Consider the following 72,089-nt stretch of genomic DNA (forward strand, 5'->3'; position numbering starts at 1 on the left):
TGTCCCCCGCCCCTACAGGCCTGATGCTTACCCCTTTGACAACACCTTTTGGGTGCATGTCGAAGGGAAGGCCTGCAGTGTCTGTCATCCAAACACCGAGGACCTCAAAGCCAGTCCGCCAGCATTGGGACGCTATGAAAGAGTACTATATATGCAGTGGGGGCTAGGACTTCCACAGCCGCCTGGAATCCATCATTGCCTCCAGAGCAGCTACATTTATGATTTATAATTCATATCTATTTATAGTATCAATTTTGTTGAAATTCTATTGTAAATTAATAAATTATTTCTTGTTGAAGTTTAAAATTGAAAGTCTTCATATTTTAATGGAACACTCGGTATATAACTACATATACAGGGTTTGACAATGTCTTACTCATAAAAATAAGATTTATTATATTTAGTTAGAGTCAAATTTAAGAAAAATATTTGGATACCAACTAATAATGCCATTTTTTAATGTTTCTCTTTGGAGGAAAGTTTGGGTGATACACTAAAATTACTATATTAATTTTCTATCATTGAGGTATATATCCTGGTGTAATTTCTATCAGACACGGAGTAGGCTACTAACATAAATATAGTGTAAGATTTATACTACTATCTATTAAACCTTATGAGTGACGAGGAATATGACTATTTGATGTTATATAGTAGTTTTATCAGAAGTAGGCAATTTGATGTTTTTATAATCCAGCTTTCTGTAAAACTATTTAAAAGCCTACTAAACACGTACATATGTCCAGTATGACATGTCCTACATTTTGTTTGATAAGATACCATCCGAGTTTAAAAAAAGTAAGGCGACTTTTCAAATTTTGCAGCACCGGGTATGCTATATTTTTTATTATTATGTTAGTACACTCGCCACGAACATATATTTGCTGTTCCAGCTATATAACATGTTTAGTTTGTTTATGAGAGGAAAAGGTTAGAATTATTTTGCATGTTCAGAGATTTTTTGCTATTGAAAAACATGGATCAAAGAATTTGCATCAAAATGAAATTAAGTGCTCATACGGTGAAACTCTTCTCTGTAAAAAAAAAAAAAAATGTTTAAAAACTCTTCAAAGATTGTTGGGAAGATGCCAATGACAAATGAGGTTTTGATCACTATTTTTTTCTCTCAATTATTGTGGCGTAGTGCATCATGAGTCTCTTTCCCACCTTCTCCTCACGCTCTTACAAAAATGCCATCTCTACTCATGGGTCTAGCTTTCGTCTATGTACCTTATCCTTGAAAAAAACTCTCCTTGATTCAGTTTTTCAAACTACTAGAACCCCAACATCTATCCCCTTAGTTCAAATCCTTTTCAACTCTCAAAGATTTTCGCAGTTCCTTACATTTTGGAATGTCGATCATCTTTATAAGTTTAATAATTCAATTTTGCACTCTCAAAAAGCTTTTTACAATTCTAATTGGACGTGATAGCTTCTTTTTACTCACTTTTCTAGAACCTCATCTTCATCTGACCATCTCTAATCTCGCGATATTTCGGAACTCAAGTAACCTAAAGGAAAAGTTTTTTAACCTTTTTTTTTCATTTTCACCAAAACACTCAGATCCACTCACACAAACGATTGTTACATAACATCTGGACGTACAAAATGGCAGAAACTTTGGGGAGTAACTATCAACAGATGCTACAGAGATGTGACTAGCTTTTATTTACGAGTGCTGTCATCTTGAAGTTGAGTTCCGAAGCTTTTCAGACCCCCCCTCGTATAATAAAAGTTTCTTCTACTCGAATATTATTTAAAAGAAATGTTAGTTGTATTTCACTCATGATCCTTCATTTTGACCCATCAACACCTGATAATTGTCCTTCAATTTTGGTTCAAATTCCCATATTATTCATATGAACAATTACCGCAAAGTTATTTCAGCTCTAGTATCCGGTATTGTTTTTATCCTTTTAATCCTTTTTGACCGTACATTAATTCGAAAAATACAGTTCCATCGTTTTCATTATTTACTAATCAATTTACTTGTAATGTATTTAAAAGATACTCCTTTAGATTTACACATTAGTTTAAAATGACGCATGGTTTTTTTACTTTGCTTGCATTTTCTCACCAATGCAGGACATTTTTCTCCATTTCTATGGCAATCTCTCAATCCAGTTGATTAAACCCGAATAGCTTTGTGAAAGTTTCCTTTGGACTAGCAAAGATTTACCAGTATTAATATCCGTTAGAATTAATAGATACATTAATAACTGTTTAAATACACAAACAGCTGAAAATAAAATACATTCAATTTTTATTTTCCCCTAAAAGTGAGTTGTGGCTATCATGCATAGCTCTAATTCAATACATTAATGTTGATAAGAGTAAGTTAATTAAACAAACAAACATACATTAGAATTTAATTCCATTACTTATGAAGCGGCTCATCATCAAAGATAATTTATAATTATATAATTTATAATTCCAGACTGGTAATGAATACAAACAAAATTATAATTATTATAAAATAGGATTTTTTTTTTGGATAGATTTCCTAATTTTAATTTTTTTTTAATATGTTGATGAAAATAATATTATTTTTATCATATGGTCTTTGTTCGAAAAACGATATTTGAAGCACACTTTTAATTCAGCACGTCTCCTTCAGAGCATCCTTTTCTAATGCTTCGAATCGTAATGTTCATCATGTCGTTTCGATCAAAATAAAACCAAGGACAGAATGATTCATGACAGCTCTCGAGATGCCCCTCCAGACAAAAACTTTTTCCCTTGTAGCCATTCTCAGAAAATATTCTCCATTCCATTGAGCCTCTAACAATGATCGACCTTATAGGGTTTTCAATCAAGGGGTCGTCATGTATTCTCATAAAGGACTTCGTTCCAGCAAAGTTATTGTATGTAAACATTGTCACAAAGGCTCTCTTCTTAGGGGACTCACTTATTAAACGAATAGACTTTACTTTATTATTCAACCGGCCAAAATAGGGAGCACGAGCCTCCTTGCCCCATAGAACATAGTTAGAACCATTGAAATTTTTTTCCGAATAGAATATCCAGAGTCCGGTTCCTTTCGCTGAGGAAATCGTAATTTCATTAATGAATGATTGACTTTCTTTTAGATGAAACGAACAACCTTTAAAGTAAGGTTCATCAAAGACCTCAATGTACTCCTTTTCAAATGAATTATATCTTGGAAGAAGTAGAAGAGACGTCAAGGTATTGAGTATTACAAGTTTAATGTTTTTCATTCTTTGAGCCCTTGTTTTAAAAGAAAAGAGGAAAGAAGGCACTGCCAATAGTGTTGAGAATATTCTTATCATTGATTCATTAAAACATAATTTATTTGTCATTTATCACTTACTAGTTAATTATCTTTGTACATTGTAATAGATAATATTTCACATACTAAAAAAGCAACTATATGCCGCATTTTGAATTTTGAAAACGTTCTCGCGCCCTTGTATATATTTATTAGTGATGTTTCATATCCGGGGATTATGCGCATTTATTAATATTTTTATCCTATTTTGGATTTGCTATAAATGTAATATTCGTTCAAGCATTTATGCGTATACTTAAAAAAAACATTATTATTCGAAATCACATCCACAAATTTCAAATGTTGATATTCACCGTGGCCATTAATTTTTATGTATACATTTTTAACTTTATTCACATTTGCGTATACACATTTTTAGATGTTCAAAACATATCTACACATTATAAATGTACCTAAACTTATTAAAACAATGCTATTGAAGAATGACAGTAAGTGAGTCATAAACAATCTTTACTCAACAATAAATCAAAAGTAATGCAGTCGATTATTTTAATACTTGTCATCAATAATTGAAACTTGTAAACTATGAATTAAAAATGTAACACATTCATAATGAGTATTAATCATTATTCTTATGCAAGGGGTTGGTAACTTGCAGACTCAGAATAGGCAAGTTTTTGATCAATAACCATAATTGATCTTAGACCACAAAATTAATTTGTCTTAATATATGTTAAAAGAACTAAGAGAAAAATATTGAACCCTGACCATAATGGAATCATACAAATAAGTTTACATAAACCAAGTATTTGTGCCATAACCACGTACATAAAGTAAAATAGTTGATGCACATAACCTTAGCAATTTTATATCTCTCATGATATGAGATTTAATAGACCGGACAATATTATAAAGAAGCTCAACTGGAATTTGGGAACATTTAAATAGTTTCAATCCCGTAAACCCCAGTTCATAGATAAACTTTAAAATCTTTGTGTTCTTCCAATCTTAATGTACGGTTATGAGATCTACAATCCTTCCCAGAAGCTACTTTATTAGATTCCTGGAGAATTTAAAAGTCAGGTTTGTGTCGATATTTACTACACTAGGAAATAACGATTATATCTTTACAAAATTGGCCTTATTACTCTAGGTATATCGCACACATGCAATAAAAGATGTTATTACACATCACAGAATGAATAAAAAACTAAAACTGTCTCTCTGACCCTGGAGATCATACAAAGGCCTCGTCTGCATGGGATTGTCCTAGAAGGTCTTGTGGGAGCAGACTGGGTCCTCGAAGAAGACAATTTATATTGTTTCCATACAGTTGAAGGTCGGGGAGATCCTCGTTCACTCTCCAGGAGAAGATAGGAAACCCTCCGTGTTCGTCAACCAACTAAAGTAAGCTTCCAAGAAAAAGCCAAACTCCTCAATTGCTGACATGGCCAGAAAGATGAACAAGTCCCCATTAGCAATATCCAGGACTCTAAAGAAGTTAGGATAGGATGTAAGTATCTGCGGCTTATTCTGCGGCCTCTATTGACAGAACAACAGAGAAAACTATTTTCTGCTGAGAAGAACTTTACTTTTGACCCCACCTTCAACAGCCAAAATGATTATGTAACGACGTTTGGTGATTTAGCAGAGGAGTGCCGATGTCTCCACCACCACCAAACAACCTGTTTCACTGATTGTGTCAGGCATCCAACGGGAAGCCCATGTGATTCCCTTTAGGATACATGCTGAAGGCTGATGAGTGTATCAAAATTATTTACACCAAAGTTTCCATTGTTGGTAATTCTGCATGGGTGTACAAACAAGATGGATTACCCAAACATATCGCAAAGAAAACAAAAGAGTGGCTCCAGCCCGACATGTAGTTCTGGCCAAAGGAGTTCTGGTAGATACCAAACCTCAACTCCCTAGACTATTCTATATATGTAGGTGCCCTCAGAGTCCAAGTCCTGCAGGAGACGCCACAACAGGAACTATGTCCTAAATACCTCCATCAACAAGGATTAGTCCTCCATGACGCCGAGTACATAAAGAGGGTCTGCAGAAACTTCTGCCTCCGGCTGGAGCTCACTATTAATCCAGAGAGCGGATACATTGACTAAAACATGTTCCTTGGGTTTCAATTAATGATTAATAGTTAATAAACTTGTTTAAGAATTGCCCAGGAACCCTGTCATGGACTTCAATACTTTGTGTGTTAAAATAGGGAAAATAGTAATGCTTGACCCGGTATACTACCTATAAAATATAAAATTCAATATGTCACAATTACATACACTAATACACTTTGTATTTTAAAATTTATGAAAGGTACAATGATGAAAAAAGATATTGAAGACAACTTTAACATCAAATAGGTTTAAGGAACTGCTGTAGAGTACATAGACGCCTTTTTGTGGTCGTGTCAATTGTCTTCTCTTTGTATTGTTTTATTAGAGTGCATGTATATTGTATTTGGTAAATAGCAATATATTATTTAACTAAAAAAAAAAGAGACAGTTCATTAGGATTAGACAACATCAATGAAATACTATTCACAAACACAGCAAACGAAGATCAGGCCAGTATCACAGCAAACCAAAAGAAGACTATAAAAGTATTTTAAATCAAATTACTATTCTCAACCCTTAAACATGGGACCACAAATGACCTCAATTTGAAGAGGATAAGGTGAGGACATAAATAAATACATCAATTTGATATTTCAATCATGTTTCAATTTATAACTGAAAATGTGCCATAATGTAGCTTGGAAGGGGAATAACACCTCCCAATCCCATACTTTTTTCCACCTTCCACGAGTTAAATACAATTCTGGCAAGAATTTCAAATCACTGTATAAACTTTGTCATACATAAATAGTAAATTGTGAAAAATAAATCAAATACTTTGGTTAACAACATTTACCTACAATTTGGATGTTTCAATTATAATTAGAGTTATAATTTTCAAGCAATAGCTGTAATTAAAAAAAGAAAAAGAAAATAGACATTGGAAGTTGGACAATTTGAGGAATGTTTGGGAGGAGAGACGCTTAGCTATAAGAGGAAGGAAATTAATATTTAGATATACCACTCTATATCTACATATCAATAATTAATTCTACTCTTAGTCCATCAAGGACGTACAAATATAACTCTCCAACGAATCATCAGTGTCAGTCTCCATTTTTCAGGAGCACACTTGCAACTACTTTATACTTAGATGTTCTCTCCCCAATGTCATTAAAGATTAATTAATAATACACAGATTGTTCAGATTGCCAACTACAAATAATCTCACACACAAGTAAATGCTTAAAACTCTACTTAGACTTAATAGAAATACAAGGTTAGACCATCATGTAATCGCACTTACTACAATTTTCGATCTGAAGTATTTTACCGACTGCTAGACAAGACAGGCAGATTTTGAGAAAACATGCAACCGCTCATAGTCTATGACGTCACTATTGCTTGAATTTTCAATTTAATGTATACCCACCGACTGCTGGGGAGGAAAAAAAAGATGTTGACAAAACACGCAACCACTCATATTCTATGACACCAATATTAAAAGTGTGGTGGAATCAAACATGAGTCGTACACGCGTAATGGTATAACCTTGTATTTCTATTAACCTTAAGTGGGAGAAGTTAACACCATTACAACTTATTTAATAATGAACAAAAAAGAATATAGAGCATTACCATTTTTCCTTTTCTATTTAATAAACCTAGTTTTTTTCATTGTAAAAATGTCATCAGTTAACTGATTATAAGGTAAGATGTGCTTTTCTTTTTGGAAGATTGACAAGAGCAAGCAATCCAATCTAATGCATTGCACGCTATCCAAATATCAAACAAACAGGGGTTCCTTTTCCAATATCTCCTAAACTATAGTAATATCGTGCTTTAAATGCAACTATCCCACAACTAAATTTACATTAGGTTCTTTTAGTGACGTTCTTCTCTAAATATTGTGCTCGAGATTGATGGTCTTTTTCTCGTCTTGATCTCCAAATTTTGAAAGTGTTGGTGTTTCAGTGCCAATACTTCAAGTTTGTTTTAAATGCCAAGAGCTTTAGAAAAAAATAAAATAGTGGCAATCTTGTGGTCTGAATCTGGTCGAAAGGAAAACAAGAATTCTAAAGTTCCAAATTTTTTACAAAAGCAAGTAGAGTACATTTTTTTCTTTAATAAAACTAATGGTTCTGTCTTGGTCTCGGATCAGGTGGTCCTGATCCCTACACTACATCCTAAGATCATAATTCCAAGGGTGTAAGAAAATTTCAACTGGAAGTAGGTTTGAAGCTTACATTTCAAAAAGGAATTTATTGATGTATTTATCTGGGGTAGAACCAATAATAATTTATCTTCCCAATAACAAACAGCTCCTGAAAAAAGATAAATTTTTCTTGGAGTATCTATGTATGTAAGTACTACAAATAATAATCAAAAAATAATTTACATACGATAATAATGTATTTACTTTTTTTTGGATGAATATGTTCTTCCTCTTCACATCTCACTGACTTGTTTGTAATAATGACTGACTATATATATATATAGTACACACATACATATTGGCCTGATTAATAGGTTTTCTCATGTTGTTTATGCATCAATAAGGATGCTTATTGAGGATATATTGTACATATTACATATAAAATAAAAAGGGAGAGGTTTGATACATACACGCAGTAGAGTTGCCTTTTTAAAAAGAAAATATATCTACTACATCAATGAATATTATATGAAGAAAATAATATGTATTATATATATGTTAATGGGTTTAATTTAAAAGATATAAGGTTTTTTCTTTGTTATTATATCAAATGACGTCACATCTTGGGTGGATTTCTAGAAGAATCTCTATTATATAAGGGCCCTTAGAGTCATTATTTATAATTATTTCTAGCCAAAGACGAGTCAACTTTCTTAATTCAAGAGTAAAAAGAAGGATGGTTTGTTCTTCAAAGGGTTATACTCAGTGATGCTATTCGGTAGCAATTTGGGACTATTAAAAACAGAAACATAAAACTCGACATGTTAGCCCTAATAATTTGAAGAATGTTTTGAAGGAGAGTAGCTTAGTTGTCATAACGTTTCATTAGATCAGCTAGGAGTAGCTCTGATAAGAGAGGAGGGGAAAAAATAAACACACAGGCACATTGTCAAGACTTACTTCGATGTCGATCCTCAATTACACTCTGAGTACAACAAGTTCTTACAATTATAACTCCAGAACAAATCTTACAAGTCACTCTCCCTTTGTGTTATGAGCACACACAAACGTTCAATCCAGTTTGGAATGTTTCTATGATAGCTTATATTTTGTGCATTGTGATAACCAATGAGTACTCCTCACGAATTAAATAATAATGACAACTGTAAAGAAAACGAAAATTCCCTCGTTATGTTGCCAACTCTTTAAAAAAGCAAGTAACTAGCATCACTAGTTATACTACAATATAGTTATGTATTTACTTTCTAAATGCACAATCATAAAATGTGATTTCAAGAGAGCCAAACCAATGAAAGGATTTTTTCCTGAATTTTTTTAATGTAGCTTATTAAGACTCCAGAAACGGTTCTTAGTACAAATTTTTGCCTTCCAAGGCCATGGCAGTCTTAAAATAGCATTTTTTTAGTACTTCACCTCTACAACTTGAGGGCCAGGGAGTATTTTGGATATTAGAAGGGTTCTTTGATGCTCAAGGAAGCGGCGGTGGAAGAATTTAAACAGCTTCAGGGACAAACAGCTCTTATACACAACCCGTTGGCTGAGATGCATTCTAGCATATTAGACGGGATTCTTGGTGCCCATAAATGTGGTGGCGATGCAGTTTAAACTATCTCGAGGCCCATTAATTCACCTATACAACCTGAGATTATTTTGGGATATTAGGAAGTTTCATTGATGCTCAGGGAAGCAGCTGTGAGACTGTGAGTTCGGTTTCTGACCCTAAATAAAGCAATTTCTTCCTCATCGCGTAAAAGAATAGTGCCTATATAATGCCTAAGTATGAGTAAAGGTTGTACACTCTTTATTTTTTGTATTATGCAGGAGAGTTCTTTATAATTTTAATTTCTTAATGTCCCAGACAACGCCGGGCAAACCTACTCCAGTATTATATGTTATGTTTATGTTATGTTTAACGATATTATTAGGCTCGGTAAACTCGACTTAAAATTAAATATGTACTTCATTTAATTGAAGTTGACTTCAGTTTAATCCAAGTATGTGCAACCAGAGCTAACTAAGTCAATACCCATAAAAATATTGATGGTCTGTATAATCTTTAAGTTATAAGGACCCCTCATGTAAAAAAAGATTAATTTGACGTTAATATACGTAATTTGAGATTTTTTTGCGCAATTTCTACGTATTTTATGACATTAGCATTATTTTGATAAAATATGCTTTCTTCTCCAGGGTTAAAGGCGTTGTTGTTTTTGTTTTGATTACTATTAGAAAAAAATATATTTTAGGGATTTCTTTTATGACTTCAGTACAGAGTAGTTTTAAGAAGTCACGATCCTGTTTTTAAGTCTATACTCATACGTATTATAAATGTGTATATACTATTAATATATGTGTATACATTTATAAATTAGAAAGCAGAGAAAAGGAAGAGGAAGGGATACACACATTAAAAGTTGATGTCTACATGTGCTGCAATAGTGCCCATATTAAACATACTTACATACATTTGGGAGTTAAATTTCTAAAAGAAGTATCTGAGAGAATCCCCTATTTTACGAAGAAATGAAAGTTTGCTTTTATTCGATCATAAATCATAGAAATGACACGCTTGAGGAATATTTCAGTCATTTCCGGTCATTTACAGAATATTTTTACATACTGTTAATTTGTTTGCCTCTACATATTACGTATGTGGATATGAATATATTATAAAGTTAATCCCATAAGTATTCGTACCCTTTCAATATTTGCCATATCTATATCGGAAATCTTTCAGAATTGTTTATAATTTTCTTTTTACTAATGTTTATGATAGTAAATACTATTTATTACTAAAAATATCAATTTCTTATATATATGATATTTTTTTATGCCTGGAATACAATTTTTACTTGTTATAAAAGTATTCATACACCTCAAAAAAGGTAGAAATAACAAACACACTTTCTAGTTTTTGTAACCATGCTTAAGTTTGGAAAGATTAGGCGACATCAATAAAGTACTCGAGAGAAAAATAATTTCCTATCTGAGGCAATGATTGGATTATCACTAATGAGTGTAAATCTACTCATATTAGATGTTAAAGGTGTTTAAAAATTAGTTTGTTAGACGATTTAATCAAAGGATGGAGTTAATTCTATGTTATAATGTTCAGTTTCTAATTTTGAAGTTCTGTTATTAATTCAACTATATATCAAAGTGTATATTCAATTTCCTTAGTACCTACAAATTTAAATTGGAATTGTAGTTTATACAAGGTGAATACAAGGTACAGAGAAATCAGTACACTCTTCAACAAATAGCAAAATGATTCTCTAATTGACAATCTCAGGAGCACTCAACAACTTAGGCTAGATAGAATATCTTTCTGATTATGGATTCTTCAAGACCAACTTAATAACTAGTTAAAACTCCTTACTGAAGGAAGCATTACATAGTTACTTACATTAAAGTTTTTTAGTCATTTGTCTGTGAAGTAGTTTGGTAGGGGCAAATTTTTCTTCAATAATCACCTTTTATACATTTTTAGAAATGTTTTTTAGAGTAGTGTAGCATAAAATTAGTACATGCTTGCTTTTTACAAGTTGAATTTTATCACCCCATGCTATTATAAAAAGTAATTATAAGACCTATAAATGAGAATTTTATGTTATTATATCTATAAAACATGCCTAATAGACCTGTTCTAATTTTAGCTTCTTTTTTTTTTTCAAACCTTTTAATATTTAACTTTTTTCCCTTTCTCCAAGTTCCATAGAAACTAAATATACCAGTCATTTGGGATTTTGTACAGCAGCTATGCCCGCTGCATGGTCTTGAAAATTTATTGTTGATGGCTCTAAAAAAGGCAAAAAAAAAAACCCTGATTATTTGTACTCTTTTGGCTATAGTTTCACGATGGCTTATCTTATAGCATTGATCTGGGTATCAAATCAAAGCCATTAATATTTGCTTTAATTTGTGTAAATATTAAATATATTAAATAAATATATCTTTATTTGTGCCCATGGGTAAATTTTACACCAGATATTAAAAAATGCTTGTTTTTTTGTGAGAGATGTAGCTTGAGTGATGACTAGAAAAACTGGCTTGCCTTTTCTATTAAACTTCATCTTTTCGGTTTTTAATAGCTTGATTGTCTGCTTTTATTTTAACGGCGTTATCATGCTCTCATGTGAACTGAATGAGGTGAATGGTACTAAATTCCTGAGACATGTACCAACCGTGATTTCTCTTTTTCTTCAGAGCAGAGGTTACGAGTTCATTATCAATATGTTGATAGTGAGTCATGTTCTTAATCAATTGCAAATTGTAGATAGGAGCATCAGCAGCAGATTTTGCTGTTATCCAGTGCTTTTTATAAAATAAAGCCAGGATTAAATTTATTCTCTCTAGTTTGATGATGGTGTCCCTTTCGTATTTTAGTCAGTTTAAAAATATTAACATTTACATAGCATATGTATTCTTGGCAATCCAACGGTCTTGATGAATTGTACCGGTCTTGGTCCAATGAATTCCTCGACTAGGTTTCTTATCAAGAATAATCATGACCAGCTCTGCTCCTTATTTGAAGTCTGCCCTTTGAGATGTCTTCTCTAGAATATTGTTTATGGTATTATTTGATTTTTTCTTTGTGGGAGGGAAATCATTTTCAAAATTGGCAAAAATTCTTTGATTATCCTTATCTTACATGGACCAAACTTCGTTTAATTTATAAAACATTGTATTGCTTGGACCCTGACTCTTGCCAAAAATAGCCTCCCATTCTCTTTCATTATATCACTTCTTATATATGATGTCTGCAAGCGAACTAGAATACTTTTCCCCCAAATTTGTCTTCAATCCGTTTTGTTGCACCGTTGTTAATGCCACTATTGCTAGTTGTTGTGTCAAATCCTAGACTAACAATGTTGTTTTTCAGGTTCCATGTTTCCAATAGGTCCAACGTAGCCTTGCATTTTTGAAGTCCGGTGGAATCTTTTTTTTTTTTTTTTTTTTTTTTTTTTTTTTTTTTACTATTACACGTCTTAAGGGAAGGTAGACGGGAGTTCCGCCTCCCCTGAAGCCACGGAAACCCCAATTAAATGCTGCAACCTGTGTAATATATACCCCCAAGACTGGGATATATTTTCATATACTTAAATCACATCTTTTACAGCAAAAATTTATATAACCAAAACAAGGGCCTAAAAACAGTTTATAAAAAGAACAAAACCGATTTAAAACACATCATTAAAATAGCCAGTCTTCTGAATGGCTTCAATGTAGAGTAAAATTTCTTCTTAATTAGTGTGAGTATTCCATATTTCCCTTCTTATACTCTCCAGGGCATCAGCCTCTACCCATCAATGGAGTCTCAGTTGCATATTAAAACAATATGCAGGATGCATTTTCTATCCTTCCAATGACCTTTAGATGCTTCCTTAAGGGAATGCACCCTGTAATGAAGCCAATTATAATGTTTATACATGCTCACCTGTTTTAAAAAGTTTCCATTCCGAACTAGGCCCCTCCAAAAATAATTTTGCTTGTCGGAACGTTGTGTCTTCTATCCATTGTCATTTCCATGTTTCCCCTATGAACTTATTCATTTCGGACAAAACTGCACTTTTGGGAACTTCCCCTTCCGATTCTTCTTGAATAGTTCCGCCATTCTTGGGAAGCACATCTGCATATTCATTTCCTGTATAATCCATATGACCTTTCATCCAAGTTATTGTCACATTCCTTTTCAAACACTTTATTTCTTCTATCATCCTAACTTTAGTGACCCGTGAAGAAGCTTTCATTTTTAGCTATTGAAGTAATAGCAGCTGAACTGTCCAGGAAAATTTTGAGAGGCATTTGATCGAACTTTTCCATATTATTGAGAGCACGTAATGCCTTTAAAATGCCCTCCAGTTCACCTTGAAAAACAATATTGTACCATTTTATGTTGCTACAGCCTTCCATGACACAAGCATTTTCAGTAGTTATACACCAGGGATATCCAACTTTGTCATCGATTTTTGAGCTATCTGTGAGAGATTTTGAAATAATCGTTCCTCTTTGCTTTTCTTTTTTCTCAGTAACTTCTATTGGTGCTTCAAAGATATTTAAAATTGATTTCAACTCTTTTTACATCAGCCCAGTCCCTCATTTGGTTTTATTTGTAGGGATCCAGGTTACACTAAAGTCTTTTTCTATTCTTCTACGGGTTGCTAGTGCTCGTCGTTTTATGTTTAGATGTAAAAGCTCAACATTGAACAAGATTTCCATAGCTCTAGTTGGTGTAAATCTCATCACACTATAAAACAGTAGGCATGCCAATCTCATTCTTCTTCTCAACCTCTCAATCTTGAACTCCTTTGTTATTATACGTGGTGCCCATATTCCCGCTCTGTAAGTCAAATTTGCTTAGATATAGGCCTTACGTATCCATTTAGCATAAAATGGTTTTAAACCCCACTGCGTCCCAAAATTTTACGGGGAGAGAATACAGCCTTCTTAGCCTTTTTGATAATGTAAACCAAATGCACTTTCCAATTCAATCTTCTATCGATAACTCAACCAAGATACTTGTACTGGCTTACCCATTCTATAGTTGTTCCGTTCATATGCAAATCGGTGTATTCACTTTGTGAGACCAAGTACATAACATTGCTTTTGTTTTATTCTCATTAAACTTAAGACCAATTTCTTCCACAGATCTGCTCATTTAATTCACCCTTTTTTGTATGATAGAACCCATAATTGAGATATCTATTCCAGTCATTATCACCGCTATATCATCTGCAAATTCAATTGTCCATATTGGTCCAGGCTTGGGTAGAATCATATGCTGAATAACACAGTTCCATACAAATGGGGATACAATTCCTCCTTACGGACATACTTTTGTTGGAGTAAATGATACTTTACATCCTTGTTGAGAACATTCAACTCTTCTATTTTTAAAAAGTACTTGTATCATTTTTTTTTGCACAATCATCAATGCCAAACTTAACAAAAACTTTTTCTATAGCTTTAAATGGAAATATAAATTACTCTCTCAATTCCTTTTAATATGGTATTAGTTAGTGTGATTGGCTTTTGAAACACTGTAGTAAATGTTATCAGGCTTTGGTAAAAAAATTACCCGACCATTACTCCAGATTTTTAGTACATATGAGAATCTAATTGATAATTTATACAAAAAAGCAATTCTCTCATAAAACTCATCCGGTGAATTTTGGAAAACTTCAGGAGCAAGTCCATCAGGTCCAGCCTTTTTAAAACTTTTAAACGATTGAAAAAAAATCCCAATGGGAGAAGTACTTATATCATCCGTCCACTTTGCTTTCATTTTTTCAAGCAATACCTTCGGACTTCCTTCCTCAAATGTTTCATCTGACCCATGTACATATAATTGAGTCACCAAAATCCCCTCTCACTTAATCATTTAAGCCATCCATTACCGAAATCCCCCATCTTAATTAATTAACATTCCTATACTCGGTCCATTAGAACTATTTTGTCCCTTTATTGCAGCTGATATTGCTGTGTAAGAATCCAACTCCGTGTATCTCTCCCTCCAATGCCTTCGTCTCTCCAGTTCGATAACCCTCCTATATTCTGTTTTACCTTTATAATAGTCAACTCTATCGTTACTCCGTTGGGATTTTTATACTCTTTGCTCAGCTATCGAGCTATCGATATAAGGTGTAACTAGTTTATATTTTTTTGTACGTTTTGGTGCCAATTCATTTAGAGCTTCGACAAGGGAACTCGTAATTTTGGTACCTAAAAGTTATGTTACCTACATATGTATCTTGTTTTCCAATCCAGTTGTAGCAACCTTTTTCAGTGGGCGCAGCTTCTTATTATACTCTTACCATTTGGTTCACCTTAGATTCCTACATAATATGGGATTTTTTTCAGTTCCAAGTTTAAACATTAAATATTTATAATACGGCATTGATTGTTTTTCGGAATACTCCCATGCTTTTTTGGGAAGCATGTAGTCGTTAACGAAGGTTACATTTATCACTGAGTAACCTCTTCCTCCTACATATATAAACTCTCTCCGTCGTTGAAAATCCAAATGACTGATATATTTAGTTTCTATAGACCTTGGAGACTGGGAAAAAGATAAATATTAAAAGATTGAAAAAAAGTTAAAATTTGAACAGGCCTAATGCCTAATCATTCTTAGTTCTTACCTAATAAAAAATAAGCGATACAATATTAATTGCTAAAAGATATACATAAATGCCTATAAATGTTACACAATTCCTTTAAAAAACAATTGATCGCATTGGTTCTTTCATTTGATTTCTTTATCATGAGTTTTTTAATGTATCTACATTAGGTTGTAACGTCAAAACAAAATTTTGGAATTTAGTAAACGTGGGATATTTTTTATTTTCTATTTTATTCATCTAAACAAGAAAATAACAAAAAACGTCAAAAAAAAATGACGTGTTTTTATTCGAAAATCTATAAAATGTCGAAAAAAAGGAAATTTTGATGTTGTTTCTTTAAAATTATCGATTTGAATAAAGTTATAGGGTTTTGATTTTTTTAAGAACTAAAGATAAAACATTTAGTTTGCCACAATATTTTTATAATTTTTCTCCAGCTTACTTCAAAGCATGCTGCCAATAAATGAATATTTTTTGTATTGGTAAAGGGTAAAACGCGCATTTATTTAGACGTGTCTCTTCATTTTCATAGAAAGTGTCTAATATATTATTACTAAATATACTTTCATTTTCATTTATGCCAAGTAAGACACCCTATTTATCAATTTATAATTTGAACAACAAAAACTGTCAATTAAACTTTAAAAAAAACGACCTTTAATTTATTATTCCTAAATTTCTAAGGGTGATTTTTTTTTTTACAAGCATATTTTTATTTTCATATTCTATAAGTTTGATATTTTACATTAATTATGAATGTAAATTTTAATTTAATAAATATATATATATATATATTTAATTTTCTCTTTTTTTCCCTCGATAAAACTAATCAATTGACTTTGAGGAATGACTACATAGATAAAAGGCTCAGTAGTGTCGATCCAATCCTTGATATTAATAATTGAAGGATCTTCCCGATTGAGGTAAGGTGAATAGTAGGGCCCGTACACTACTGATATATCCCAAATCACTCCATCTTTTATGTCTCTTATTTTTGATATCCTGGAATGTATTTCTTTTTGCTTAGAGGTGGACAGTAATGAAAAAAAAACGACAAATGTAGAGAAAAGTCAAAATAAATCTTCGTTATACGCGGTACCAAAAAAGAACATTTATTTATTTGCAGCATATTTGTAATTAAAATACTCATACCTTAAAGCAAGTTAGAGAAAAATTCTAAGAATATTTTTGCAAACTATGTGTTTTATCCATAATACTTAATAAAATTAAATTATTTAACTGGATTCAAATCGATAATTGTAATGAAAAAATCCCAAAATTTCTATTTTTCCGACATTTTCAAAATCAAAACGAGTCCATGAAGGTATATTTGTTTGTACGTTTGATGGTTATTTTGTTGTTTAGAAGAATAAAATGCAAAATAAAAAATATCCAGCGATATCAAATTCTCAACTTTTGTCGTTTCGGTACAGTCTAGTGTACCTTCGAGCAGTGGTTCTCAAATGGGGGTATAAGTACACCTAGGGGTACTTGGAGGCCCCCAAGGGGGTATTGGAAATTTTGAAATAATATTTTGCATGTGATACATAACTCAGGGTGTCCGCAGGGTGAGGTCTGGAGGGGATGAAACCCCCCAAATTAAAGATTTTTTCCTTTCTACTAAAAACTTAAATATTGAAATTCAATTTTCTGTGAATAGCTATGGATTTTTAAATTTTCCGCCAAAAAATTTTAAAATTGAAATTTTTTCTAAAAAATTTAATATCCTGTGTATAGCAGTGGATTTGGATTTTTTTTCTTCAAAAAACCAATTCCCCTACCAAAATATAATCTTGCAGAAGCCCTAATCACTGACGCTAAAAGTGCTTGTGCTGGTGAAGAAATTACTTGTGTTAAATAAATATTTTAAATGTTGTACATTATTTAAAAAAAGGTTGAGAATCCCTACATTAGAGCAATGAGTTTTTTTTTTTTTTTAATAGATTCCCTATCATCCTAATGAACTATTATAAATTTTTATCTAAAAATGAAACAATCTGCTTTTAAGGTCATTGATATGAATCTATTAGTTTGATATTTTAGTGAGTATTTGTTTTGGACGCTTACAACGAAAATTAGGTTTTTAATAGGTAGTTTCATTAATTAAAAAAATGGCCACTATACTAATATCGGGAAGCCCTAATCTCCGCTTGCCCTGTGCTCCTACACATATATACCGCATTTATCAATTCCTTTATAGATAAAGAATATAATTAATATGCTCAAGAGGGTGATGGATAAATATTTCACAATGTGTAGGTTGTGACACGATAGATTGATGGTGGAAAGCTGATCAAAAATGTAATTATTACAGTTACTATTCCCCATGCGTTAAACATTTTAAGGAGTTAAATTAAAACAAGGTTAGTACGGATAGCTAGTCGCTGAGATTCATTCCCCCGTTGACTGTGTTATAACTAATTCATATCTCTGAAAATTTGAAGAGTTAAGACTTTATTTTGTATCTATGTGATTCTTAATTTTGGATAAAAATTGTCCAAAACTTGTTTCGTACTGATTTGAAAAAAAGTGATAAATATAATTTTTTGGCATTGTAAATAAAAACACTAAATTCCCAATATTTTATTTTGTTTTTAAAAAATGAAAAAAAAAATATAGAGAATAACGTTGTCGAAAAAATAACCCTCGATAATTGGTTCATTTTTATTAATTATTGTAAAAATTATGCATTAAAATGTCCCGAAAAATGAAAATACTATTGTGTACAGTTAAGGTTATAAATTTTTTGTTTAAATTGTATTGTTTTGCAGCATTTATTCTTAAGAATTGAAAATTGACATTTGATGAAAAAAAGAAGAAAAATAAATCAGAAAATGACAGATATAACAATTAAAAATCAATTTGTATTTGTCAAATTTTTGTGTAAATGAATTTCCAGACAAATTTTTATGAACTTTATTATATCTAGGAATCCAATATTCTCTTTGAAACCGATTTATTTTTTTGGATTGTCAAAAATAAAACAATTTCCACCGATTTCTTTTTTTTTTTTTTTTGTCTAAAACTTTTTTTGATTTTAATTAAGTTTAGAGCAAGGCCTTATTCGTGTAGCTGTTTTTTAAAGACGCATTTCAATCTTTGATGTATAACTTAAGCGCCTATATAGTCTCGTTGAGCTGCAAAATTTCAGCCTTGTAGACCCAACAGTGTAGGCACCTATAAAGGACACAACACAAAACTCTTTTATATATATAGTAAAAATGTTTATGGACCTTACTAATAATAAAAAATATATATATTTATTAGAGTCAATGCCTAAATTTCTGAAAGAAAAGAGCAAACTTAAAATAAATGTGCTGCAATACCATCGATGTATATTCACACTTGGGGCTCCAATACACTGATTTTAAAGAAATACGGCTGGAATTCCATCATAAATTCATTCCAACTATAGTCCTGTTCTATTTATTTGGCTCCTTGTAGAACAATTTTTGTAAACATTACGTAATAAAAAGCGTGAAATATCTTTGTTAGTTTTCAGATTGTATATTTAAGATATTCGACATTAAGGAATTATTATTTATAATCAGGGGTCACAAAAACCCCATTCTCCCTTTTGCTTAGAGTTTACAAAAATTTCAAAATTATTTGATGGTCTATCTTTAAAAAACGATCCACAGAGCCTGGTTAATTATAATAAGATATAATTTAAAAATTAATAGAGAGCCCTTGACCATTGTTAGGGACGGTAAAACTGTCAAACACCATTAAAAATGCGTACAATTTCCATATGGTGCCATTGTTTAAATATATATAAATGTTTTAGAGGATTAAAGAAAGAAAGTTATTTTAAATTATTAAGTAAACCCTAAACGGTATGTTGACATGATTTTACCAAAAAAAAAAATCTTCTAATATATTTATTTATGTCATATACATTTACATTAAACAGATCTAATTCTAATATTTTATAGTTTATAATAAATAAATAAAAATTCCAGTTATTAATTTAGAGTTTTTTTTAAAGTACTAATGTACATACATATTTTATACATTTTTATTTAATATAAGTAAAATAAAGAAGACGATAAAACATGAAAGGAGAAACAGGAGGGGGTGGGGGGAGAAGGCGCACAAACATAGGCCTTGATACCAAATATTTCACCTATTCCATCTCTTCCCCTCCCGCAGACTAATCCAGGAGTTTACTAAAGTACTCCCTGGACTTTTTGTCCTCACTTTTCATCTTACAAAACAGAGCACTTACACACATACTGACAGTATTACTGAATAATGTAAAATAAGGAAAAAAGACGAAAAAAAGGAGGAGAAGCGAGGCGGTAGTAAACAAAACTTGAGATAAACTTCTAATTATTAGTTTAAAGGTCCTGGTGAAACCTGGTTTTTCGAGGGGACCCCGAATCCTCCAAGTTTTCTAGCACATCTATCTCTTGGGAAACGAGGCCCTCTAGGCATGATGGAATTCTTCTTTCACTGACCTTCACTGTGTGTGTATAAAATTCCTTGGACTTTTGCAGTTATAAAATCAATTTTACAAGTCTTGTGGTGTTTGGGGTATGTTGCAATAAGCAAGTCAGGGTGGCTCAGGACCACACTATTAGCTCCAAGAATCATACACTTTACCATGCGGATAAGGGGGAGTATTTTTGGGCAGTAAACGACAAGATGGAAAGACTACTCCCGCTCCGATGACCCGAACACCCATGACACCGGCGCTCCTTTTCATTAATTCATTTGTTCGTATATAGAGAGGATGTTGCAATTATTGCAACCATTTTTGATGTGAGTCCGTGAACGGATTCCTCATAATTACTAATGGGTCCAGCTGTGTCAACTTCATATTGAGTCCAACATCAATCTTCTCTCTAAGATTTGTATTCCTGCCCCTTCCTCAAGCCAAAACGGAATAGCTCCAATGGACCCATGGCAATCCGCTCAGAAAAACAACGTCCTTTATTTTTCAAGAATCTGTTTTTAATGTTCATCGCCCAAAAATATTTATTGGGAAATATCCTTTGAATCCAACAAAAAATCAAGGACTTCCACACTGATTTAATGGAAGGGGAACCAAGGCCCCCATCCTGAACTGCAGCTTCTACTTTACTTTGTGAAATATATTGTTTTGAGTTACCCCTACTAGACCATCTCTAATCTTCGTTATCTCTTTGTTTATTTGACTGGAAAAGTGTACATATCTTAATAAATGTAAGATCCTAGGAAGTATATTTATATCCATGCTTTCATCCTTTCGTATCGAGTTTAGGGGATGATATTATAAATCTTCTTTGGAGGATTTAATAAATTGACCTCATTAATTTTCGTAGCTTCAAAAGAATCTGCTGAAATCCCAACGTCAATTAGAACAGCTGATCCAGCAGTGAATTCTAGTTCACAGAAAGAAACTCTCAATTAACGATCACAATGCGAGCTAATTTTTGTCTTTTTAAGATTTATTGAGAGACCCAAGATATCTTTGAAATTATAAATGGTCTCGAATGAGTCATTGATGGACTGGACGATTTCTTCTTCAGATCCTGCCGTAAACAAGGTAAGGTAATCAGCATACAGTACCAACTTTAACAGGCAGGTTTTGATTTGCAGACCTTTGATTTTAATATTTAGCATTATTTTATTTTACAAACTGTTAATGACGATTATGAATAGGGTTGGACATAAAAAAAGTCTCCTTGTCTGGTACCTCTGTGTATTGCAAATTTAAAATTTGCTCCCGGAATATCAACTCTCGGCGATGCTTGTTGTAGAATAGCCGATATTATATCTACGAATTTATCTAGAAATCAATTTATGTACAATTGATGAATTATGTACTTATGAGATACACTGTCGAAAGTTTGTTTTAAGTCTATTAGGAGTGTTGCAATTTTTATTACCTGACGAGCAGTCATCCATTGCATCTTGTATTGACTGCAAAATATCTAGAAAATTTCTGCCCGACATGAAACCTTTCTGATCAGGAGAAATGCGTCAAAATTCCTTCAATCATGAAATTTGTAACAAATCCCTTTTTGAAAATTTCCCTAAATGCCCTCTTCCAATATCCCAGACATTTGCAAATCAAAAATCTTAAAAAACTCAAGAGGAAGTCCAGAAGGCATGTATACTTTTCTTATAATTTTTAATGAAGTTTAGGATCTCACTTTGGTTTATGATTTTACCAATTGGCTTTTTTGTTTTCCCGTCCATATTGATTTGATCTTGACAAATTTCCCATCAATGCTCTTTTTTTATATATTCACAAATTATTGAAAAATCTTATTACGGATATTGGGATCTCTATAGGAAAAAGGTTAAAAATATAGGGTAAACCTAAGAGAGTTGCCACAAAATGTACTCTACTATGTTGTCTCCTGGAGTTTGAAATAATTATGATAACAGCTTTAGAAGAAAAAAAAAATGCACACTTAAAAATGTTTAGAATTTATAGCCCTAGTTATTTGTCTCTCAAAAAAGTTTCTTAGTTTCTAACTCCAACTCATTTCATTTCTAAACTGCTGGAACCTTCTCCAGTGCATTTTATAGATTTTTTTGACTGAAACATAGATAGATTCAAACAATATTACGACTCATGTAAGAATGTTGTGCTGATTTTTGGGGCGTCTAACCAAGTTGCTCTAAATAATTGAACCAAGAAAAAGAGGGTTAAAAAGAGGGCTGTGGACTCGGACTCATCTAAATTTAGTGCGCGTCCTGAGTCCTTCTTTTGTATTGTTAATAAAAAAATATTCCATGATTAATTGATAAAAGTACGATGTATTTATGTTGGAAACATTTATCTTCACGTTAATTAACCGTCTAAGAGTTCTGAAAAAAAAAAAAAAACATACCGGGAGTCAGTCTAGAAGTTCAGATCAGGCTCAGTCTTGAAGTTCAAGTAGGAAACGGGAGTCGGTCTTAAAGTTAAAGTCGGACTCGGAACTCGGGTCTTTGATAAAGTTCAAGTTGAACTTGAGACTCGCCCTGAAATTAAAGCGAGTCCACCGCCTTTATTACAACTGCCTCCGATCTGTACTACATACACTTGTTACATATAATATCGAACAATTAAATATAGATTCACTAGCTATTGACAAATAAAAAGGTAATAAATCATTAGTTATATTCCATTTGAGGAGAGTTGATTTTATTAATACTTCTTACAATCAAATCCTGGTTCCATTGAAAAAGTAAATCTCTTTTCAAAAAATTCAAATCCACCACTTCGGAACAGAAAATTGAGATATTTATAAAACTTTAAGGTTATTTTTATTATAGCCATACTGTGTTTGGTTGTTTCTTGAAGGGGATAACAAAAGAATTTCAAAAAAAGAACAAATCTTGAGCAACAAATTCTCATAAAAATATAAATTGCAATCTTTTTTTTTTCTCCATTGTTTTGTCATAGTCTATTCAAGATAGCAACACACATTTCAATGTACATAGAATTCTTGTCTTAATTTTCAACTATACTTTTTCACATTCTCTCTCTCTTCCTCCAAATATTTTCTTATAATTTGGACATCATGCTATTTTCAACCATTATCTCTTTTTCAGGGTTTCTTTATCTTGGGCTAAAGTTGATTCTCGGAAATTATCGAATTGATAATTTCAAGCAATATGTTTTTATAGTTATAATCTTGCAATACAACTGGATGTGCAGTTATTATTATTTTTATTTATCAATATATGTTTAATCCCAATGTAACTGCATGCTTACTCAAGAAAATAAATAAAATAGCAAAATTCATAGAGGAGATCGCACTTCCTCGTTTGGATGATCGTCTTATTTTGAGATTTATATGGAAGGTGTTACTGGACAATTAAAAAGCTTTTTTAATATTTTTTTGTCCATTAAAAAGCAAATTTATTCGTGAAGTTAGTTAATTGACAACATGTAAAACAAAAAAAACGTCTCTTCAGTATATCCATTTTACAGACTATAATATTTTTTTTATTTTTTATTTTAATGATAGCCGCCCTTCTCCCTACTTGGTTGAGTCCGAAAAGAAAAGTCCACGACTTTTCCAGCCAATTTAAACTCCCTAAAATCTTGGTCCCAAGCTAGCTAAAATATATTGTTTCTACACAGTCCATAAAAATATGTATCTGGGTGTCCAGTTTGCCAAATTTAATGTAGTATAACTTTTCTTCCGGCCATTTTTGCGATAAAATAATTGCAGAATAAAGAATTGGTGTTAATATGAATTTGTAAATTTATAGTCACTCCATCCCAAACACTTTTTAAAGATGTAAAAATATTTAAAATATTTTCTTCTCCCCCCTTCTCTCCCAAGCCGGCACAATTATTTTAAAAATAAGACATTCGTTCAGTTTTCATTGTTTTAAATATATATTAGACCTTCAAACGTACACATTATTAGTTGGAGCGAATTTGAAGTTGAAGAGATCTTCAGGAATCTTGTCATCTTGATGATTCTCATTATCACCAATACTGATTATACGTACAACCTTTTACATAAATGGAAGATCAGGATTTATGGGAATGAATGAAGTTTTCTCTGAAGATTTTACCCTTTTTCCAGAAATTATTTTAATCTTTCTTTCGACTTCAGATAATCATAAATGAGTATTCCTTCTGTTTCAAGATTTGAAATAGTTTCCGATGAAAAGGACAAGTTAGCTTTGATTAAAGACAAATGCTTACTAGGGCTGAATCTTCTAGAACTTGCTAGCAATTTTCAAAAGTGAGGGCATTTTTTCGATTCAATTCACATACAATTTTCTTCAAAATAGATTGTATAGTACATGGGAGCTTTGACCCATGATCTCTATCAGATTCAAGTTTAATTGTACAACATCTATTTAAAGATTAAGGTTATATTAAACAACCAATCAGGATTAGGAAAAATTGGCATAAAAGAACTTCTCCTTTTTTGAAAGATTCAAGGTGATTATAACAATAATTTTGCACCAAATTTCCCCCCTCCTCTCATTAGCTGTTGTCTGAATCTGGATTCCATCATATCCGATCATGTAGTCATAAACCTCATTACATAATATATATAGTTTTCCCTACAAAAAGAAAGAAGGTTTTTTAATTGAGTGGAGTGGATTTTCTCTTGAAAATACCAACAAAGAATCTTCAAAGCTTTTGTTTAATCGAACTAGAACTCAATTATGCTTTATTTATTTTATACCATACTAAAAAAATGAGCAATTTTCACACATTAAAGAACAAAATGGGCAATTTCCTCCAAAAATGTGAAAATGAGCAACTTTGCAAGCAATTAAGCGATGGCTCACAAATCTTAAGTCTAGTTATAAGACTAAAAGTAGTGAGAATGATAATTAATAAAATAATGTTAAAGATATTACAAAGCCTTTTGAGCCACATAAAAAAATTGTGGGTGTTTTTTAGTGTGCTTGTTAAGACTCTTAACGAGAATATGGTAAGCTAAAAAAGTGATACGTTAGACTATACAATACAGGAGAATCGGGTTTTGACTCCAAGAGGAATCAAGGTCCAACAATGATTGGGATTTTAAAAAAAAGCTGTAAAAGTGTATTAAATAGAAAATTGCTCAAAAATTATTGTTAATGAATATTTTATGGGGTACACGATTTTTATGATTCTTATAAGCTTGAAATAGTTATTTTTTTCATAGAAAAACCATTTTTTCGTTAAAGTAAATACATTAATGATAATTGTATTATAAAGCGATATAAAAACGAACAAGGAAATATTTCCTGATGTCAAACAAACTCTTGAATAATACTCCATATATTACCGGGTCTTTCTTTACATTTATCAATTATCATGGAACATATTTAAAAGGAACATCTCTAAATATAATGTAAAAGTTATTACATACAAGCAAAATATAATTATTTACTTATTGTTATTTTGAATAACAAAGATTTACTTGTGAGAAAAATCTTTGATTCATTTGTTTAATATTTTTATCCTTTTTTTGATATTATGTACTTAAACAAAAATTTTTTTTTAAAGGACGCAACTTTTTAAACATAAATTAACGGAACCTCACTACCTTTCTACAATCACGCACTTTATTTTGTAAAATATATATTTCATTCTTTCCAATCAAGAGGTACTTTTTCTTTTTTTATCTTACATAATATATATTTAATTTACGTCTTGGTTGAATGACTCTTGAAATTTTGTTCTTTAACAAATATTGAATAACAGCTCCAGGCCTAATTCCGTAATAATAGGAATAAAATCTTTAATCCCATGAACAATTGATAGGATTAATGTTGCATAATTTGATAGATATATTTTTACTGAAGATTTTATTTATTCATTTTCATTAGATCAATCAAGCAGGTAATTAATTACCCTTATTTATAGGCTTTTAGTAAATGGTGGTATTTCATTTAGTTTTGCAAATAAACATTTGTTACCTTATTTAAAGAAATTGACAATGATTATCCATTTAATGAGTCGTCATCCAATATATTTATAACTATTTTGGTTAACAAAGAAAAACACAAAGATTTTTTGGCTCTAATCTAGCTTCAAAGTTCAACACTATTAATTAATTATGACAATATTGCCAGATGTATCTTCTAAAAATAGTGATAATTAATAATGAACCGTTTGGTATGATACTGGTGCGTGTGGTAGGAAGATCAGAGCAACAAACTTAGGGAATTTGTATTGCGAATATGGTGTTTATTGCAGGGAGAGGGGAGGAGGAGGGATAACATTAATTTTATTATTTATGTTGTGCCTATCTTAATTAAATAACAGCTCTTTGTAACTTTTCTTAGTAAAAAATAAATATTGTTATCAGGCTCGTTACTGTCTTTCATCATTTTGGTGAGGTAGCCCCTAAAAATTATTTATTCTGTAATATATATATATAAATAAATACCGAACTCGTACATTGAAATCTTAACTCTTAATAATGTATTCATTAACCAAGGTTGAGGGTTTGAAATTAATTCATATTTTGATATATTAAAGCATAACCAATTAGTGACAAAACAAACCTAAGCTCTTTATCTTAGGTACCAATCGAGAAAATGACAATTGAACGTGATTGACGAATTTCCATTCGCACACTTCAAGCAGTTGGGCGTCTCCAGGACCACCGTCTACGCCTTCGTCAAGTCTGAAACGTTAGAAATGAAGAAGAGCTTCGTCAAAGAGGCCCAACTGGACCGGAGGAGTTAAGGAAAACAACCCAGGCTAATTCCCTCAAGTTCATGAGGCCCCATACAGGAGATATGGGGCTGTTATACCAGAGTTTTCACAAGAGCTATCAAAAAAGTGGACAGAAAGAGCCTTGTGATTTGTAGAAGTTTAATTTTCATAGGTTTTCAGATTTTAATGGAGCCCTGGATATTATGAAAAAATTTATGGGGCATTAAATACGATATTGTGAAATGCAAATACCGAGAAAAGAGAGATACCTGAAAAAAATCAATGTATATTTATTTTAATACCACTTCTGCTAAATATATTTCTAACTATAGCAACTATTTACTCTAGTCCTTGAATCTATTTTCCACTAACTAAATTATGTGCCAAGAAATGATTTTTTCGTCTTCTTTCGCTATATCTGTTTACATTGTACATAAGTGTATAATCTACTTTATTATTAGATCTACAAACTATCAAAGGAGGATATTTTTAGCTATGAATGGCTTCTATTTGTGGTTCCACATTTTGTTAGGAGATTCTACATTTCATAAGGTCTTTTTTAAAATAAAGAATAAAGCCGAAAAGCTCAAAGGTGTTACCATCAAAAAGGGAAAGGGGATCTTAGTATTCCACTCACTTTTTCTTTATTGTTCGCTCTTTTAATCTAAAGATTTATGACGTGATCCTCATCTTTTGATCCTTGTCGCTATAATATATTTATGTGGATATGCCTATTTAAGCGTAGATATTTATTATTTCAACATGCAATAGAAGTATTATCTTATGCATGAAAACGTGGAGCTAATACATGCAAATATTTTAACATTGAATTATTTTCCTCTCCTTACTGATCTTATGGCAAAAGATATGTTTCCCCATATCTATTAAAAAACTTCATACTACAACTTTTTTTCTTCCTATGGCTTCTTGAAATTCTGAAAATACTGAGCCAAAACGAACAAGTCTTATCAATATATCTTATTGGAACGCAATTGTAACATATATTTCAAATTTAAAAAAACAGTGTTCCTGCCAAAAAAAACACCTTGTAAATGTCTTAATATAGAATAAAACCCTTCTAGGCAAAATTGAGTGTTCTTTCTCAAAAATAAGAAAACCATTCATTTTATAATATCTAAAGAAATTTCCACAATTTCTTTTTATATTATTTGATAGCTGCAGTATTAGTTGAAGAATTATGGATGCAAGGACATAATCGTTGTAATTGATGCATTTACATTTTTCAAGCTCCTTTTCTTAAATTTTCAAACAAATATTTATGCATAATATAATTGAAGCATTCCTCCTAGTACAGACAAAAATAGATCACATTGACGAAACAGCCAAAGAATACGTATGCATTTTTGAATATTCGTCTGAGACTACTTACATATTGATTGTCCCAGCTGAAGAATAGATTAGCTCATCAGCTGTAAGGGGTGGAACTCTCTCATAAGACTACGAATACCTGAAGGAAAGTCGCTGTTGAAGCATTCATTAAAAAAAATGTATACCTAACGGTAGACATTTGTACATCCTAACAAATAAATATATGTATATTTCGTGTACAAGTTACAATTTGGTCAAGTTGTAACTTGTATAAGAAAATTTGACAAATTACAACTTTTTCGTCTTAAAAGGTATTCTTTAATTACAATATTGTTCATTCTAGTTACCAAATATACAATGATACTATCATTTGATTTTGATCTATTAAAATTGTATGGGTATCTTGTATGTATAAGTAATATAATCTTGGACATTTGAACTTTATAACGTGTCCCGGAGTACTTATATTTTATTGATTCTTATTAAAATAGTCAAAAATAACATCACTTATATGTCAATCACCCATGGAAGGTTCAATTATTGAATTATCCATATTCCAAGTACTGTCAATCTTTTATTCAAAATTATGCATATCATTTTTTGATTGCTACTTCTACAATTTTACCCATACAAGTTACAACTTGTACAAAATATATATATATAAAACTATTCCTCTTAGGCATGTGATCAAATTTTAATATGTACAACTTTTCTACATAGTAGGACTGTTGTAAATCCTTTTTGCCCTATAAATTTCCATTGCCTCATTACTCAATTAACCTTACCTATCAAAAACTATCATAATACCGTGTACCAAAAATAAATACTTCTAGAATATTCCTATATATTTGCCTTCATAATAAAAATCCTTGATCTTTACTAAATACTTGAGCGTATTTTACTACCAAATAACATAATTTTTTTTATCCATGGATATAAAGTAGTCTATTTTTAGTAGGCGTTACTATGATAGTTTGTAATAGGTAATAGATTATTTACCGTACAACCATAAAAATGAAAAAAAAAACACAATTATTTTTATGTGGAAGAATATTCTAATCTATCAAATGACGAAATACGTATATATGGGTATAATTCATATAGACTGTAGACAAAGCCACACTCCAATAGCCATGTTCTAGGTCGTAAAATCAAATTTAGTGATGAGTTATTATTTGTATCTTGAAAAGGAATGCGATATATCAGAAAAAGGGAGATGACGTAATAAACACGTGGATATAATACCACAAATCAAAAGGGAAGTTAGAAAGTCATTAAAAATGTTTTAATCCGATATATATTGACGAACATATTGTATACAAAAATATGTATAACTACAATACATCCTAGTACCGGTAATTTCCGCATACCGTTTATATTATGTGTAATAATACGGGCATGCATGTGTATGTGAGAGCCATCTGGCGTAGGATCGTACTGCATGGTTTTTTCCAGTTTTGGATCTTGAAATTATATATATATATATAGGTACTAAGTGTATACATATGTACGTATCGCTACAACTACGTAGTAAAAATAAGAATAAGAAGAATAAGTAAGAGAAAAATATTTTTTTTTTTCGCCTAGGAAGAGTAAGAAGGGAAAAGACATTGCAGGAGCTGCTTTCTCTTCAACGAAAATGCAAGGGAAAAAGAAAACCGGTTATATCCCCTTACATTTTGACGATCATTTTTCAATGTTCCCTTTTAACCTGTTTTAATTATACATACAAAGATATATATATATATATTGGTTAAAAAGTCGGTAGGTGAGCAGTACTGAAGATTCTCAAACTCTAAAAAACAAAAAACTTTCATTTCAATAACTAGTATGTTCCAAGAAGATATACTTTACTAAAAGCACGTATATATATTTCTTTTCCATTGAAAAAAACGTGTTCCTCTTTGGAATGGTTTATTTCCATTGCAAAAATTGAGGGGGAAGAAAGGAAGAAAGGAAAGCTGATTGGAAGAGGGAGAGAGAGAGCCTTTAGAGATTCATCCCCACTTTATTAATATAATTTTTTTAGTTGATTCCATACCTTCCTCCAAGTTTCATCATCTGTGTGTATGTACAATCGAAGTGATTAATAGGAAAGGAAAATCACTCAGATAGACGCCACCTTTTCCCCTCTTCTCTCGCCAAAGGCATTCAAACTCATAACTTTAGTAAGTTTATCCTTTTCTTTATTAATATACCTACTTAAAATGATTCTGTCTAATATCGGTTTTTATCATTTTAAAGATACAATTAAGGATTTGTATCTCTCACGTGATGTGCTATTACACGATGAAGCGAGATTTTACGATCAACTATTTCCCCCTTTTCGTTCTCTCTTTCTCCCAATGTTTGACATGTATATTTATAATTAACGTGTACAAACGCGTCGTTTATAAATAAGCCTTTTATATCATACCCATTTATTAGAGTGGGCCTCATAGGAAATTTTCGCGGGTGTGCGAAATTCTACAAACTTTTTGTAGTGGCTCAAGAGCGCTACGTAGAAGAGAAAGATATGAATGAATGGGGACTTTTGATTTATGATTGAGAAAATAATTATTATTCGCATATGTACGTACCCATATTGTATGTATGTGGATGTTATTTTGTAACTACAGATTTGTATCATATTTTTTTCGTCAAAATGAAATAATTATTTAAAGGATACATAAAAAGCCGAGAATAGAATGGGTTGAGCCCGTCTTAATGTACGAAAAATTAAGAATATTAATGAGCCAAATTTTAAGCAAGGATTTGTTTGTACTTTTCAGAGTTTACATGAGATAGGATTCAGAGAATGAGACGAAACTCGGTCTCGAGAAAGTCCAGAAACTCTTCTGGGAACTCTTTAAAGAGTGGTGGAGTTCACGAATCCCTCCGACACGAAGAAGATCTCGAACATGTACCCATCGAAGTAAGTTCAATTGACAATTCTTTTCCAAATACACATCATCAGGTTTAATTTTTTTTTAATTATTATTTTAAATGATGACAATAAAAATCACTCAACCTATGGGTTTTTTCCTCCCGTTCTATTATTTCTTCCCTTTTTCTTCGTTTTGGCATTTGCAATCAATGCATCAAAAATTGTGGTTAAATATTCTGATTGATATTTTACGAGACATTCAATGTATGTACATATATATAGCCTCTGCCCTCTATGTATAATTAGTATATAATATCTAACTTTTTTTTTAATAAGTGCCAATTTTACGTATATAAATGTTATACAAGAGGCCCTATTTTGGTACGAGAAGAAAAAAAATCGATATGATCATTCAAGTTGTTCTTTTTCTCTATTAAATAATTTGCAAAGAGTTACCCTATATTGACCATGGTGAAAGCAATTTTGTAAATGTTTAGACCCTTAGAGCGTTTGGGTATTCTATAATGCCTTTTAATATATTGGCTGTACATTTTATGAAATGTATTATTATTAATTTGAAGAAAGAGGTTGTGTTATAAATTCAAATAGGAAATGCATGAAAAATATTGTCTGGATGACCTTTTTGCTTTTTCATTAAAATCCCAAATCAAAATTCGTGAAGAAAATTTTAAAAATATTGCACTAATGTTGCAAAAAAAAAAGTAATAGAAAACATTTATTGGCATTGTAAAGAGAAATACATACCTACTAATATTTTTCCGTATTTGCAAAACAAAAAAAAATAGGGGAATAATGTCGTCGAAAAAATAACCCTCGATAACTGGCTTATTTTTGCAAATATGACGAAAATTATGTGACTGAATATTCCGGAAATTGAAAATAATATAAAGGGCCACAATTTCTTATGCCCAAAATGTATTGTTTTGTGGCGTTTCTTCTTAAAAATTGAAAATTGACATTTGATGAAAAAATTGAAAAATTATTTGGAGGATGAATAATCAAAATAAAAAGTCCTTATTCCTGGGCCCAACGGTGTGGGAACTAATAAAAGACACACACATTTAAATTCTATTAATATATATACCAATAACAGTAATGATTATGGTAATCCTTACTGTCTTTACACGAGAAACATCAAAGTATCCTCAATTGAATAAAATAACACTTCTCCATAAAATTTATTTTATTTCCAGAAGTAAAGTTTTGTAATTTATTTTACTAAGAACTAAAAAGTCAAAATCCCTTCAATGATTCCTAATGATTTTAGGACCAACGACGGCTAAAGAAAATTTACAATGAAGCATACAAGGTCATAAATAAGGCTTAAATTGTATGCCTAAAAATCAAGAGCACAATAAAAAGCTTTTTTCTTAAGAATGATCCCAGAAGGATTTCCAAAAGATTACAGGGGAGTTAAGGGTCATGATTCTCATTCATATTTGAATTTGGTTCTTTTTTATATACTCGTATTTATAAATATATGAATAAAGGGAAAAAGTAGTACAAAGGGACTGGAAATAACAATATGGGGACTATAATATTTTATCCATTTACTCAATCATTAATATACATGTTCAAAATAAAGGAATATTCATTTTAATATTACAAAAATACATTACAGGGCACACAGAAAGTTCTGTTACAGGTTTATTAAAGTACTAATGACATAATTTGCATATAATTATAGACATAGGTCAACACCAGTTCCTAAAACATGTGACATAACTTTCATTCGAAATGGTCACCCATGTTGAAATCTTTGGCCATCTTGATGAGGTTCTTCCTAGGATTTCTTGCAATCCTTGGCATGACTGCATTCTCTGGCGTTCTTCTGGGGTTCCTTTTTGACCTTGGTATGCCTGATCTGGGCCTGTCCTTGATATATTGGTCAAAATTGATCCTGCAGGGTTTCCTTGATTATAGCTTCTCTCTTGGCTTTCCTTCTGGTTGACAAAAAAAGTTATTTCATTCAAAACTGTTTGTTTTGATCTAGTTTCGACGCAACTAGAGTTTAAGCATAATATACAACAACCTTACATATAATTATATAATGTAAAGTTAATTTAACAGGACTTTCCGGGGACCCCGATACTTATTTTAATATATTAAGTATACAACTCTCGAGTATGTATAAAATCATCACAAATTTTGAATTAAACGTGATTTTATTCAAACGATTTTTTTTTTCTTTTCTTTTTTATAGAGTGTTCAATTAGCATTACTACTTCATATTTTGTGTTTTATAATAATAATGTAATAAGAATTCAACATTTGTGTTATTTCAGTTTGCTGCCAAATCCCAAATCCTTGTCGACCCTCGAGACATCCAAATAGTAGAAATAGGGCCAAATGGGACTGCTGGTCCAGTCAACATCACAGGAGTGGACGATGGTGTTGCTTTCGATCCTGATGAGGATGAGGATGGAAGGGGAGGCTGGGATAATAAGTGGGACTTCCTTTTTTCCTGTATTTCCGTTTCTGTGGGACTTGGAAATGTTTGGAGATTCCCTTATCTTTGCTATAAGAATGGTGGAGGTACAGCAATGATGATTCAGTTTTACAAATAGCTTTGTTGGTGTTTTTTTTTTCAGGAACATTTTTGTTGATATACTTCATTGCAATGTTTGCGTGTGGAATCCCAATATTTTTTCAAGAAGTTGCCATTGGCCAATACTTAGGATCTGGCGGTTTAACTATGGTTGGCCAGCTGGTTCCAATTCTTCAAGGTAATTCATTATATGACTGGTAATTTAGTGAATAATATATGTTTCTTTCTTTTTATAAAAATCATTCATTCTAATGAAGGAGTGGGCTACGCCACTATGACGATCGTGTTCTTTTTGGACATTTACTATTGCATCATTATAGCTTGGACTTTATTCTATCTCATTCAGACCTTCATAAATTTTCCCAATCTCCCATGGGGAACATGCGACAATTATTGGAATTCGGAATACTGCTTCAACGGGGATCATGAGTCCAATGCTACCATTTTAAAAAAACATTTAGCAAATAATTTGACGAAATCTCCAGTGGAAGAATATTGGGAGTAAGAGCCTGGATCCCTTGTGACCCATATGCATATATACTTGATAATTTCCCTTTCTCTTTCAGTCGTCGTGTTTTGAACATTACAGGTGGTATTGAGGATGTAGGTGGGATACAGTGGGAACTTTTTGGCACTCTTGTATGTGGATGGGTCATTGTTTACTTGATTATATGTAAGGGTCTTCACTCATCTGGAAAGGTACAAGATTCATATATATATATATATGGACATAATCATAATAATTGTAATCACCTATCTTAGGTCATTTGGTTTACAGCTATTTTCCCTTACGTAGTTATGACAGTCCTTCTTATTCGATCTGTGACATTGCCGGGTGCCTCTATTGGCCTCTGGAGATATGTTACTCCTGTTTGGGATAAGCTCTATGATTCCGAAACGTGGATTGATAGCGCAACCCAAATATTTTTTGCTTATAGCATAGGCACAGGAGCCCTACCTGCACTCGGATCATATAATAAATTCTATCATAACTGTATCAAGTAAGTAAAAACATTCATGAGCCCTCTTCCTTATTTGTTTATATCTAGTATTAACTTTATAAGACTTCCTGAGTGCAAAATTAATCCTAACCACATTTTTATTCATAATTGCATGTATGTATCTAGTCAAATATTCTATTAAATGCACCGGACCCTTTTTTCATTGAAATAACTACTTATCCATAAAATGTGTTATTCACAAGTTAATACTTAATCATATCAATCTACATACAAATAATCATGACTTTTTTTTCTAAGATTATCTAAGACTTTCAAAAAGAAGTCAAATAAATTATATAAATAATTTTAATTGTCATAAGATTCACCTTCAATTCGCTTTCAGATTCCATTTTCGTATGTATACATTGATGTTTTCATATGTCCTTTTTCATTCCAGGGATTCAATTATTACCTGCTTTGTGAATACTGGCACATGTTTATTTGCTGGATGTGTCACATTTTCCATTTTGGGACATATGGCCCATAATCAAGTATAACTTATTATTATGGTGTTCTAAATTATTTATTTATTCAAATGTGTTTTGTCTCTTATAGGGCATTTCCATTGAGAAAGTTGTCAATTCCGGCCCGGGCTTAGTTTTTGTAACTTACCCCGAAGTTGTGTTAAAACTTCCTGGTGGATCCTTTTGGGCTGTAATCTTCTTTGTCATGCTTGTGGTAAGAGTCTTATAATCATAATCATGCAGATTCTTCAAGTCCTATTGACTATGAGTTCAATTTCAACATTTTTGTGCCATTTTTTTAAGACCGATTTTATTGAAACTAAGAAAATGTTACAATCCAATAAAGGTAGCATGTTAAAAATATATGTATGAACATATATTAGAGTTTTAAAAAAGTGGGAAACGTAGGACTAAAAGTTAAAAGTATGTTTGTATATATGTAGTTGTGTAAATGGGGAATATTATTCTAAACTTTAGTTATTTAAATTTGGTTTGATTATGGCTCTTTATTTTTTTTTTCCGTACAAATACAAATTTAATTATGATTGTTAATATTTCTACTTGCAATTCAAATCGTTAAATTAATTATTTTCATTAGAAAGGAAGACACCGCTTATTCCTCATCATCTTCTTCCATGGGGCAAATGAGGTCATCAAGGTCCAATTCATGCTTGGACTTTTTACGCCTCGCCAATGGAAATTGATTCTTTTTTGAGTTTTAACTTTGGCTGTAGGAGTAAGGAGTGCATTGTTTGCTTCTTGAGCCTCTCTTTTCTCTATCATTCGATCCCTACCCACTAGATTACGAAAATGTAGAGTCAAGTGTCTTCTTAAAAGACTCTTATTAACAGGTATAGAAAGAAGTGAGGCCATGAGCTCTGCATTAAATTTTGGCTCAAATACTATGAGTGCTCCATGGACACCTGATCCTCTGAGGTTAGAGGCATACTCTGCAAGGTCAATGTGGCGTAACCATTCCATGACTCTATGATTTGACCATAAAGTCACTTCTGTTGGAGATGAGTATCGGTCTTTATCGTCTCCTGGATCAGCACGACGTTTAATACACCCAGGTTCGAATTTTGAGGATCGAAGAACTTGTACTCCTCGACGGAGGCTGAGATGATGGAGCATATTTGTGATTTTTAAGTGGAACAAATCCTCCACTGTTAAGAAGTTGAGAACACGTCCATCAATCCGTGCCTCCAAAAATGTATCCTTGTACTGAGGGAGACCAACATCATCAAGCCATCGGACAACCCAATGATGATCAAGCCTTCCAGCTAAATCATCAACTTCACTCTCAGCCTTTGCATTCAACGCCAAAACAAGCTTTTTCCTATGTAAAACGTGTTTGATCCCTAATTTGATTTCAAGATCGGACCCACAAGAACTTATTGGTGGGATTGGTTCAGATGTTACATTGCTGATGACCATCTTGAGCAAATCATCTCCGGTTTTAACGTGCTTTCTTACTTCAGAGCTGTACATGTAAAGCCCCAAATGATCTAACCAAGATATGATTGTATCCACTTTCCATTGGCGAAACGGTAGATGTGATTCTGGTAGACCAGACATCATCCATCCAGCAAAACGAGATCCTCCACTATTTCTGTATTTAGAGTCTTCCCCACCACTATTTCGGTTTGTGTTATTTGAGTTTGTGGATGAGGAGGAGTTCCGAGATTCATTCCCGCCATTATTGTGAGATGGTGCGTTATTCTCATTCGCAGAATGTTCTTGTTCAATGAGATTTCCACTATTTGAGCGACGCATTTTCCCCCATATTTTCTTCAGTCCTTTTGGCTTTGTTGCTATCGGATTGCTAACCACAGAAGAGACAACTGCCTTCTCCACAGAATTTCGTGAATAATTGCGTTTAAAGGTACTGGTGGCTGTTTTTCTCTCACTCAAAGCCACCAAATTTGGCGCTGAACCTCCATGGCTAGGAGGGCTCCTTCTATGACATGAGGAGGGAGGAGGTGCTCGTCTACTCCTTTCATTTTCCTCATAATCAAAGTGAGTTTCCAAGGGTAGTGATGGAGTTTTATTATTATTTGAAGATCTTGCTCGAGGTCTCCGAGGTGTAGTTCCAAAAAGGGATGGCGCAAAAACATGAGAGGGCTCAGGAGGATATTTTGTCACATATTCTAATTTTGTTCTAAGATCTGTATTTTCCCTTTCAGTGGCTGCTTGTTTGAGCTTTAAATTTGCTATTTCTGATAATAGTTCGAGTTTTTTAGTTTCTAAAGAGGACCTCGACAGCATTTCTCGACTCAAAACATCCTCCGTTTTCCGTAGGACATCCTTTTTATCGTCTAGTACTTTTTCAAGATCATAGATTTTATTAGTTTGGCCATCAATTTGTCTGGATAGAACAGCGACCTTATAAGGAAGATAAAAAGTTCAATAGAGTGGGTATGCAAATATCCAGAGTACTTACTTGCATGTGGAGAGTATCTTTATCTCCTTCTAAGCATCGAAGCCTTTCTTCAACCTCAATGGACAATGATGGACTAGGGTGATGAGATATAATGGGGCAATAGGATTCACAGCACATAGGAGGAGACGAGTCTGAACGGTGATGATCATAGACAACGAGGGCGTTATTATTTCCGCCACTGCTACTTTTGTCATTGCTACAGCAACCAACACAAGGAGATCCTGGCTGGTCGTTTCCTAAGGAATCAGCTCCTGAATCCTCTTCTTCGTCAAGATAGGAACGGATGTGTTTCATGGGAGAGCGGAGATCACGAGATCGAGGGTTGGAAAAGTCCTTAAAATCCCTCCGATTGGGGGATTGAACCCGTCGTCTCAATGATTGTCGATATGGAGGTGGGGGTGCCTGGTTAGATTGTGGTGGCGGGTGCGGTGGCTGTGGTTGATGATGGTGGCGATGTAGATAAAGATGATTGTGATGGTGATGATAGTAGCCACTTCCAGGTGCACAAGGGGACGGAGATTTGTATCTATATAGGATAAAATCTAATTTAATAAAGATCAGACTAGATTCCAAATTTACCTTCCCGACTGTGAGGTATTATTATTATTATTATTCATAGGAGAGTGGAGTCTCGGAGGTAGAGGAGGAGGTTTTGATGATGAGACTCCGGAAGAAGACACACTTGCACCAGGAGATCGAGGTAGACTCCCTTTTCCATCATATCTGTCCATACTTCCATCCCGGCTGCGACAATTCATAGTTCGTGGACTTAACAAAAGCTCCCTGGAGCGTCGATGAATCAATTCTAATTCTTTTTCTCTCTCTGTGATGATACAATCTCCTCCACCTCCAGGGGTTGTGGAAGAGTTCCCAGTAATCATTGATGATTTGTTATCTATTACGTCCGCTCTATCACGAGATCGGCTTTTCCTCCCTCCTCCATGCTGCTGTGCTCTAGGACATGATCTAAATCATTACAAAGATTAAAATAAAAAACATTTCTAAATTATATATGTATATATAACTATATCTACAAGATTTTTTTCCTGGCAATAAACCAAGACATTAAGTGAAAACGAAAGAAACAACAATTCTTACGTATATGATTTTTTTTTTTTTTTTTTTTTTTTTTTTTTGCAATGAGTGAATAATAAATAATAATAATTTACTCAAGATAAATGCAAAAAATTTTTATAATAACGATAAAACAGAACAATAATTGAATGGGGGTTGATTCCTGGTGGTGGTCATGAAAAATAGGAGCTATTGAACGCAAAATCTTTAGAATGAAAAGGTTGAGTGTATTTTAGTCAATGAAATGCAACCTTCAAGTGAATAAACAAAAAAGGAAGGTTTTAAGGGTCAAACCGTGATTTGTCTCGTCGTGAAAGCGAGGACTGACTGTAAGCATTGCTGTCAATGTTATTGCCATTAGAGGAGGAGGAGGAGGCAACTAGTCCGGTGGAGCGTCTAAGTGAGGAGCTTGAATCGTCTAATCCCTCATTTTGTTGCTTGTAGTTGTGAAGGTTGTGATGATGATGATGATGATGATGGTTCAAGAGGTTGACGTAGTTGGCTGAATGAAGATGATGTTTGTTCGCTGCTGAGGAAGAGGGTTGTTTATGAGAAGATTGTGAATGGACATGAGGATGATTAATTGAATGGTTCCCGAGTCTGTTGGCATTAGACACGGCGTTGACATCCATGTCTGAAGAACTATCTATTCGACTGTAGAGGTCACAGCAGTCATCTGCCTCCTCTTCCTCACAGTCGCTTGTTGACATGTTCCCTCAAAAAGAATGATGAGAATCAAATCAACTCAGCTCAAAGAAGAAGACGGGTTCTGGGAAGAGACTGAAAACCCGGATGAAAAACTTATTCTTCTTTTTTTCAAAATATTGTTATTATTATTATTCAATCTTTTCCCCCTCCAAAAGAAAATCTTGGCTTGAATTCAAATAAGGAAAAAGCTGGTAGACAACACACACGCAAAAAAACAGCTTTAACCCATAAAGTCGTCAATTAGAAAGAATTAAGAAAAGGGAGGAAGGAACAAGACTCAAGAAAAGGTGGAGAATGAGGAAGCTAGGCCAAGAGGAGCATCTTACAACTCCAAATAAACATATGCATATTACCCCCCATTTTTTGTTACAAATAGGATTCAATTCCTAAAATTTAATTAAAAAACCCCATTTGACTTTGATAAAAAGACATTTTTTTATTTTTTTTTCTCAAGAACCATGGAGCCTGATTAGGAAGAAGGTGCTCTCTTCAGAGGGTTAGAAAATAAGAAACAGAGAGATATATATTTTTATTTTTAACTCCCCTCTATTTTTTCAACCCTCTTCTTTTTGTTTGTTTCACAATTTTTCTTTTGAAAGATTTTGTGTTTTTTAAAGCCGTATGTATATTTTAAATGGAGCTAAAAGAAAGAGTCACATGTTTCAACTTATTCTACAAGAAATATATATATTTATGAGCATTATTCATTCACTTGACGTCATGAATACTGATAATGTTTTCTATAGTGTTTTTTCATAATAAAAAAAAATGAAATGATCAAAACTTTTGGCCTGAAATTGCCTTTTATAGTAAATTCGATAATTTAAAAAACAAATGAAAATAGAATTTGATAAATATAGGTATGAATATTTATGTACAATTATAGGTAGATATGACTACTACTATTTTAAGGGAATTTTCTTTATTTTCATTCTTGGAATAGACCATTGGGATTGATAGTGAGTTCTGTATTGTGGAGAGTTTAGTTACTGGAATTGTGGACATGTGGCCAGACACTCTAAGACCACGTCGACGACTTTTCACAGCCGGAGTTTGCCTGCTCCTATTCCTTCTCGGTATCCCAATGACGACACAAGGGGGAGCCTTCATCTTTCAACTCATGGATTTTTATAGTGCAAGCGGAATTCCAATTCTTTGGTGTTGTTTCTTTCAAACCATTTCCATTGGATGGATATTTGGAACGAAACGATTTGCGGGTTGTGTTGAGCAAATGACGGGATTTCGACCCAACTTTTACTGGATTGCCACTTGGGGATTTGTGGCTCCGGTTGTCATGGCGGTAAGTTGTTTTCTCAGTAGCTTTTTTGCTTTCTCTCTTTTTTGGGGTGAACTTTTCAAGAAAGGGGAGCGGAGAAAATATTTTCATAATATTCAATTTGTTTTGTTTATTTTGTTCAAACATGGCCATGTTTTTTCTCTGATCTTTACATATCCATATTTAAATAAAGTTTATGTACAAGATAGATGGGTAGGTGCATATGAATATATATAAAACATATCTTTATTTTCAGAGTATTTTCATCTTCTATTTGTTCCGTTGGAGTCCTGTCAAATATGGAGACATTCAGTATCCACTCTCTGCTCATGTCATTGGCTTCGTTATGTCACTCATGTCGATGCTCTGGATTCCAGGCTATGCCATTTACTACATGCTGAATCAAAGAGGAAATTTGAAAGACGTGAGATAGATTACATAAATAAATGTCCGACAGTACTAAAACAAGCATGCATTTGTCCCCTCAAAATCGAGTCTGGATTTCATATTTTGTATTCTTCGACGAATTATCGTTTATTTTTACCAAGTAATTAGTCTGATTTATCCTCAGGAGGAGATGCTGCAAATGTCACTTAATGTAGTAAAAAATAATGGTCACAACTATAGACTTAGAAATGTATTCCTTTTATTTAAAAGGACATATACTCTTGGATATTTCAACAAGTTATCCCAGAAATTTGAATATGAATTTTGTAGTTCACACCCAAATAAGTCAATGAAATATGAGTCTGTTTTTGGATATTGGACATATCCCCCTTTTTTTTATTCAAGGATCAGATTCAGGGACGTCCATAGGATTATATGTATATATTTTTTTTTAAAGGGGCGGGGGAGCTTAATTTTGGGAAATTTTTGAAAAAAATACAAAAATTTTAAAAATCCGTAGCTGTTCATAAAAAAATTAATTTTGGAAAAAAATTTCAAATTTTAATTTTTTTGGATAACAGTAAAAAAGATTTCGAAATTAAATTTTACATATCAATTTTTTTTTCTTTGATACATAATTTGCCCAAATGACCTTTTTTTAAAGGAAATATGTATTTAAAAAAAAAAGAACCCTATTAACGGGTATAATTTTTTCATCCTGATCAAAAAAAAAATCAAGTAAAAATTGATTAAAATTTGGAGGGGGCTACAGACGCCTTTGAGACTGTTTTTATATTGTCGGACTATATATCTATAAAATAAATGTATATATTTTGTATATTCCTCCTTCCCTTCATTAATTTGATCAAATACCTCTGTTTATTTCAGAGACTCATCAAGGGCCTAATGCCAAACATTAAGTCCAACCGTATAAAGGCTCCAGCAAAGAACATGTCGGAAAGAGAATTACAATTTTATGAATCAAGTGCTCGATTGCTCAAAAATTCCTCATTTGTGACGCCCAACGCTTCATTTAACATCCAGCCGGTTCCTTAGTTAAATACAACAACCTCCTTCAAAAAATAATTATTTATTCTCATCATGGCTGATTCATTCTCTAGGGGTCAAAGATGTAATTATGTAATCATAATGATGAGTCCCCAAAAGCCGTGTTCCGCAAACGTTACAACAGAAATACATTTTGTGGAGCGCAGAGATTAAGGAACACTGTCTTAGACGTATTTAGTGCTACAGAGAGAAATATTACATACATTGATACACCTATTAAACCTACGTATTTTTTTTTTTTTTGTTATTTTTAAGACAGCTCTTTAATAATTCGTTTCTTACTTTCTCTCTCTTTCTTCGGTTTTAAAGTATGTAGTATACTTTTTTTCAAACCCCTTTAAAAAAAAACTTTGTAATACACTTCTTCTTTTTTTTTTTTTTTTTGAAAATGAATTCATTACCTTTCCCGATCCTTACGGTGTTGTTGTTGTTTTTTTTTAACTTAGTGTTATAATTACATAGGATTATAAAATAAAAAGTTGTAAAAATGTTGTTGATATTTATGAACTCATCCACTTACCCAACCTAGCCCATATTGTAACATTCATAGAACGGGTCTATGTATGTATACACTTATATAATAATATGTTAGAGAAAACAAAAGAGTATTATTACCCACATATTATTTTTCTTTGTCTCAAAGTTTTAATGAATGCAGTTTTTCTTTTTTTTTCAAAATCACAGAGTAAATCAACATATATTTTTATAGTTATTTATGATGTTTACGTAATAATAAAAAGGGTTCCAAGCGGCAATTTAGAAAGGTCCTTGATGAATCCCTTCTTTTCCCTCTTGTTAATTACTTTAATTTAATCATTTACTCATGGTTGTCAATATTTTTGTTGTCCTTTCAAAAACAAAGAAAAATGAATTGATTTCAAATGTCCCACATAGTAAATTCATTCTTTTGTATAACTTTATTTTGTAATAGCCAGTAGATGAGAGTTTAAAAAAAGAAAATATCCCTCAGACTAATAAAACTAGTTGAACACCTCTTCATGATTTGTACATTTCCAATGTTTGATATTATTGTACGTATGTATGATAATGTTAGTGATGGCAAACATTGAATTGGAGCTTTTAAATTACAAACTGAATTTATGTATATTACACTTACATGCAGTGTTTTATTCCATTCCAAAGTTTTATACTCAAAAAAAATTTAAAAAGAAGAAACATAAAATTGAAGAAGAAAAAAAAAAAGAACATTGATCGTTTTAATGCAAATAATTTGAAATAAATTAGATTTTCCTTACTGATTATATATCATGAATTATTTCAAGTTGACAAATACCTAAGGAATTCATATTAATTATACATGGAGAACGTATGAAATATGATTTGAGAGTATATATAAATAAACAAAATGAACGTGGTAAGCCTTACAATTTGAATAATGTTTAAGAGGAGAGTGGTTTAGCTGTTATTACGTTTAATTAAACTACATAACTTAGATGCAAGCAGCTATGAAAGAAAAAGAAATATACACAAATCCCACTCCGCATCTAACAAAGACATGAACAAGTAATGATGAAAATCCGGCGTACTTTTTAGCGTTAATTTGTAATTGGTAGTATAAAGTAAAGAATGAATTTTATTTTCCTTAGCAGTTGTCATTATTCTTACATTCCTGAGCAGTGAATATACTTCCCTAAATAGATTCAATTATATTCCAACCCTGATCTTGACCATTTGTGTGTGCTCATAAAAAATGGGGATTAATCTCGATGATATGTTGTGGAGTTATAATTGTAAGTGCTTGTTGGACCCAGAATAGAATTGTGGATTGAAATCAGAGTAATTCTAGCAAATGTCCTGGTTTGTATCCTCTTCTCCTTCCTCTCTTGTCACGGCTAATTGTAGCTGTTCTGATGAAATATCATGAGCATTTTTCTTTCTCTCTTCCAAAACATTATTCAAATTTTCAGGGTTACCATATCGATTTTCGTTTTCTTTTTTTAACATGTTCATTCGACACTCGATTTTCATCACTGTAGGCAAGATGAATGTTATAAACAACGGGACCTTTTTTTTTTTTTTTTTTCAAATGAGTTTTTTGAAGAAAAGGGAAAATATACATACATTGGCCTTTTTTAATAAATGGTATACATATATCATCGAATGAATTTCCTTTACAAAAATAAATTCAGTTTATATATTTAAATTAAAAAAAAAAGCTGTGCAGTGTGGGCTCTTAAAGAAGAGGGTCTAGGGCGAGTCTCCTTTGTGCCCCTTTATGACCGACTATGAGGGTATCAAGCATTTTTAACATGAATCATATTCTCCCAGTATTAATCATAGGCTATAAGATAGCAATTTTCAAACTAGGAGATGCTCTTCCTCCCCTTGGGATGAGTGTTATTCGAGGGGTGGCAAATTAGAGAAGATATTTGTAAATATAAACACTGTTAATCCCCATAACAAGAAAATATAGTATTTAATAGTAAAACTTTTCATTTTTATCGTTTTTCAATGGCCGCCTGTATCGGAGCCTATGGGAGGACACATCTATTCATTTATTATCTGAAGGGGGGAAGAGGGTTTGCTCGCTTTCCTCCCAAGAATTGTAGTTCTATTTTCTCCTTCCAAAATCATAAAACAGGCAACTGGTACCAAGAAAGTGTCTTTTATCATGTAGCATACGCTTATCTGCTATCAGCCTCCTTGGATTTCTTGCAATCATTGGTTTGACGACTCTGGGCATACTTTTTGACCTTGGTCTGCCTCCTTTGGGTTTGTCCTTGATAGATTGAGTATCCTCTTATCTCTCAATGGTTCTCTTGATGAGTATGGGGTTAACGTCTAGGCTCTTAAGGTTATTCAAGATGGCTGTTCAAGATTTGCCACTCAGGTACTCCTTGATTTATAGCCTCTCTCGCGGCTACCATTGTGGTTGACAAAATTTTCCTTTATTTCAAAATTGTTTGTTTCGATCTAGTTTCAGCACAACAAGAGATTAAATATAATATATCGCAACCTTACATATAATTATGTTATGTAAAATTGATTTAACAGGACTTTCTGTCGACACTGTATACCCTGAGTGAAATACTAAGATATTTTTTATTCATAAAAAATAAAAACTATTATTCAAAGAAAGTGTATTTAATTTCTTTATTTGTAAAATAATTTTTTATCTCCACCTTTAAATTAATATAATAAATAATATTTCGTAATTTGGATTTTTACAAAATGACCGTTAGTAGACAGATTAGCATTTTCACTGGTTGTGGTCTAATCGTTAGTATATCATTGCTAGGGTTGTTGGCATTGTTGAAAAAGATCGAATTTGATTTGTTGGAAGAGATTATATAAAAAAAAGGAATAAAATACGTTGGTACCCTTGCATCTTCTAAACAAGTTATCCTCAGTATTGTACTAATCATCAGCAAAGCAACTTCCCCTTACTATTCTCTCACGTGCATCATCATCATGCCAAAGAAAATGTGTCTTTTTTAATGGGTTTCTAATAACGGAGGTACTGATGTGAGGAATTATGATTTGCAAAATAAAAGTATATCTTACCTTTTTTGCAGTTTCTCGTGCCCATCTCGTTCTTTATGGCAAGTAATTTGCCAATCCAAAACCTCCCATCACATCAACAACTTAAAAGTCTTAAAGAGACACAAGACTGAAGTAGATGAAGGAGAATTAAACGGTTCATCATTCAATTTGGGCGTAGCAAAGTTATTTGTGTCGTGCAACATCCCTTTAAATGTTCTGGATCATCCCAATTTATCCAAGTTTATTGAAAAATATACTGGAAAAACTTCTCCAGGTCGATGGGTCGTTAACAACTTGGTTGGGAAAGTATGTCAAGGAGTTTTGAATAGAATAAAAGAAGAGGTGGAAGAAAAGGGGATATTTTCGTTGCAATAGATGAGACAAGAGATCATCAAGGGAGGTCAATGATGGCAATTTTGATTGCCCCTTTGGACGGACATTTCTGTGGGAGACCTTACCTTATTGGGTTGATTGATATTGAGATTGCAAACAATATAAAAACATCGTCATAAGCTCAGTTTATAAGTTATTGGGAGAACTGATGCCGCCTCGTATTGTCTCAAAGCAGGAGAAGATCTTCGAGAAAAAAAAATCCCGGAATTGATTCACATTGCATGTATTGCTCATATATTATATAGAGTTGCAGATATGGTTCAACAAAAGTTTCTTCTAACGAACAAACTTATTTCTAATGTGAAGAAGATGTTTTTGAATTCTGGAAGAAGAAAGAGAGTATTAACTGGTTTGTACGAAATTCCCCTCACTCCATCACCAATTATAACAAGATAGGGAACTTTTAAAAGCAGTGCTACTACCATCACTTTGCATTGATGAAGATTTGACAGCAACCAGAAGAGCACAAGAAGTAATTAATAATGATTCCTTAAGAGAAGAAGTCATATTTATGTAGGAAAATTTTCGTCAAATACCTTTGGCAATAACTGCACTTGAGAAAAGATTGCCTTTTCTTACCAGCCTAACCATAGTAGAAAATCTGACTCAAGATTTGAAGGAAGAACCATTCAAGACCAAGTTAAAAGAAGTGCTTCAAAAGAATCCTGGCTACACAAAACTAAAGGAACTCTCAACAAGTGAAAACCTTGTATACAAAAATACTCCAATTGTCAATTGTGAGAGAGTCTTTAGTATGATGAATATCATCAATACGAAAAGGAGGTCCAAACTAAGTTATAAGAAATTGAGGGAATTGTTGATCACCAAATGGAACGAATGTTTTGTTATCATTTAATCGTCAGCACGTAACTATTAAGAATATTTTTTAAATAATTTGTTACTTTATTGCCTCATTTCTATTCTTTAGATTTCGTGCCAAAGTTATCTATTCATCCTTTATGGTCAGTGGTCACTAAGAAGTTACGAGTACACTTCCTGTAATGATGGGTTTGATGTTCTCTAACTAACAATATATTTTGTCGTGCATAAATTTACAGAATATAATAACATTTATAAAGTTATTTAAAGGGAAGTTATATTTTAATAATATACAACAATCTCTTTTCCTTCATGTGTAAATAAATAAATAATTCAAGTTAAAGATATTTTGTAAACGATACTCTTTTAATTGGGTTGCAATCGATATTTACTTTGAACTCTCGATCCAGCGACCAATACAATTTTACCACTTTCATATGTAGCTATTATATTTTTGAAGTAATTTCCATGGACATTCAATGCATCGATGGGTAATTTATTCAGTTCAAATTTTTGAATAGAGTTGATGATCAAAATAGAGTTTTCTTTTAGACCCCTCTATAGTCTAGCATAGTGGCCTCTCTTACCACATCTTGTGCATTCGACACTTTTTGCAAAGCAAACTTTCCCATTCTTATGAGAAAATTGGAAACCACACTGTCTACACAATCTTTCTTGGCTCTTGTTCCACAATCTCCTACAGCTTTGACTTCTTCGATATATATTGAATCCACATGACTTTGTATTTGCGTTAACACCCTTTGATACTAAATCATTTAGACTATTTTGATTATTCTTTGCCGTATCTACTATTCTCCATTAATATATACTTCACATATTTTATTTGCATCATCAAATAATCTTAATTGTGCTTCTCTATACTTCTGGACTCCAGTCAATTTGTTAGACGTCATTCTTGAATGTTCTTTCAAATAGAAGCTATATACTTGTATCTCAGGTCTAACGATGATTAGATCCACCTTGTATATTGATATTCGTAACCAAAGTTTTATATTATGACAATTATTATTTAATACTGTTTGTATCATACAATAAATTATAACTAACATTAATACATTTTCTAGGTAATATTATTTTGATTAAATAGTACTAAGTAAAGCTATATTTTGGTAAAGGAAAGCTTTTATATGTAGTAAATTTTCAGATAAGTTGTAATGTTAAAAAAATCATAGTTGAGATATCTTATAAGTATGTTCGAAATTACCCATACGCCATCAAGTATAATTTATGAATAAAAGTTTGTTTATGTCCGTAAGAAAACAGAGGAAGCAGATGGTTGAACTTGTATTTGCGGGCGCGCTTGCGCGAAACACGATTCCCATAACGCTAAGGTTGCTAATTTTGGTAAGGATACAAAAGTGTGCGAGGAGAAGGGAAGAAATACTTATGGTATAATTGATTAAAATAATAAAGATCTTCCCCTATCAAGAACATTATCAATTCCCGCCTTTATTATTCAATATTAATATAATATTAGATACAGATAGTCGATAGAGAACTGAATAAAATGCCTAAAATAACGTCGCCTTCTGTCTTGATTTCTTGAAATGGAAGCCCAGGTATTTGGAAATACTAACCGGAGGGGAAACAGTTGGCTTGTAGGATTTGTCGATATAAATGTGCCTTTAGTCCACCGTCTAGAATTAAAATCCCCTCATTATCCTAATCTCATATCAAGAGCAGGAATACTTATTGTTTGTAGTATACCCTTATCAATTGTTAATCATCCTACGTTCAAAAAATTTATGGAAAAATACACGGGTAAGCCCGTCCCTTTCTGAGGAACTGTCATGAAATTAATGGAGGATGTTGCTAATGATATCATCTCTAAAATCAAAGAAAAAGTTGAAGGGAAGGATATTTTGTTGCTGTCAATGAGACAAAAGATAATCAGGAGCGATAATAACTGCTTTATTGATTGGTCCTTTGGACGGTTATTTCTTGGGTCGTCCATATCTCATCAACGTAATAGACATTAAAAGTGCAAATGCCAAGAACATAATCAATTAATTGTTAATGACGAATATGAATTTGAAGAGTTGTCCATTATTCATAATAATTGCAATCAAATTTCTGGGGTCATCACAGCTTTAGAAGGAAGATTACCCTTACTTGTCAGTATTACCATCGTTGAAATGCTACGAAATGAAATTAAGCTAGAGCAATTTCGATCTAAATTGACCAATTTCTTAACAGAAAATCCAGCTTACAATGAATTGTGAGACCTAGAATGTGTTGAAGATTCAATTGATAGAAATATCCCCATCGTAAATTATGAAGTTGAGAGAATTTTCAACATGGTTAGAGTCATCCACACCAAATTACAATCAAAGTTATCAGTAAAAAGTATAAAATATTTAATAAATTCGAAATGGAACTCTGAATTTTTTTACCATCCAACAGTAAGCATTCATTTTTTTAAAATCTAATGATAAAATATTATTCTATTTTAGCTAAAAATATCAAGATTTGTGATACAAAACTCATTAAATGGCAAAACTAACTTTTTAAATGGTCACAACAACAGGGTAGTAGCTTTGTTGTTCGCAACTAGTTTGTCTGACACTAGTTTCTTCACTTAAAGACTTGGGTATCATCATTAGGCATTATTACATAGTCAATACATATTACTTTTTTATCACTTAAGGATTAGCTATGGTTCATAAGCTCCAAGAAATGGTGTTCAGAAAACTCATAAAAGGCAAAAACAACTACTTAAATGGTCAACAACGGGGGTAGTTGCATTGAGTGTCGCATTATAATTAGCATTTGTGTGTATCCTTCATGATAATACAGGTGTGCGCGTCTAAAACTGAACACTCCTTTAAATTTTACGCCATGCACATATTCGTGATTTTATTGAGTTGAAACCGGTTTGTACTTCGAGGCAAGGGTCTTGACTAGTTATAAACAAAACTACAGCAGAAGCTAAATAGCAACAGTGAAACAATAGCTGATAATATGGAGAGACGTCGAGTCGCAATTTTGCAACTTTCCGCGCGGGGAAAAACTCCCACTGAAATTGCCAAGGTTCTGAACTGCAGCCAGACCACCGATGGGTAACATATGGGTGTTGTAGCCAAAGGGACTCCTGAGGTGACCACGAGATCTAAGTCAAGCCCTCGAAGGTCGAACGAAATGGTTGCTGCCGTGAAAAAGTCTGTCGAGGACAAGAGAGGGAAGGTCACCGTCAACGGCCTCTCCAGGGAATTCAACGTCAGCTGAAGGACCATGGACCGGTTAGTTAAGAAAGATCTTGGCTTTAAGTTCTACAAGAGAACCCGTTGTCAAGCCCTCAAGCTTTTAGACAAGAAAAACGACTCGCAAGGTAGAAGATTCTTCTTAAGAAAAAGCAAGCCAATGTCGTCGTTTTGTTCAGTGATGAGACGCCCTTCAGCCATGCGAGATGGTGGCCAACGACACCGGATTTTATCTGGCGGAGTCTCTCGGTGCCAGGGATGATGACGTGGTACATGTGGGTAAGGAACGGCACTTCGCCAACCTCCAGGTCATGGCTGTTGTTGCGTCCGACGGTCAGAAATGTGATCTCATCTATTTAACATTTAACATAAATGTATGATGGTTTATTTTTTAGTATGTAATTTAAACCTTCTTTTTTAAACTTGGAACTCCAAATGTATTTCAAAATACTCTACTTTGTCGTTTCATTAGTTATTATTCTGAGAATATGGTTCATAATGAATTATAATTTCATGGAGTCTGACGTTTTCAAATCTACTGTAACGGATAAAAAATATCTAAGTAAATTATACGTAATATATCTTAAATAAACATTTTGCTAATAAATACTTTCGTTATACCCTCAAAAATCATAATAAGGCAGGCAGCCCCTTCTCCTTGCACGCGTTTTTCTTTACAGGACTATCAACTTTAATAATGCTAACAGACTGACCGTCGTTATTTTTACTTTCTCTTTACAACATATACTTTTTTAAATTTATACTCACTTCAATTTGGACAATATTCCCATCTATATGCATTAATAATGTAAATGTCTAATGACAAATATAATGCTGGGATATAATAAAGAGAGATAACAATTTGAAATAAACTTATTTTTATGGAGAAAAAAAAGTATTTATTAGATTTAAATACCCGAATTTATACCTATATATATAAAAGAGACCTGTTTTTATTATATTTAGAGGCCTATCTTTTTGATATAGGTATATATTCGACTATTTAAATATAACAAATGGGTCCTTTTTTTAATTTATGAAGATACGTAAATGTTTGACAAATGGCCTTTTCAACTTATTTTATGACTTATAACTTATAAGTAGAGATTGTAATGAAAAAAAAAAAAGTTTAAAGTTAGAACAGATAAACGTTTGTTGTTCGTGCTCTTTTTCTCATTATTCAATGGGGCGTCGTTTTAACTCCCCCCTCTGAAAAAGCAAAAGCATTATTGCCTATCTTTGGTATAAATACTTTTAAAAATTAATAATTAATAAATATATATGACATGAAGTATAATTTTAAAAATGTCTCTACACTAAAGTTATTTTAAATGTTGAAAGTGCTTTGGCTTTATAGCAATAATTCAAATTCTACCAACAAAATAAAATTTCAGGCAGCTGATAATAACAAGGGTATTATTTCAGTAGAACTATATGTCTCACTCCCACCTTCACATGACACCATTTCTTTCCTTACAAACATGTTAACTCTAGTTATGAGTTGTGTCATTCTCATTGACCATTTTAGTCTACTGCTCCGTGGAAGATGCCTAAGGGTAGAAAAATATTTCAGCCGCAAGAAAAAAATGTTTATATACTAAAAGCGCAAGGAAACCCCCAACAGGCTTAATATTCATATTAATATTATTATACTATAAAGTGCGACAGGGAAATTTTCCGTGTCATTAAAATTATTTTTTTTTACTCTAACTAAGGTTTCAGGTGACATCTCGGCCAATGTTCAAATACATGTGCCATTTTTCTTGCACATTGTTCTAATTTGGTCAAAATTAGACAAAAAAGGAGTGAACAGGAATAAAAAAGGCAAAGGGTTTCGGATCTTCTCGACGCAGATGTTGATCCAAAAAGAATTTCATAAATCGTCAGTGTGACCGTGAGGACGGTCTGGAACATCTGGTTTGCCAAGGTGAATGAGAAAGGAGTTAAAAGGAAGGCAGGAAGTGGAGGAAATGGTTTGAAGCGAAATGAAACATTACTCAAGTCCCTGGAAGCCAAGATGAAGGAAGATCCAACAGTATCAATGTGCTGCTTGGCTGACGAGTTCAACGTGGACGAGATCACCATCAGGAGGCAGTTCATGATGACCTTGCATTAAGAGCTTTCCCAGGACTCTAAGACATCACCGAAAGGATGTAGCTCTTAAGGCACTTTCTTATTCAGAACTTAAAAATCTCTATTTCTTTTTTTATTTGGTAAATTTATATACTGCCAGTTTATATTCATTAAATGTAAATTAGGATTTTACATAGGCCCTTATTCTCAATAATTAAGTTAATTAGCTTGAGCCCTTTTTTATTATAAATAAAATATTAAACTATAATTAAATTAACCTCTAGCTTATGAAACCCCTCATTCAAAACACACAATCCTAATAACTCTCATTTAATAAATGATTTTTGAAGTGGCAGAGAAAATGCATTAGCTTTAAGCGCTAAATAGGACTATGACGATCTTCTCAGTTGACCAGGTTTTGAACCGCAAAAACAAAAAATTTATAGCAGAATCATGTGAGGAATCCAAGGCATCTTCAGGAGAAAACATCCGGTCCAAAAAATGTGTTTGGGAGTTGTGGGCTCTGATGGGAAGAAAATGGATCCTTTCTTCTTTAAGCCCAATGAGAAAATCTGGATGAGGCCTACTATAAGGTCATGAGGTGGAAAGTCTTGCCCTGGCTGTAGGCTAACTATCCTGAGAACAACCTTGTGTGGGCCCAAGACGGAACCTCAGCAATACGGCCTGGAAGACACAGAAATTATTAAAGGAGCGCTTTGCTGACTTCTGGGACAAGACCTTCTATCCTCGAGCAGACCTAATCTCAATCCCCTCCACTTCAGTGTGTGGAACGTCTTAGAGCCATAGCCCAACATGTCTGCCGATTATATTATGGCAAACCTGCGTCAATTTTTACCTCGTGTAGACCTGGGATGGAGGCTGGAGACGGCCATATTGAATAATTTTTGCCACGATGGATTGCTAAAAAAAAATTTAATAACATTTTTCATTATACTTTTCTAATAAAAAGTTATTAAGTTTTTGGTTTTGCTTCTTAATCGAAGAAAATTTCCCTGTCGCACTCTGTTGTTTAGTGTGCCTTCGCTGCATCGCTGAATAGAGAAGAATAGAAACAGAGAATGAAGGTAGAATAAAAGAGACAGAGAGAAGAGGGAGAAAGAGACTGAGGGCAAGTGAAGAGACAGAGCGAAGGAGATATATATAGAAAGAAAGAAGGAAAATGAGGTTTTACTTTGGTTAAACATAGCCTCTTAATGTCTTCAAAGAACCAAAAAAATATTATAGAACATGCTTGGATATTTTATAAGTCAACTTGCTAAATGTCAGCCTGATCTGTTCGACCATTTTGATTCCATGTGTGATAACACCAAAAAACAGACTTATAAATATGTTTAAGATGAACGTATATCGAGCTATAGTAAATACAAAAATATTCTGGAGGAATATAGTTTTGATAATTATCTTCCACTCGTTTGTGACAGCTTGCAGCAGCTCAGTCTTTACAGAGTTTCTATGAATTTTCTTTGACAACTACAACTTGAGAGAAAACCCTCTCTGCATTGCTTATAAGAAGACAGATATCACTACTCAACAAACATTTTCGTTTTTGTGGCCCTCAGAGAGAAACATTTTATATACTATAAATAAACCTTAATGGCTTAATAAGTTATGAGTACTTTTCATCTTTAGAGCGCTTACTAATAAAAACAAACAAAATTCATTTTAACTTATATTTCATTCAAATATTTAATATATCATGAAAATGTACATGAATTGTATTAATATACATAAGAGAACAATGACAATACCAAAAGCAAAGACAAACAGTCCCCACATCCACTCGCCTACAATACTTTATTAACACGACTACATCATTATTACTTGGATCAAAATAGGTTTATATGATTGACATCATATAATACATATATAAAGTGCATCCGATGACTTGTTTTCCTATATTCATAGAGATAAACCTTATAAATATATTATTATAATTTTGCACAGCGTTACTTCGCTAACACAGAAATACTCCATGTATTTTGTTGTCAGCTACCGATTCCGTATTCTCGTTTGATACGTCATGGGCCATTTTAAACTTTGAGCTTCAAATATATTTCAAATACTCTACTTTGTCGTTTCATTAGCTATTATTCTCAGAATAAGGTTCATAATAAATTACAATTTCATGGAGTGTGACGTTTTCAAATCTACTGTAACGGATAAAAAACGTCGAAGTCAATTATACGTAGTATATCTTCATTAAACATTTTGCTAATAAATACATTCGTTATACCCTCAAAAATCATAATAAAGCAGGCAGATGATAATCACATCAGTATTTTAAACATTGATACCATATGTCTTTTTTTGCCCCCTTCTCCTTGCAAGCGTTTTTCTCTACAATATTATCAACTATAGTCATGGCTATTTCATAATTTATTCTTTTTTATAAATAAAAAAAGTAATTAGTTATTCTATACTTATGCTCCATTTCCAAAAGAACAGGAATACAATTTCTTGTAGAATCCTCGTTGTTTATAATCATATATATTGGCCATGTCGTTAATTCTATCAAGAAACTTAGGCTATTTCCTCATAAAAACAATGTAATACCAACGAGGAAGGCTAAAAAACCATCAGACATTTTATATATGGTTAGAATACATTATTATAAAATGTTGTATAATATTTTCGAATCAAGAGGGATCATGGAAAAATTATTTGGTTTGAGTACCCCGAGACAAGTGTTTTCTGCTACAATGGATATAAGTATCAAAGAACAAGATAATTTAACTTGGACAGTAGAATCAAAATATGAAAACGGTCACTATTTCAACAATTTCTTGGATATTATATCCTACAAAATGTTTAACTTGTTTGCGAAAAATCAGAAATTAACAGCAAAGAAAATAATCTTAAAAAAATATATATGCCAAAAAAATGAAAAAGCTACAATAAAATTAACATTAAATATTTATTGAGTTCCTTATACGTATGAAATAAAAATATTGAAATCATATTGTAAAATAACTGACTAATTATATAAGTATGTTTTAAAATGGGCCTGTATTTAGAAGTACACATAATGAATATATATATTTGTTTTGTATGTAACATGAATATTATTCTTTAATTGAATAGGTCTGTAAAACAATAAATGTCTTTTTTAAATAATATTAAGGTCATAATCCTCACACAAATCCTTAAATGGAGGAAACAATTATTATGCAGTTGGGATTTTATCGAACATCCCTTTAGTTCATCATCCATCAGTATCACATTAAGGTCAATAATTAATTCATGAATAGATTATTTCTTCGTGCGTCAGTCCATGGTTACTAAAGAGGAATACTCTGAGGGTTGAAATTTTTTACGATTATCATCTAAAATATTAAATGGGGATGAGAGTCAGTCGAACGTCATTTAGGAGGAGTCCTTCACAATTAAAGAAGCAAACAGAGATAAGGAGATGGATTCCTCTTGACAAACGAACTTGTTCATGAATCCATGAGATAGATTCACATATAAAAAAATCGATAAGACCAATAATTAATTAGATTATTACCTATAAGCCTTTATCAAATCAAACAGTTTTCCTTGCCACATAGATATACTAAAGATGATTGTTTATGACAACCTATGTATTTTCTGAAAAGAAGTGCACTCTCCATCTATATAGTGCTCCCTGACTTGGTATTGATGCTCTAACACGTCGTTACCTTTATTGTATCTAAAAAAAGATAAAAAGTAAGCACTTGCTGTAGCAAGAGCTTACTTTTTATCCTTAAATACAACCTTAATTGGATGTCTAACAAATTGTTAGGAGTGAAATGCTTCTATTTGTTCATTTAATCCTTCCAATTATTTACTGTATCTTGCTTCAGAAGATGCCCAATTATGATTTCCCCTATTGCAAAATTCAGGAGTGTGTTTCGGGTACAAAGATTAATGGAACTATATCTTTTTTAGTATGCTTATTTTCAATAGGTTTTAACATATAGAAAGACAGGATTTCTTATCCGATAGTTTTTCTTCAAAGACCTTATTCAAAAATGTAATGAGTTCACACTTGAATTCTAGTAGGTGTCTTATCCTTCCTATAGATATATTTTATCCATAGCCTCTAAAGATTTCGGAGTGTCAGTTCCATTCCTGCGTCTTACTACACAGTATTAATCAGAGTGGGAAAAAAATTCTTATACTGCAAATCCACAACAATTCTCATGTCCTGACCAAGTCCTTGAATATTTTGATCTAGTCCTCAGATTTCATTCAAGCTTAGTTCAAGTCCATAATGGGATATGGGGTCCATAGTCTTAAGGCTGTTCTTGAGTCCACATTATACTAAGTTTAGAATCAAAGTCGAGTCGCAAGACTTAGCTATGAAGTCCAAGTCAAGTCTCGAGTCTTTGATCGTGAGATTGTCTTTAATACATTTATTATTATAATAACAATTAATTATTAATTAGTAAAGATGTCTTTGAGACTATCTTAGAGACATTGAGGGAAGTCAAATTTTGTAGTAAGCCCCCTTTTACAAGGTGACTGTGTATTAATATTATATATATAACTATAAGGTGTCTTGATCAGATAACTTGCAACGCAGACCGGTTGACGTTAGGTGACAACTTTTTTGATCACATCACAACGGAGACAAGTTCAATATTACTCACTCAGATGAACATGATATTTATTATATTCAAGATATAAAAAAAATTAAGATTTTATTGTTAGTTTATCTTTTTCAAATGAGCATTTCATACTTAGTGCATAATATCCACTTATTCTTAATATATGATTGATTTCTTCACTTTATTGTTGGTTATATTTATTTGAAAATGTTTGTATCTATTTTGACCTATTTTTTTATTCAATACAACTTTTAATCTTTTTTTTTAAATAATTTTAGTAGTGTAATTGTCGGAGGGTAAAAATTTACATCAATAGAATTGTCTTATAAGAAAATACAATAGTATTATATGATGTATTAATATAATTAGTTTTATAAATTTGAATTTCCTCCTCAATTGACTCCGCTGTGACATCATCAAAATAGTAAGAACAATTGTAAACAAAAGCAAAGAAATTTCTTATCGACATACCTTAAATATAGTCACCTTGCCATTTTTGTATGAGTATGCCCTACACGTAGTTATCTTTAATGTATCACGCAGCCTTTGCTCCAAAAAGAAACCGAAATAAGGCCCGAAATCATTTGGTAGTTAGTCAAATTAGTCAATCATACCACTGCTATTCATATCTTATGTACTCGCAGACTATCACTGTCATATTATTTCTTCAGCATTTTGAAAAACAATTACATATTATTAGAATCTACATTGTAATTTATTCGATACTTTATTATAATATTACTTAGTAATATTTTATTAAAAGAGTAGTTATGATCAGGTATTATATCATTTCTATAAAGAAATTGGCAAAATAATAAAATGGTCGATATATATATTATATAAACGATCAAATTGTACTCTTGTTTTTTTGGAACCTGAGCATATGTATAGAATAAGTTATTCACTATACATTAATAACTTATTACTTTGTGTATTTATGAAAAAGAATAAATTATTAAATAGCCATGACGAATCAAGGAAGAAGAGGGAATCGATAGCTGACAAGAAAATATTGAGGTTTTTTTTGTGTGTTAGCGAGATGACGCTAGATTATCCACCAAAAACTCAATGTTAGCTAGTTAACATTTTTTTCGTGGATTAGCTGTCGCGCCCTCAATTTTCCTACTTTACCTTTTTCTAGATTCGACTTGTTTTGATTTTGTGTTAATAGTCATAGAATAATAAACAGAAAACAAATAATATTAATACCCAACTGATTACGTATCTAAAAATGGGTAATTGAGGAATATGAGCAAACAATCATCTAGAATGGATGAAGAAGAAGACTTGGAATGGCTTCACTCCCTTTTGGAGTCAGTTCAATTGGATCGATTTTTCAGCGTTATCCGAGATGAACTACAAATAACGAGGATGTCACATCTGGACTTTGTCACTCCAGAAGATTTTGATAAGGTTTGGGATAAAAAAAAATGCTACTAAGTCATCCTATTTTACAAATCCCATTTGTTTAGATCGGAATGGCGCGTCCCGCCTCCAGACGTTTAATGGAATCCATTAAAAAGAAACGGAGAAAAATGTTGATTTCCAAATTTATTCCAGGATCCCGAAGTTTTGGTGCCCTATCCTCCTCCGGCGCGACCGGCGGTGGCGCCTCCTCCTCGTTGTCAAATAGTACTCGTGTAAAAGGAGATGGAGCCTTCTCTCCAACTCAGGAAGGTGCCTCCCAATCCTTTCCCTCTTCCTGTATTATACAAGATAAGGATATTTCACTTCAAGGAGAACTCGGTAATGGGTCCTTTGGTGTTGTAAGAAGAGGGGAATGGAGTACACCATCCGGTAAAATCCTACCGATTGCGGCAAAGGTTCTCAAAAAGGACACAGGCACTCCATCCTCTGTTTATGAAGACTTCATTAAAGAAGTCCTTAGTATGTTGGATCTTGAACATGAAAACCTTATCCGTCTTTATGGTATCGTACTTAAACAACCCCTCATGATGATTGTAGAGCTTGCTCCACTAGGATCTCTCATTGACTATCTACATAAACAATGTGAACGAATCCCCATAACGAATATTTGGGACTTTGCAATACAAATTGCAAACGGAATGACTTACTTAGAGTCAAAAAGATTCATTCACAGAGATCTTGCTTGTAGAAATGTGCTACTTGCTACATCTAGTCGGATTAAAATCGGGGATTTTGGATTAATGCGAGCTTTAACGCAAAAAGATGATTTTTATGTAATGACGGAGCGGAATAAAGTTCCTTTTCCTTGGTGTGCACCTGAATCTCTCAAAAATAGACTATTTTCTCACGCATCGGATACTTGGATGTTTGCTGTAACTTTATGGGAAATGTTTTCATTTGGTCAAGAACCATGGTTGGGACTCAATGGTACTCAAATTTTAAGGAAAATTGACGTGGAGGGCGAAAGACTTGGACAACCATATGCTTGCCCCAACTATATTTATCGTTTATTATTAGAGTGTTGGGCTAAAGTTCCAACAGATCGTCCAAATTTCGAATCTCTTAAAGATTTACTAACAGAAAGCTGCCCCCCTATTATGAAGGCTATTGCTAAATTCTCAGAAGAGGGAAAACTCAAAGTTGAATGTGGGGATCCTGTCATCATCATTGATAGCAACTCTGAGCATTATTGGTGGAAAGGACAATGTCTTCGTACTTTTAATATTGGTTACTTCCCTCGTAAAATAATGATTCATACGTCTGAAAGTAAAAAGTCAAAGGATATTTCTTGGCCTTTAAAAAAATCTTTTATTCACACTGGTCATGGCTCTCATCAAGGCAAAACATGGGGGAAACCAGATTTCATTGATCCTATTTATCTAAAAAATCCAAAATCACCTCCAGATAAAACGAGTCCTATAAAGACGAATTCCACTCCTCTTTCTGCTACCCTACGCTTGAGTAATAGGCTATCAAGTAGGAAATTCGAACCTTCCATGCCCAGTCCAACGGAGGATAAGCAATCATTTACTCCTCCTCAGTCAAATACGACTTCTCCTGTTAAAATCCATCATGTTAAGGAAGATTCTTTGATTGATTTGGAAGAGCAGTCATATCAAAGACCTAGTCAACCCGAGCCTGACTTTCCTCGTTATATCAATGATACAGCAGCAATAAACAATGGTATACATTTTAGATGTAGTTCCATATTAGATGAACCGATTGACATTCCTGAAATACCGAATAAAAACATTAGAGTTACGTATGCTAATGTTGAGGAGGAAGAGGAGCACGATTTAATAGAGGTTGATACGGAAACTCCTAATGCGATATCTCCTCCTCCACCGCCACCTCGTATTGATGAAACTGTTGTATTAGATAATTCGTTTGACTCCCTTCCTCCTGGTTGTACCTATCATGAACCTCCTGGAAATGATGAAGATGATCCTTTTGATACATCCAGAATTATTATTCACGAAGAATCTCAAACTGAAAATGGGGCAACCGAACCATCCATCATTCATCGACTTATGACGTCAGAAGAAAATAAAGAGGATCCTATCTTGGTTCCACCATATACTCCTAAGCTTCCTAATTCTCCCTTTTCCCCTCCAGCATTCAATCCTGATGATATTGTGTTAGAAAGTAATGAAGCCATTGCTGGTCTTGAATCTCCCCTTCCAGCTCCAGCATCGAATGTATTACATCTCAACAACATGAAACAAAATACAATGGCTAAAAGTGAAAGCGGTGGAGCATTTGGATGGTTGAGCAATACAATGCACGAAATGATCGGTAAAAATACAAATCCGAATGTTTTTCAATTTCCTCCTCCAGAGAATCATCCTCGATCCATATCCCCTCAAGTCAATTCTGTGCCCATTTCCACTTCTATGTATAAAAATCAGCCAGCTCGTAATCCTTATTACCAACATATTGATTTCCAATTAGCTAAGCCTGAACCCATTCATATTCCACACTCCCTGAATCAACTACAAGAACGTAGCGTTCCAAGGACAAATCATTCCAACAATATTGTTTCAGGACAGGCGTTTAACTTCCCACCCGATCTGGATTTGAGAAATAAACAAGAAAGTTATGGATGTGGTGGCAATGGAGCTATAATAACGCATCAACAAAGATTAAAAGTAAAGTTACTGTGAAAAAAGTTTTGTAATTAATAATAATGATTTTTTCCCGCTGTTATTACAATTAGGAGAATCAAATATCTGTTCACAACTCCCCTTCCAAGAGTGAGAGACAAAAATCCAATCAGTCGATTTTAAAACCGGAGAAAGTTCCTTTCCATCAGTACGTCCCTCCCCTTAATGGTAGCATGAAAGAGCAATTATCAGTATTAGCAAATAAACCCGAAGAATTTGGAAAAAATGGCACTGTGGAAGCTGCAGAAAAAGAATTTATTCGCGAGTTGGAACTGAGCTTAGGGTTGACATACATTCCCTCACCCCCGTCTAATGCTAGTAGTAGTTCTAATTATCAGCAAAATACTCTTAAGGTAGCTCTTCCTGAGGAAAGAGCTGCTAGTTCCAAAAATACAGCTACTGTTAAACCGTTCGTGAGTCCTAATTGTCGCTCACCCTCTAACAGTATTGGGGATGTGGCCGCTGTTAAAGACTCGTGGAAGTCTCTTAACCTCGGCAACAAATCCAATAATAGTAGTATTGAGCACAATAATATGATTTATCTTCCTCCACCTCCTTCCAGCGGAGCAGTTCCTCGACGATCTTCTAATAGCCAATTAGAAATGAATAAAATCGTTCAGGTAATGAATCATGAATATCTCCTTCCCCACTTGATATTCTATTATAAAGATATTTTTTTACTTTTAAAGGTGAGTAAATTCGTTCCTGGAATAAGTGCAAGTCAAGTGAGATCCTCTTTGGAGGCAGTCAACTGGGATGTTTCCATTGCAGTTAAGAATTTGAAAATTGATAAGCTATATCGTATAGGGATTGCAGATAAACCACGCTGTGAAAAAGTACTTAAATCTGTCAATTGGAATCTGGAACACGCTGCGGCAAATCTTATTGAAAACTAAAGTAATCATAATAGCTTTGACCACGTTTTATTTAAATACTTGTATATGCATGTCACCACGCACAAAAGCTATTTTTAGTATTTGTACTATGTTTTAGTTAGGTACATATTTGAATTTTTAGGCATTAAATATAATCTTTATCTTAAAAGGGATTAGTGTTTCTCAATCAATTCATACAAAGCGTCTGCTGTAGTCCTTGCCCCTTCTATCCACTCACACTGATCCATTAAAAAACTCGGAATACCTGATTCTCCATACCAGGCACCTGCTATAGCTCCTGTCATTGATGCAATAGTGTCCGTGTCCCCACCAAAACTTATTGCAGTCATAAGGGCACGCTGAAAGGGACTATCAATGTCGTCAAAAGGAGTCGTAGAGTCTTTAGTTTTAAGAAAACTAAAAATAGATGTAGGAACAGACTTAAGTGCAGATATATCGTTCCCCAAATCTATGGGTATATCTTCAACGCTATCCTTGAGCTTAGATTCTATCAGCTTGATTTGAGATGCAAAGGTTTCATCGTTTTCTCCACTACTATTGTCCGTATCGACCATATCTTTACTTAATTCAAGTAGACTGTTAAGGAAATGTAGATCGTGCCTAAGTGCGAGCCTTACAGCCATACATTGAATCAGTGCACCATTCACTCCTTCGTTATGAAAATGCGTTAATTTTGATACAGTTTCAACGTACTGCAGCATTTTCTTGTCCGAAAGATGATAACTGTATAGAGCAATGGGATGCACACGCATTGAGGCTCCATTCCCATAGGATCCTAAGCCATTAAACTGTTTGGAGGCAGGTAAAAAGGGGATTTCCGCATTAGACTCCTTGAGAGCCTTAAACACCGAGACAACCCCTGATCCATATCCTCTTAAGGGTTCTTTGAAATAAGATTGATAAAACCGCGTAGCAATGGTGCGAGCACTTGGAAAAGATCCATCTTTGGATTCAATGAGGGCTTGGGCCAACTCCCTTGCCATGGCAGTATCATCTGTATAACGCTTCAGTCTCTCTCCTTCTTCATTATACTCGAATTCTTTCCTCACCCTTTCCTCACTAATACCATTCCAATACTTGCACTCCACTGGAGAGCCCATGGCATCCCCTATCACTGCCCCAATCATGCATCCTCGAAATCCGTCTCGTACTGACTTTCTCATTCCTTACTAGATCAAAGAGAGATAAGACATTGATTTAATACTAATAGCCATTGATTATTTGTAGATTAACTTTTAACTATAGAAATACAAACGAAAATAGATACTTTGTCATTACTTATTTAATATTTTATCGTAATTTCAAATTTGTTACCCATCCGCCCACAAACAAAAACAGTTTATAAAACTGAGGTGTGAGGGAGTTTTGCTTAAAGCATTAAACCAAGTAGCGAAACGCGCCCGTTAGTCTGAGGAGAAAGAATGGTGCAGTGTCATATTTTTATTCAAAAGATGTCGCTTTTCATTTTCCTGCCACTGAGCCTCACCCATATAAATTAACCTTCAATTAAGTTCTTAATTTGGTAAAGCTTAAATTACTTGAATTTAAATATAGTAATATGGATGATCATTATCTACGAAACCTCCGAAATTCACCTTTTTCACTCTTGTAATGCTTTGGACCTCAGGTAATGTCATTAATTAGATGCTTGAGAATCGTAAAAAGTAAATAAGTATATTTTTGAACAGCAGCAAGTCGCCAAGAGTCCTTATTTCTTCACCAAATCACGAGACGGAGAAGTATTTACTAAATTACTTCAATTTCGTCATATGGGACTCTGAGACAGTAAGTGTTTTTCCCTTTTAGTGGTGGAGGATGCTAGATATGTATTCCCCTCCTTGACGAAGGACTTTGGTCAGAGGAAGATGAAAAACACCAAACTGAATCCTCATCCATTGGAATGACCCTTCTGACTCCAAGATTACTAGCACAATAGTTTTCCTAATTTCATAATACGAGGGATTTACCTAAGAACATACTATTTACTACAATATCTTTATAATCAAGCACGCTGAGGTTTCCGAGGAAGAGTTATCAGTATCAGCATAAGCATACGGAAATGTGGGGATATATTATATTATTATATAATATAGGAGTTGATTTAGCTTTTCTGTTATAAAAAAAATCTCGTCTTCCTGTATTTCTTGTCCAAATCCGTGTATAATATCAATATAACTTTAAATACTTAATATTTCATCTTGATTTATTTTGACTTCAAAAAGTAAAAAAGACTTCAGCACATGAACCAAAGTAATTCATTACCTTCAAATTTGATATTCAAATTTTGAATATAAATTAACTCATGTGATCAAATTGAATCCAATGATTGAACAGCCAATAAAATCATTCTATAAACGGTTTTTAATAAGCTATATAAGATTTAAATGGATAGTGTAAAGTTATTTTAAATTTATTGACTTCAGAAATGAGTTTAATAGCTTTTGATTTTTTTCTCTATTCTTTGATAATACAATTTTTTAAAGATATAATATATTTGCAACTTCTTGTTGGTTGTGTTTGATAATTAATAGTAAGTTAGTAGTAAATATTTTATTTTTGAATTTTTACTATCATTATTTATAACAAGACATAATTACTGCATAGTTTATATTTATGAACAAAAATTGAGCTTCATTTTCAAACTAAATAACTGAAATTCCTTTTTGAACGCAATTCAAATCCAGTTTTTCATTCAGTTAAGATAAAGACAAAATACTATCATCATGGTATAAGAGTTTCAGACATAGGATACAATTTATTAATTATTTTCCCCCGTTGTGCTTCTATCAATAAAACTACAACTATCAAATCATGAAATTAATTAATTATTATTAAGTAGCCTATATTATTTTTTAAATTGAAAAGTATAGTTGTAATTGTGAATCTTGTCTACATATGTTAAAAACAACAGAAAGGGAATCCTACGATGACAAAATCACTAGAATTATAAAAATTGCAGATTACACTGAGATATCCTCGTTTATTGTTTACATAAAGTATTTTAAAATGTTATTTTACCAATAGAAAATGCCATTACAAATTGAAATCAGTCTTTATATACATCTGAACAGAAAAATGTTGCTCTTAAATTTAAAGAATTAAGTAATTTCATAATCAAAGACTGACCAAATATCCCATTGTCACTCATTAAAAGATAAAGTAATGAATATAATCATAAGATTAAGATTAGTAATATTTGCAAAGACTTTAAAAAAAAAGAACAAGAAATTAGAAATTACGTTAAAGATAATGGTCAACATAGTTCTAAAAGTATGGCAACGAGATTGGCTGTTAATAAAATGAAATGAACAAATAATTATTTTTATTAAGTTACGTTCGATCTAGTTATTCCAAATGTTAGAATGTAGCGAACTTTAAGACTTATGGAATCAATGTTTGCCTTAAGTACGAAGAATTAGGATGCACTGCCCATTCTAGAGGCGGGGTCTGTTGGACGTTCGTAAGACCTTTTATAACTATGTACAGGGGTCTGATTGAACTAGAGAAAAAGACATCATATCTCTCATCAATAAAGTTAGCTCGTTGCCTATGGAGCTGAGAGAGGTCAAGAATTTGTTTGCTTCGTCACACCAAGACAGAAGCTCGAAAAGAGAATATCTCTCCAAGACACATAGACAAAAAAATGTCTTAGTGGCGCCATGTCCGTTGGTGGCTTCTGATTCGGGTAAAAACTACAGTCCCAACATCGAAAATAAGTCCGGAGAATATAGTTATGCATGTTTTAATTTTCTGTATCATATTACAATAATCGTGAAACACTCATGGCGTGAGATCCTAGGCTATTCTGTACTTAATATTAGTTATTATATAGTTTGGCTGAGAGTATAGGGTCATATATTATTATAACATAGGGGAGAGTGAGGATACATTTTACAAAAATTAATGATTTTTGTAAAATGTCATAAGTTTCACAATTTAAAAGATAATTCAACGCCCGGGCAACATGGCATAGGTAGTTGCCTGAGACAAATAATTCCAGAGTATTTTTGATGTAGTGCAATAATTAATAACCTTTTATTGGTGTTTTCGAAACCAACCAAAAGTAGGAGAAGACATCATACAAGGTAGGAGGATGCATGGTACAAGGTAGGATTGGAATGTTACAACAGAAGGAAACATGTAAAAACTGTAATTTATTATTTTCAAACATTTATTTAATTTTTATTACAGTTTGTCAGCATAAAGTAAATACTTATAATTACATATATAAGATAAAAAAATAAAACATTTACAGAAACAGAGCATAGTCAATAATAAAATTAAAAAAATATTATTTTTTTTACTATTTACTGGGATTGATAATTAAAGTATATCATGAAATTACATAAAAAACAAAATAGAATTAAATAGAATATATCTAAGTATATAGTACGAGTATATATAATAAAAATGTGGTGCAACAAGTCTCCTCTATAGTGTTAGAATCAGAATAAATGATGTGAACTGAATATTGAAACGACTAATATATTACAAGCATGTTAATTAATTGAGCATTATGCTAGACTATGATATTTAATAAAATATAATTAAAATCTCATGTTTTGTAATGGAAATATATGTCAATAAACACTTACCTAAAATGTTTACTTTTAGTGTCAAAAATTTCAATGTCGAAATTATCTTTAACCGTTAGCATTAGGCAACCCGAGTTTTATATTGATTTGATGAACAAAGGAATACATTCAATTGTATATGAACAAGGTTCTTTAGATAACTTTACATTTTAAAGTTATTGGTAGTGTAATATGGCTTTTTTGGAACATTCACAACCACGTTTATGGACTAACATCTTTTGGTTGGGTTGAATTAAAGATGAAGAGACCGCTTCAGTATCGTTATTGCACGTTGAGTAGTAAAACATAATTTATATTATTAAATTCCCCAATTCCTTCGTATCTCCTTAGATAAGTGAATTATGATCACCGTGTTTCCTTGAAGTGGTCTACTCGCTCCCATTCTCTGCCAAAATTCTTGATCTTTGTTTCCGGTATCAAGGTTTTCCATAGAATTTGATTAATGGTGTACTCAAAGTATCTCTTACAGACTATATATGAAACATATTATACCAGTAGCTCGTGATACATTTGATCGTATAATGTTTTAATATGTATATATTCATAATAAATCCAGTAAATACTGAATAGTGATGCATGATATATCCAAGTTAATAAAAACTTAAATGAAGACAGCATAAGTAGTAAACTAAAACCACCTAAGAAATAAATTAAAATTTACAAATGTCGATTTATTGATTAAATTATTTATTTATTATGATTGGAGTTTGATGGGTTGTAGATCTTGTACATAGTATGAGGGGTCATCATGAGACAATTCCCTCTGATGGCGATACATGTATAATGTGAGCATCTTTCCATCAAGGAATTTGATGAAACTGATCCAGTAATAATTTCTTTGAGTTCTAAGTTCGTCTTCAGTAAGGGATAATACTAATAAGTACATTATGAATGAGAAAGTTAATGAATTTGAAAATAAAACAAAAACTTAAGAGTAAATTATTTTTGTTACTCATAAAATGCGGCTCATTCTTACCACGAAACACTAAACGGTTTGAGGCATACTAATATTCAAGTTGAGCTCCTCAAAAAGGAAGTTAAGAGTTCTTATTAATCTTCATGAAGGTCCAAGTCAACCCTTGTTATCTTTCCCATTATACTCAACAATCCAATTTGCGTCTTCCGGACCTTTAATGAGCATATTCTACAATTAAAATCTATTCTACGTCATATCATACATTAAACGTACGAGTAAAGTGATTGAAGAGAAAACACAGATTAGTAACTATTGCTTCTCTGAACCTCTGATAATCAGACAAAAAAAATAAGAAATTGAATACTGGATAATTAAAAGGTAAGAATAAATCATGTTATTGCTTTACAAAGATTATATATTTTTTTATCTCAATAGGGGAAGTATATTGGATGTTTATCGGAAGTGGACTTAAGGATATTTTGGAAAAAATCTCCTTGTTATTATGGATATACAGGGTGTCCACGATAAATTGGAACTACTTTAAACTTCATCCAGATCCATAATGTGGATATTCGGGGTTAAATCATACTAATATAAAAGGTTGCGTGAACAATACACTATAACTTCCACCACAACTGTTTTGACAAAAAAACAATAGTCATCATGGAACAATCAAGGAGAGACGCCATCCTCGAATTGGCTCGCGCGGGACACAAGCCCTCTGCTATCTACAAGCTTCTTAACTATCCCAAGACCACGGTGTACCGGGTCTTCAATGCCTGGGAGGTTGAGGGGAAGGTCTGCCGCAAGGCCCACAACATGAGAAGTGACCGAATCCGCACTCCCCGCTTCCTTGAAGGCCTCCGGAAGTCCATCAAGGCTTCGCCGGGGACTTCCTTGTCCAGGTTGGCCAAGAACCGTGGAGTGAGCAAGCAGCTGGTCTCACAGGCTGTGAATGAGGACCTCGGATACAGGTCATACCGAAAGGCCAAACAACACATCTTCACGGAATCCATGAAGGCCACCAGGCTCACCAACGGTAAGCGTCTCCTCAATGACCTGAAGAGCCATGGAGGAAGAATCATCTTCTTCTCCGAAAAGATAAGAACTGGACTGTCGACAGAAGCTACAACGTCCAGAATGACAGGTGGCTTGCCAAGGAGAGAGAAGAGGTCCCTGCGGTCTTCACCACAAAGTTCCCGGCCTCCGTGATGACCCTGGGTGGCATCTGCAGCACCGGTGGGGTGATGCCTCCTTTTTTCTTCAATTTCCTTCAAAAGTTAAGAAGATATACGTAATTTAAACAAAATGTTCAGTTTCGGAAAGGTAATCCCCCCCCCCTCCGATCCAAAACCCAACTATGTCGCACTGTACATATAATTAATGAGATAGATCCTATATTGCTATGTAATATAAACATCGCCTGTTTAAAGGAAAGAGAGGAAGTTATTTATCTTTTCAATCAACCATTCAATATTGCTTCCTTAATCAGACTTTCAAAATAAAATCTGCCCCTTACAGAATAAAGCTTTTACATACATAATATAAGGAATTATAATAATTCACTACGTTTAATCCTAAGATATTACTTAACTAATTAAAATAAGTTAAGTATTATATTTGATTACAATACTAACAACTTGTATATTTATTCTACTTGCAACTCTTTTCCAAAAAGAGCTGAAACATATGTACACCTATTTAGGTACATAAAATTAGAAATAATATATAATGACTAATGGGTAAAAAAAAGTAAGTAACTTGATAAGGCCAAACAAGAAATAAAATTACATATCACATTGATAAACTAGGTCAAATGAAAATAATGAGCATATAAGTATGATATATAATTAACTAACTTGTCTTGTATTCTGTTGTGACCGAAGTTGAATGACTTAAAAACAATATATATTTATTATGTTACAAACATAACCTTAGCACCTTGATCCACTAAATAGTAAATATCACAAAAGGTGGGTAACCTATCTATGTTGCGTGTACACGTATAAGTCAAAAAAGGGAATAATTAGCTATAAATGATATCGGGAGTAGTGTTGATCTCACAAAAATATCATTTATATATATACACTTAGAGGTGTACACGCATGATAGATGTGGTAACTTGCCTTTAATCAATGCGTATTTAAAGACATGTATGCAAATAATATAAACTATTTAATTGAAAACTACATAAAAAATAAGTATCAACAAGTACTGAGGAGTAAAAATAGAATGGAGTAATAACATTCGAATATAAATGATTTATGGGATTCATACATTTTTCCTCATTTTTCTTCGGTGTCTTCTTGAAACTGTACGAGCAGTGTATTTTTATTCACAAAATCTCCTTGGGAATGAAATACCTTTTGAATAGTTCCCGTTTTATTGGCTTTGATCACATATTCCATTTTCATTGCAATCATTATCATAAGCGTATCCCCTACTTTTACGGAGTCACCTTTTTTCACATTGACTTTTTCGATTACACCTGGCATGGGTGCAACTGCATCACCTGCTCCAGAAGCACCAGCACTCAGCTGAGCTGTTATAAATTTAGGAACCTTCTTTTCAAAAGTAATTTTACCAATGTCCCGTGTGAATAATACAATTTCTTCATCATTAGCAATAAATCTTTGTTTTGATACGTGGCCATTAACACTGCAGATTATATGGGAGCAATTTCTACCTGGATGATGAGCGAGTTTAGCTTGGACTGAGTAACTGCTATCTTTTACTTTGATGTCAAATCTGTCAGCACCTTTAAACAGGACAGAGGCCTCAATTGGTTCTTTATTAACTGTAAATTGGTATACTTTAGAAAAACAATAATTGAGACGTGTTCCCATTTCAACACTGAATGGATCATTGTCAGCTAGTTTTTGAGATTCGGATAAAATAAGGGCTGTGACTGCTTCGCAAATATGTTCATGGTCAACGGTGATTTTGGGAAAGAGCTCAGAATAATGCCTTGGAATAAAATCAGTATCAACTTCGCCAGCGACGAATTGAGGATGAGCAGATAGATTCATGAGGAAGTTAATATTGGTCGTCAAACCTTCTATATTATACTCTGAGAGACACGAACGTAATTTAGTAAGAGCAGAGTCACGATCTGGTCCCCAAACGACTAATTTAGCAATCATTGGATCGTAATGGACGGACACTTCATCACCTTGTCTTATACCTGTTTCTATCCGAACGTTATCATCTGCTTTAGGATACGAAACATGATGCAAGGGACCTGCACCTGGCATAAAGTCTTGATCAGGATCTTCTGCATATATACGAGCTTCAAATGACCATCCATTAAGCTTAATATCATCTTGAGTTATTGGAAGAACCTGTCCAGCAGCTGCTTGTAACTGCCATTTAACGAGATCCGTGCCAGTGATCATTTCAGTGACTGGATGCTCAACTTGTAATCGAGTATTCATTTCCATAAAATAAAAATTGAAGTCCTTATCCATAATAAACTCTACTGTACCCGCACCGACATAATCGACAGCCCTTGCAGCTCGAACAGCAGCCTCTCCCAATTTACGACGTACTTCCCATGAAATGAAGGGACCAGGAGCTTCTTCAATAATCTTTTGATGTCTCCTTTGAACCGAGCAGTCTCTTTCAAAAAGGTACACATAGTTTCCATGCTGATCACCAAATACTTGTACTTCAACGTGCCTTGGATTCTGTACATACTTTTCCAGTAGCATTACTTCGTCTCCAAATGATTTTAGTCCCTCTGTTTTTGCAGAGTTCAACTGTTGCTCGAATTCATCTTCAGTCAAAGCAATCCTCATTCCTTTTCCTCCTCCACCTCGAACCGCTTTGATCATAATTGGATAACCAATCTTAGAAGCTTCTGATTTCAGTCTTTCAAACGACTGGTCCTCTCCATGATAGCCTCTGATATAACGGATAATGTCATGAATAAATACATAGTAATCACAACAATATTCTAAGGGATTTACCCGATGCAAGGAACATTCGCTTCAGTCATAATAATTTTGGAGGTAGATTTAATGCCCATGTCCCGAATGGCAGAAGCAGGAGGACCAACAAATATAATACCCTTCTTTTGACACAACTCAGCAAATTCAACATTTTCAGAGAGAAAGCCATAGCCTGGATGAATAGCTTGAGCTCCAGATTTTTGTGCAACCTAAAAAGTAAGAAGAATATTTTTTAATACATTCAATATTAAGAATAAATGAGTTACCTCAATGATTTTATCTTGAACTAAGTAACTCTGTTGAGAAGCTGGAGGACCAATATAATAGGCCTGATCTGCCATTTCAACATGCATGGAACCCTTATCTGCATCAGAATAGACGGCAACCGTCTCAATACCCATACTATTTGCTGTTCGCATAACACGGCAAGCAATTTCTCCACGATTTGCGATCAAAACCTAAAATAATTCAACCTTATTAGATTATTATTCAGTCTATCTGAAGAAAACTTACCTTGTTAATTATTGTAGTGGACATACTCCGATGTAAGGAGGATCTCAAGGATCCCATACCCAATAAAAGTTTGTTGGGAATCATAATTTCAAATTAGTTTCCTAGATTGTAAGCAATGACAATAGGTGGTAGAATGGTCAGCTGCCTGTTTCCATTAATAAAATGGAATTCCAATGCTGAATTGAAAGGTAGATTATTTTTTACCCTTACCTTGTAGTTGTTATGTAAGCAAAGATAAAGTGAATAAAAAGGTTTATTTTGATGGATCTTTAATAAGAAACTTCCGTTAGTATTATTTTTTTAATATACGTACCTAGTAACTTTATTTTGGAAAATATGTTCGTCGATTACATTTACTAATTTTTCAACAGAATTGATTAATATTTATAAATAATAGCATTGAATTGGAAATTTTTCTTGGTTGAGGAGGGGGTGAGGGGGGACCTTCATTTCATACGTATCTAATATGAATGAATAATTATGTTTCTTAAACATATACAAGTACGTTTTATCCAAGATACTTAGAGACTATGTATATTTCATTTTTTCTAAATAAAAGCCTCTGTCTAGGTCAAAACTATAAAGATAACAAAATAATTAAGAGGGGTCCTATT

At 32.9% G+C, this 72,089-nt stretch overlaps 5 protein-coding genes and 4 long non-coding RNA genes across 13 annotated transcripts; 5 read left to right on the plus strand and 4 right to left on the minus strand.

The window, feature by feature from the left end:
• Nucleotides 1-29,804: 29,804 nt before the first annotated feature.
• Nucleotides 29,805-43,174, plus strand: LOC121128757 (sodium- and chloride-dependent GABA transporter 1). Of its 2 annotated transcripts, none has more exons than XM_040724363.2 (12): nucleotides 29,805-30,224; nucleotides 30,828-30,970; nucleotides 33,229-33,478; nucleotides 33,535-33,669; nucleotides 33,749-33,992; nucleotides 34,058-34,190; nucleotides 34,254-34,492; nucleotides 34,890-34,983; nucleotides 35,048-35,170; nucleotides 40,125-40,481; nucleotides 40,714-40,881; nucleotides 41,733-43,174. In XM_040724363.2, the coding sequence occupies exons 2-12, from the start codon at nucleotides 30,854-30,856 to the stop codon at nucleotides 41,898-41,900; spliced, it is 2,028 nt and encodes a 675-aa protein (XP_040580297.1). In that variant the 5' UTR covers nucleotides 29,805-30,224; nucleotides 30,828-30,853; the 3' UTR covers nucleotides 41,901-43,174. The 2 variants fall into 2 exon arrangements, with proteins under 2 accessions (XP_040580297.1, XP_071749160.1); XM_071893059.1 differs by having other exon boundaries at nucleotides 30,224-30,764.
• On the minus strand, nucleotides 35,443-39,266 carry LOC121128756 (uncharacterized). Its single transcript, XM_040724362.2, is given in 5 exon segments — nucleotides 35,443-35,659; nucleotides 35,662-37,341; nucleotides 37,400-37,925; nucleotides 37,979-38,365; nucleotides 38,768-39,266. Coding segments are annotated over 5 exon segments (3,099 nt in total). The 5' UTR covers nucleotides 39,184-39,266; the 3' UTR covers nucleotides 35,443-35,569.
• A 14,366-nt stretch (nucleotides 43,175-57,540) lies between the features above and the next one.
• On the plus strand, nucleotides 57,541-61,649 carry Ack (activated Cdc42 kinase). Its single transcript, XM_040724210.2, has 4 exons — nucleotides 57,541-57,927; nucleotides 57,987-60,590; nucleotides 60,659-61,225; nucleotides 61,295-61,649. Exons 1-4 carry the CDS (start codon nucleotides 57,763-57,765, stop codon nucleotides 61,499-61,501), a joined length of 3,543 nt encoding a protein of 1,180 aa, XP_040580144.1. The 5' UTR covers nucleotides 57,541-57,762; the 3' UTR covers nucleotides 61,502-61,649.
• On the minus strand, nucleotides 61,513-62,924 carry LOC121128619 (ADP-ribosylhydrolase ARH3). 4 transcript variants are annotated; one of them, XM_040724213.1, is made up of 2 exons: nucleotides 62,816-62,924; nucleotides 61,513-62,670 (listed from the first exon to the last, which is right to left on the minus strand). In XM_040724213.1, exon 2 carries the CDS (start codon nucleotides 62,662-62,664, stop codon nucleotides 61,654-61,656), a length of 1,011 nt encoding a protein of 336 aa, XP_040580147.1. In that variant the 5' UTR covers nucleotides 62,665-62,670; nucleotides 62,816-62,924; the 3' UTR covers nucleotides 61,513-61,653. The 4 variants fall into 4 exon arrangements, with proteins under 4 accessions (XP_040580147.1, XP_040580145.1, XP_040580146.1 ...); XM_040724211.2 differs by having other exon boundaries at nucleotides 62,780-62,914; XM_040724212.2 differs by having other exon boundaries at nucleotides 62,735-62,853.
• A 51-nt stretch (nucleotides 62,925-62,975) lies between these two features.
• Nucleotides 62,976-63,690, plus strand: LOC121128620 (uncharacterized). Its single transcript, XR_011783284.1, has 3 exons — nucleotides 62,976-63,128; nucleotides 63,193-63,240; nucleotides 63,308-63,690. It is a non-coding gene; the product is annotated as an uncharacterized lncRNA (long non-coding RNA).
• Nucleotides 63,691-63,892: 202 nt separating this feature from the next.
• On the plus strand, nucleotides 63,893-66,764 carry LOC121128616 (uncharacterized). The gene is made up of 2 exons (XR_005868217.2): nucleotides 63,893-66,366; nucleotides 66,427-66,764. It is a non-coding gene; the product is annotated as an uncharacterized lncRNA (long non-coding RNA).
• LOC121128615 (uncharacterized) lies at nucleotides 65,655-67,281 on the minus strand. The gene is made up of 2 exons (XR_005868215.2): nucleotides 67,049-67,281; nucleotides 65,655-66,969 (listed from the first exon to the last, which is right to left on the minus strand). It is a non-coding gene; the product is annotated as an uncharacterized lncRNA (long non-coding RNA).
• LOC139906997 (uncharacterized) lies at nucleotides 67,262-68,628 on the plus strand. Its single transcript, XR_011783285.1, has 2 exons — nucleotides 67,262-67,390; nucleotides 67,448-68,628. It is a non-coding gene; the product is annotated as an uncharacterized lncRNA (long non-coding RNA).
• Nucleotides 68,629-68,631: 3 nt separating this feature from the next.
• Mccc1 (Methylcrotonoyl-CoA carboxylase 1) lies at nucleotides 68,632-71,718 on the minus strand. The gene is made up of 4 exons (XM_040722966.2): nucleotides 71,476-71,718; nucleotides 71,229-71,420; nucleotides 70,981-71,171; nucleotides 68,632-70,915 (listed from the first exon to the last, which is right to left on the minus strand). Exons 1-4 carry the CDS (start codon nucleotides 71,557-71,559, stop codon nucleotides 69,298-69,300), a joined length of 2,085 nt encoding a protein of 694 aa, XP_040578900.1. The 5' UTR covers nucleotides 71,560-71,718; the 3' UTR covers nucleotides 68,632-69,297.
• Nucleotides 71,719-72,089: the final 371 nt, after the last annotated feature.

This window comes from Lepeophtheirus salmonis, chromosome 13 (genome assembly GCF_016086655.4).
Source record: "Lepeophtheirus salmonis chromosome 13, UVic_Lsal_1.4, whole genome shotgun sequence".
NCBI lineage: Eukaryota > Metazoa > Arthropoda > Copepoda > Siphonostomatoida > Caligidae > Lepeophtheirus > Lepeophtheirus salmonis.

Bases quoted from the DNA above. Each gene is read 5' to 3' on its own strand.
- LOC121128619 (XM_040724213.1), bottom strand. From the start codon at position 62,664: ATGAGAAAGTCAGTACGAGACGGATTTCGAGGATGCATGATTGGGGCA.
- LOC121128757 (XM_040724363.2), top strand. From the start codon at position 30,854: ATGAGACGAAACTCGGTCTCGAGAAAGTCCAGAAACTCTTCTGGGAAC. The intron at 33,479-33,534 runs GTACAGCAATGA...TTTTTTTTTCAG, and splicing joins TTGCTATAAGAATGGTGGAG to GAACATTTTTGTTGATATAC. The intron at 40,882-41,732 runs GTGAGATAGATT...TGTTTATTTCAG, and splicing joins AAAGAGGAAATTTGAAAGAC to AGACTCATCAAGGGCCTAAT.
- Mccc1 (XM_040722966.2), bottom strand. From the start codon at position 71,559: ATGATTCCCAACAAACTTTTATTGGGTATGGGATCCTTGAGATCCTCC. The intron at 71,421-71,475 runs GTAAGTTTTCTT...GAATTATTTTAG, and splicing joins CCACTACAATAATTAACAAG to GTTTTGATCGCAAATCGTGG. The intron at 70,916-70,980 runs GTAAATCCCTTA...CCGTTATATCAG, and splicing joins GCGAATGTTCCTTGCATCGG to AGGCTATCATGGAGAGGACC.
- Ack (XM_040724210.2), top strand. From the start codon at position 57,763: ATGAGCAAACAATCATCTAGAATGGATGAAGAAGAAGACTTGGAATGG. The intron at 57,928-57,986 runs GTTTGGGATAAA...CCATTTGTTTAG, and splicing joins CTCCAGAAGATTTTGATAAG to ATCGGAATGGCGCGTCCCGC. The intron at 60,591-60,658 runs GTAAAGTTACTG...TATTACAATTAG, and splicing joins CGCATCAACAAAGATTAAAA to GAGAATCAAATATCTGTTCA.